The sequence below is a fragment of the Homo sapiens genome, chromosome 22 (assembly GCF_000001405.40).
Source record: "Homo sapiens chromosome 22, GRCh38.p14 Primary Assembly".
In the NCBI taxonomy this organism is placed as follows: Eukaryota; Metazoa; Chordata; class Mammalia; order Primates; family Hominidae; genus Homo; species Homo sapiens.
Genome location: NC_000022.11, coordinates 45,988,959 through 46,055,731, shown reverse-complemented (window position 1 = coordinate 46,055,731; position 66,773 = coordinate 45,988,959). Strand labels below are relative to the sequence as shown.

The 66,773-nt window shown below is 54.8% G+C and overlaps 1 protein-coding gene, 5 long non-coding RNA genes and 1 pseudogene across 7 annotated transcripts in view, besides 15 other annotated features; 2 read left to right on the top strand and 5 right to left on the bottom strand.

The window, feature by feature from the left end:
• Positions 1–1,886, bottom strand: part of PRR34-AS1 (PRR34 antisense RNA 1) — a 4,677-nt gene extending 2,791 nt beyond the window's left edge. The window contains exon 1 of the long non-coding RNA NR_027034.1: positions 1,812–1,886. This is a non-coding gene — a long non-coding RNA (PRR34 antisense RNA 1). The remainder of the gene's footprint in view (positions 1–1,811) is intronic.
• Positions 1–11,088, bottom strand: part of LOC124905135 (collagen alpha-1(III) chain-like) — a 69,285-nt gene extending 58,197 nt beyond the window's left edge. Inside the window, exon 1 of the mRNA XM_047441696.1 lies at positions 10,725–11,088. The gene's annotated coding sequence lies outside the window, so the exon portion shown is untranslated. The remainder of the gene's footprint in view (positions 1–10,724) is intronic.
• On the top strand, positions 1,507–7,201 carry PRR34 (PRR34 long non-coding RNA). Its single transcript, NR_165243.1, has 2 exons — positions 1,507–1,982; positions 3,833–7,201. It is a non-coding gene; the product is annotated as a PRR34 long non-coding RNA (long non-coding RNA).
• Positions 1,597–1,756: a silencer, noted in NCBI's record as "silent region_13897". NCBI's record gives its function as "represses an Ori minimal core promoter by ATAC-STARR-seq in GM12878 lymphoblastoid cells {active_cell/tissue: GM12878}" and the evidence as "EXISTENCE:reporter gene assay evidence [ECO:0000049][PMID:35858748]".
• Positions 1,997–2,116: a silencer, noted in NCBI's record as "silent region_13896". NCBI's record gives its function as "represses an Ori minimal core promoter by ATAC-STARR-seq in GM12878 lymphoblastoid cells {active_cell/tissue: GM12878}" and the evidence as "EXISTENCE:reporter gene assay evidence [ECO:0000049][PMID:35858748]".
• On the top strand, positions 10,864–15,825 carry LINC00899 (long intergenic non-protein coding RNA 899). Its single transcript, NR_027036.1, has 4 exons — positions 10,864–11,123; positions 12,033–12,169; positions 13,092–13,158; positions 14,680–15,825. It is a non-coding gene; the product is annotated as a long intergenic non-protein coding RNA 899 (long non-coding RNA).
• On the bottom strand, positions 15,295–19,622 carry LOC124905136 (uncharacterized). The gene is made up of 2 exons (XR_007068137.1): positions 19,519–19,622; positions 15,295–18,408 (listed from the first exon to the last, which is right to left on the bottom strand). It is a non-coding gene; the product is annotated as an uncharacterized LOC124905136 (long non-coding RNA).
• Positions 19,334–19,933: a silencer, noted in NCBI's record as "silent region_13895". NCBI's record gives its function as "represses an Ori minimal core promoter by ATAC-STARR-seq in GM12878 lymphoblastoid cells {active_cell/tissue: GM12878}" and the evidence as "EXISTENCE:reporter gene assay evidence [ECO:0000049][PMID:35858748]".
• Positions 19,994–20,083: a silencer, noted in NCBI's record as "silent region_13894". NCBI's record gives its function as "represses an Ori minimal core promoter by ATAC-STARR-seq in GM12878 lymphoblastoid cells {active_cell/tissue: GM12878}" and the evidence as "EXISTENCE:reporter gene assay evidence [ECO:0000049][PMID:35858748]".
• Positions 22,726–23,499: an enhancer, noted in NCBI's record as "H3K4me1 hESC enhancer chr22:46428113-46428886 (GRCh37/hg19 assembly coordinates)". NCBI's record gives its function as "activates a minimal SCP1, AML or CMV promoter by ChIP-STARR-seq in primed H9 embryonic stem cells {active_cell/tissue: H9 hESC(primed)}" and the evidence as "EXISTENCE:reporter gene assay evidence [ECO:0000049][PMID:30033119]".
• Positions 23,500–24,274: an enhancer, noted in NCBI's record as "NANOG-H3K4me1 hESC enhancer chr22:46427338-46428112 (GRCh37/hg19 assembly coordinates)". NCBI's record gives its function as "activates a minimal SCP1, AML or CMV promoter by ChIP-STARR-seq in primed H9 embryonic stem cells {active_cell/tissue: H9 hESC(primed)}" and the evidence as "EXISTENCE:reporter gene assay evidence [ECO:0000049][PMID:30033119]".
• Positions 26,419–26,972: an enhancer, noted in NCBI's record as "H3K4me1 hESC enhancer chr22:46424640-46425193 (GRCh37/hg19 assembly coordinates)". NCBI's record gives its function as "activates a minimal SCP1, AML or CMV promoter by ChIP-STARR-seq in naive H9 embryonic stem cells {active_cell/tissue: H9 hESC(naive)}" and the evidence as "EXISTENCE:reporter gene assay evidence [ECO:0000049][PMID:30033119]".
• On the bottom strand, positions 40,234–42,151 carry LOC124905134 (uncharacterized). Its single transcript, XR_007068136.1, has 2 exons — positions 41,922–42,151; positions 40,234–41,235 (listed from the first exon to the last, which is right to left on the bottom strand). It is a non-coding gene; the product is annotated as an uncharacterized LOC124905134 (long non-coding RNA).
• Positions 41,620–41,709: a silencer, noted in NCBI's record as "silent region_13893". NCBI's record gives its function as "represses an Ori minimal core promoter by ATAC-STARR-seq in GM12878 lymphoblastoid cells {active_cell/tissue: GM12878}" and the evidence as "EXISTENCE:reporter gene assay evidence [ECO:0000049][PMID:35858748]".
• Positions 41,860–42,049: a silencer, noted in NCBI's record as "silent region_13892". NCBI's record gives its function as "represses an Ori minimal core promoter by ATAC-STARR-seq in GM12878 lymphoblastoid cells {active_cell/tissue: GM12878}" and the evidence as "EXISTENCE:reporter gene assay evidence [ECO:0000049][PMID:35858748]".
• Positions 42,152–44,954: 2,803 nt separating the features above from the next.
• LOC730668 (dynein heavy chain -like pseudogene) lies at positions 44,955–49,116 on the bottom strand (annotated as a pseudogene). Its single transcript, NR_027240.1, has one exon. The product of NR_027240.1 is annotated as a dynein heavy chain -like pseudogene (transcript).
• Positions 48,464–49,455: an enhancer, noted in NCBI's record as "H3K27ac-H3K4me1 hESC enhancer chr22:46402157-46403148 (GRCh37/hg19 assembly coordinates)". NCBI's record gives its function as "activates a minimal SCP1, AML or CMV promoter by ChIP-STARR-seq in primed H9 embryonic stem cells {active_cell/tissue: H9 hESC(primed)}" and the evidence as "EXISTENCE:reporter gene assay evidence [ECO:0000049][PMID:30033119]".
• Positions 54,529–54,698: an enhancer, noted in NCBI's record as "active region_19230". NCBI's record gives its function as "activates an Ori minimal core promoter by ATAC-STARR-seq in GM12878 lymphoblastoid cells {active_cell/tissue: GM12878}" and the evidence as "EXISTENCE:reporter gene assay evidence [ECO:0000049][PMID:35858748]".
• Positions 58,002–58,671: an enhancer, noted in NCBI's record as "H3K4me1 hESC enhancer chr22:46392941-46393610 (GRCh37/hg19 assembly coordinates)". NCBI's record gives its function as "activates a minimal SCP1, AML or CMV promoter by ChIP-STARR-seq in primed H9 embryonic stem cells {active_cell/tissue: H9 hESC(primed)}" and the evidence as "EXISTENCE:reporter gene assay evidence [ECO:0000049][PMID:30033119]".
• Positions 59,131–59,280: a silencer, noted in NCBI's record as "silent region_13891". NCBI's record gives its function as "represses an Ori minimal core promoter by ATAC-STARR-seq in GM12878 lymphoblastoid cells {active_cell/tissue: GM12878}" and the evidence as "EXISTENCE:reporter gene assay evidence [ECO:0000049][PMID:35858748]".
• Positions 59,635–60,553: an enhancer, noted in NCBI's record as "H3K4me1 hESC enhancer chr22:46391059-46391977 (GRCh37/hg19 assembly coordinates)". NCBI's record gives its function as "activates a minimal SCP1, AML or CMV promoter by ChIP-STARR-seq in naive H9 embryonic stem cells {active_cell/tissue: H9 hESC(naive)}" and the evidence as "EXISTENCE:reporter gene assay evidence [ECO:0000049][PMID:30033119]".
• Positions 62,670–63,169: an enhancer, noted in NCBI's record as "H3K4me1 hESC enhancer chr22:46388443-46388942 (GRCh37/hg19 assembly coordinates)". NCBI's record gives its function as "activates a minimal SCP1, AML or CMV promoter by ChIP-STARR-seq in naive H9 embryonic stem cells {active_cell/tissue: H9 hESC(naive)}" and the evidence as "EXISTENCE:reporter gene assay evidence [ECO:0000049][PMID:30033119]".

Genomic DNA, 66,773 nt, shown 5'->3' with positions numbered 1-66,773 from the left:
GCTTATTTTCACTTTCTGAAAATGTGGCTATTAGAAGGTGTTAAATGACAGATGTGGCTTGCATTTGTGGCTCGCGTTGTTTTGTGTGAGCTCGTGGGTTTGGGGGTGCTGGGACCTTGAAGGCTGCTTTCTCCTAGGGAGACAATGGCACTCCCTACCCATCATTGTCAGGAATACCAGGCCCTTGCAGCCACACTGTCTCCTGACCCTGGCCTTGCATTCCCCGTTTTGAGAATTGGGACTTACACACGCAGGTGTCTAGGAATCCTTTGTCAAACACTGGCATGCACACGAGTATGCCTGCACACCCACGTGCACATACACGGACACGCACAGACATACACAGCCCTGGCTCCTGTCCACCGCAGGCTGGAGCAACCTGTCCCAGCTAGCCTTCGTGGAAGCCAGATTCACAGGGCACCCAGATGCCCTCCAAACCCCCCCTGGACCCAGACATCTGACCCTTTGTCCTGGGACAGACAGGACCAACCCAGGCCACACCCGCCTTCCATGGGCCGGGGCACTTTTGGCTTCCTGGTTCCCTTCCTCCATAAATACTAAAAATTCTATTTTATGACTACATCAGACTAAAGGCCAATAAAACCAGGTCGAATTCATTGTCGTATATTCATTATTTTTATAGTCATTTTTTCTTCTGATTTTAAAAGAAATTAAAATGAAAACATTTCATGGGCCCTAGGCTCTATGCCTCGTGGGCTTGTGGGCCCAGACCATCCCTCTGAGCTCCCATGCCCAAACCCATGCCCCTGAGTCTCACCCAGCGAGGAGCACAGGGGGCTTGCCTGCCGTTTGTCCAGTGACCAGATAGATACCTTCTGAACTCATTCCTTAAGTCCTGCCCTCAGTAAACAGTGTGTGAATCCCTCACCAGATGCCAGAAAACGTTCCACATTATTTTTAAAACAGAAGTCAGTCAGGAGGAAGGCCTGGGATGCCAGTGTGGTTGAAGGCCCCAAGTCAGTGGGAGCTAAGACCCTCACCCGGTACAGGGCTGGGGTCTCCAACCGGGGACCTGGACACCATGTTTAACACCCAAGAGCAGGCCAGCAAACAGGCGTGCTGCTCTGGGTAGCGACTGGTACCGTGAGGTGCAGCCTCCGAGAGCACCAGGCCCCTTCTGCCTCCCACCCTCCACCCCTGCTGCAGGTGCTGCGGGGCCCCCGGTTCTGGATGGAGGTGCAGAGGAGGCTGGGCTTTCCGGCGTCCCCCAGAACCGGCATCGGCTGCTCTGGCCTTTCCCTTCCCAGGGAGCCACGGCGCCAGGCCTGGGCCCAAACCCTGCTCAGGAAGGACGGGCCGGTGCAGGAGATGGTTAAAATTCTGCATCCTTTTTGCATCCGCCTCCAGAGGAAGCGCTGCTTTCTCCCCCCACCACCCCCCCCCCAACCCCCCCACCCCGCGAAGCAGGAGGAGGGGGGAAAAAAGCTGAGAGCAGCAATTTGCAGGCCTTGGGATGTTTTTCTCCTTGACAGCCCCGGGCCCCGCCTCGCTCCGGCCCTTCCTCCGACTGTGCGGCTGGCCCTGTGGCCGCGGCTCGGTGTCTGCCGCTCCTGCCCGGGCCCCTGCACACGCGTCCTCCCCTCGGCGGGGAGGCCGGCTAGGGGCAGGCGGGCAGCGATGCCTGCGTCGGCCACAGCTGCCTGGCACTGCCCTCCTTTGTGCCTGCCTCCTCTGCCAGCCTCCGCTCCAACCTCCCCCCCCAACCCCGCAACGAGGCCTGCTCCTGGGCCCGGCCGCAGGGCCCGTTGCCCACAGAGCGCCCACCCTGCGCCCACCCGGGGTGCCCTCACCTTCTGGGCCCCTGGCTCCTGGCCTCGGGTCCTGCTGGTGCCCAGGTCGCCCGGCCCCGTCCTCCGTGCTCCGCGTTTGCCCCACCCTGCTGCCCGAGCTCGGCGGCGAGCCTGGCACGGTGCCAGGCTGCCTGGGAGCCCAGCCCGGGCAGGGCGAACTTTCCAGCGAGGGTGTGTATGGGGGGGAGCTGCGGGGTGAGGGTGGTGCCTGGGGAGGGAGAGGGCCCCAGGTGCCCGGCGGCCGGCCCCCGGCCCCCAGCCCCCAGCCCCTGGCCGGCCTGCGGGGGCCTCCCCTGCCTCCCGTCCCCAGAGTCCCACAGAGGCGCAGACAACACGAGCGCTTGAGTCCCAGCAGCCATGTGCAGGAGCCGGCAAACAAACAAAAGCCCTTATTTATTTATTTAGTTCACACTCCCAGATAAGGAGGCGCCTTTTGTGCACATAATTTCACACACATCAGAACGGAGGCGATGCCACGGTACTCCCCACAGCCCGAGAGCCCCGGACAGCCGCCCGGCCCTCATGAATAATTGCATCGCCTCGGCCTGGGCATTTCCATATTTAAATTGGGCAGCAGCGTATGATTAATTAAGAAGGAAAAAGGCAAAAAGGAAGAAAAGCAGTGGGGGTGGGGAGCCGGACACTCTGGGCAGCGCAATGTGCCAAGGTGCCCGCGGCAGCTTAACTCCTCCCATGCCAGGGCCCAGGGGGAGGCCACAGCAGGGGCTGGGAGGGGAGGCTCCCAAGACCCTCAGCCTGGAGGGCGGCATGTCCTTGCCTGCTGTCCTGTGTCGAGTGCCACCCCAGCCTCACATGCTGCCTGGGGAAGGTTCTCTTCCTCCTGTTCGTATTCCGGGCAGCTCACCATTGCTCAGGTCAAAATGTGCCATGCCAGTGCTGGGGAAAGAGACACACCGAGGCCCCCCAGTGGGGCACTTCCAGCGGGAACTGACCTGTCTTTTGCCCTGCACAGCTTCACCCTACATCCCTGCCACATGCAAGCTGCAACGCTGCCCTGCCTGGGGAGGCTCTGCGGCCCATCCCCACTCTCACAAGCCTCCTCCTCCAAAGGGCTGGCTCTTCTGGCCCTGAAAGCAGCCGGCCTGTTCCGGGAGTGGGGCAGGAAGGCCTGCCACCCTTCTAGAAAGATTTTTGGCTAAGTGAGTGCCAGGAAAGACTATATTCCTAAGGCAAGAAGTGGCCCCGGATTTAGAGTCTGGCCATCACCAAGGTTTGGCCTTATTGTTTGCCATTTGTGTGGCCTGAGGCAGGTTATCTGGCCTCTCTGGGCCTCGGTCTGCCTGGTTGCAAAATGGGAATGATATGAATGCCCACTATTCCTGCCCTGTGGGGTCCCGGCGAGCAAGAGCAGCTCCTGGTTGGCAGAGAGCCTGCCCGAGTTCCCAGACTCGTTGTCCTTGTGGTGGGCTGAGGTCTGAGCCAGAACAAGTCCAGATAGACCCAGGACCATGCAGCCCTGCCCCTGCTGAGGCCCCAGGACACTGGTCAGAAATTTGCTGAGAAAATAATCTGAATTCTTGTGGCCAAGAGTGTCCTAGGGCCACCAGGCCTGGCTTGGTTGTGGGGGGCCCATCTGCCCTTGAGCGTATGCAGGGGTGTGTGGAGTGGGAGGGCTCTGGGGCAGGACCAGCTGCCCAGCAAGAGCCTCCTAGGGGTCCTCTGGGGTCTGGGCAGCATTATTATCACCCCCTCCTTTACAGCTGGGGGAACTCAGGCATAGAGAGTTCAGGAGCATACCTGAGATCACACCAAAGTGGGGGCCCTGGGATTTAAACTCAGAGCACCCCAAATCCCATCCCAAGGCTTTTCTTTTCTCTTTTTGAGATGGGGTCTTGCTCTGTTGCCCCTGCTGGAGTGCAGTGGCGTGATCACCGCTCACTGCAGCCTCAACCTCCCAGGCTCAAGTTATCCTCCTGCCTCAGCCACCCAAGTTGCTGGGACTTACAGGCGTGTGCCACCATGCCCAGCTAATGTTTTTTTTTTTAACCTTTGTTGCTCAGGTTGGTCTCAAACTCCTGGGCTCATGCAATCTTCCTGCCTCGGCCTCCCAATGTGCTGGAATTACAGGTATGAGCTACCGCGCTCAGCCCAAACCCAGGGCTCTTAACCACCCTACTATGTACTGTGCTGGCCCCCGGTCAAGGGAGAGAACTCACGTCAGGCAAAAATGTTTTACAGAGAGGCAGCTAAGTCTTTTCCACAGTGGATGACACAGTCCCCCTCACAAACCACCCCACAGATCCAACCCCAAGGAACTCTGCTTCTACGTGTGCCCTTGGGGCAAGGGATGCAAAGCACCAGGCGATGGAGCTCAGAGGATGGCACTCTTCCAGAGAGCTGTGTGTCTCTGGGAAAGCTAACACACCTCTCTGAGCCTGTTGCTACAGCTTTACCATCAGCGATGTGACTGCAAGCCTTCTCAGCTGCCTGTCAGCAGATGCACAGGCCTGTGCACAGAGCTCTGCGGAGACCACGCCGACATCGCCGCACACCCACCCTCCTGCTCATGGGACAGACCATTCACACCTGCTTCACCACCAGCCACAGGCTTGTCGGAAGGAGCAGACTCTTCTCCACGGACAAGCCACTGCCCCTTTGAGGGCCTCAGCTTCCTTACCCTATGAGATGAGGAAACAGATCTTCACTTGCCACAGGACTTGGGGGGATGAAAAGGTAACCTCCGTAAAGCTGCCCCTGGTGTGGGGAAGCCACCCCATAGATGACATTGCCCGCCCTCCCCCTAGGCCCAGAGCTCTACAGAGTCCTCAAGCTGGTGTCCCTCCAGGCTAAAACACTTCCACCCCCTGGGCAGTGCACTACAGGGTGGTGGGGAAGGGGCCATCTGTGGAAGAAACACAGGGCCTGGCCTGGGGTCCTGGGCAAGACCTCTGTGACCTCAGTTTCCCCAGATCCCTCCAGGTGTGACCTTGTAGATGGCCTCTATTCTGGATTCACAGCTGCTGAGGAGGAGGAAGAGGACACTGAAGGCATTCCTTCAGTCCCCTGGGGAGGTTCAGATGCTCAGACTCCCTGATACCACCTTTCCTGGGCAGAATAAAGTCCCCAAGATGTCCAAGCCCTAATCCCTGGAGCCTGGGAAAGTGTTACCTCCCAGACCAAAGGGACTTTGTAGGTGTGTGATTGAGTTGAAGATCTGCAGTGAGAGGGTAGCCTGGATTAGCCACGTGTGCCCAAAAGCAGAGACTCCTTCCCAGCCGTGGTCAGAGACAGAACAAGGGGACGCTGCTGGCTTTAAAGACGGAAGAAGGGACGAGGAGCCAAGGAGTGCAAGTGCCGCCAGAGGCCAGAAAAGGCAAGGGATGGATTTTTCCCCTGGAGTTCCAGGAGGAACCAGCCCTGCCAACACCTGGATTTTAGTTCTGGGACCCCACCTCAGACATCTGACCCCCTTGACTGTAAGGTAATAAATGTGCGTTGCTTAAGCCACTGAGTCAGCCATAAGTTGTTACATGGCTGCCACAGGAAACTAACAGGCCCTCCCCTCTGGCCCCAACATGCCCAGCTGCCTGTGAAGGGGAAGAAGGATGGCACAAGGCACGGCCCTCATCGATGTGTTCACACACCTTGCTCCCCTACTGAGCTGGCCCTGGGGCTGCAGACCTGATCCCTGCTCTCAGGAGCCTTCGCCAGCTGAGAGACGCCCGCAGAGCCTCCCCTCCACTGCGGAGGCTCGAACCTTCCCTCCTGCTGCTGCTGCCCCATCCTCTCCTCTTCCTCCTGCTGCTGTTTGTTGAGTGCTCCCTGTGAGTAGGCACCAGGCTAGTGTCCTCCTCCCAACCCCAGCCTCATAGGCTCAGCGGTCAGGCCACCCGAGCAGTCACATTGTAGACCCCTGAATCCTGCCCATGGTTTGGCAGGACAAAGGGCCTTTTCTGCTTCAGAGTCACAAATGTGTCCTCCTCACAATAAGGGTGGCATGGAGGTCCCTGGGCCAGTGCCTCAGCCTATTGAGCCTGGGGTCCTTGTCTGTACAGGGGGATGAAGGTAGCACCTCACAGATGGCGATAAACCCAGCCAGTGCAGGGCAGGCAGTCAGCGCTCCAAACTCGCTTCAAGTCTTTGCCTATGCTGCCAATCAAGTCAGCTGTGGGAAGAGTCAGGTTTTTCTCTTGAAAGTCAGGGCCGGGCACGGTGGCTCATGCCTGTAATCCCAGCACTTTGGGAGGCTGAGGTGGGTAGATCACAAGGTCAGGAGACCGAGACCATCCTGGCTAACACAGTGAAACCCTGTCTCTACTAAAAATACAAAAAATTAGCCGGGCATGGTGGCACGCACCTGTAGTCCCACCTACTTGGGAGGCTGAGGCAGGAGAATCACTTGAACCTGGGAGGCAGAGGTTTGCAGTGAACCGAGATCACGCCACTGCACTCCAGCCCTGGACGACAGTGAGACTCTATCTCAAAAAAAAAAAAAAAAAAAAAGTCAGATGCAATGCCAGGGCTGTGGTGTGGGACTGTCACTGCATGAGGCATGGGGGCTGAGGTACTTGGCCAAGGGGGTTTTTCAGAGACCACCCCAAGAGTCTTCTGGAGCCAAAATATCACCCCTAATGACTTAACTGGGAGCCCCACCACTAAAGCAGGGTTTCATCATGCTAGGAAGTAATCAGAAAAGTGCAGACAAATGTTCCTGGAAGTGTTGCCTACAATGGGGAAAACTGGAAATAACTGGGAAGAACCCAAGTGCCTGATAATAAGGGGTTAGTTAAGGACCTCTGTCCAGTGGAATATGCTAAATAGTCATGAAAGTTCATTTGCAAGACAGTATCTTCTGACTTAGGAAAATATTGTGATAAAATATTAATGAAACAAGCAGAAGATAAAATGATACACCTAATAAGATGCTAATTTTGCTTAAAATATGTTTTGACAGACTAGGTGTGGTGGCTCACACCTGTAACCCCAGCACTGTGGAAAGCTGAGGTGGGTGGGTCACCTGAGGTCAGGAGCTCGAGACCAGCCTGGCCAACATAGTGAAACCCCATCTCTACTAAAAATACAAGTTAGCTGGGGGTGGTGGTAGGCGCCTGTAGTCCCAGCCACTTGGGAGGCTGAGCCAGGAGAATCGCTTGGAGCCAGGTGAATCGCTTGAACCCAGGAAGCAGAGGTTGCAGTGAGCCGAGACTGCACCACTGCACTCCAGTCTGGGCGACACAACGAGACTCCATCTCAAAAAAAAAAAAAAAAAAGTTTTGACAGAAGCTGGGTGAGGCCTTCCCAGTGGCTATCTCTGAGTGTGCTTTCATAGGTGATTGACAAATGTTTTTCTTTTCTGAGGACTCAAAGTGTTCTAAAATGAGCATGGAACATCAATGATGGCATTAAAGAAAAAAAAAAAGAATGGCAAAGACGAGGAGTTGTACTCCTTCACTGAAGCTGCCTTTGGTCCCTCCCTGGGCCTCAGCATGCGGCACGAACACGTGTGAGGGGCAGGGCTGGCTTTGTGGGTTTGTGACCCATACCACCGCACAGGGCCCTGAGCTTAGGAAGGCCCTGCATTCGGAAGGGCCCCAAGCTCGTTTTAATTCACACCATCGTCACCACCTTGTAATTCTCAGGCATTTTCAAACCAGGGGGCCACATTTTCTTCTTACCCTGGGCCCTGCAAACTCTATAGCCGATCCTGGCGAGGAACCCTGGGCCTCCGGACACCTTGACTTTTCTCTCCAGTTTCCTGAATGCCGCAGCCAGCTTTCTGGGGTAGGTTTATTTCCCATGCAGTGACTCCTTATATTTTGTCCAGGGTTTCCAAAATCAGGGGCCCAAGGACATTAACCTCAAAAAATCAAAGCATATATTGGCTGTCCCCCGGGACAGTGGCTGCCTTGTTAGGAGGTGGGTGGGGTCACTGGCACAGCCCTGGCATTGCTAAATGGGCTGTTGGCAAAAAGAGGAAACAGGGCTCTGTTCTGTAAAAACATGCGTGAGCATTTGCAGTGCTTTTTCTGGAGACTGAAATCTTTCTGTACACCTCACCAAATTTTCAGAAGTTTCTTATGAGGTATGTGTTTTCTCCAGTAAAACCAGGTGCCTCTGACTCAGGGGCACTGCCTATGGACCTGTCCTACATCTCTTTCTACCAGTTAAGGCTCAAGGATGCCTGGGTGACTCTGTCCTACGGCTTCTGCAGCCACACTGCCAGATAGGTGGTGAGCTGCCTGTCTCTGGAGGCATTCAACAAAGGCTGCACAGGAAACACCTTCTCTGGCATTAGCCTAGAGAAGCTCACCTGAGGGTGTCACTGCACAGGGTATCTGGCAGCTTCTAAGGCAGGACCTTGTCGTCTTTTCTCTCTGTGCCCAGTACTCCATACAGGAGTATAGGTGTGGGGGAGGTGTTCAGTGACTGTTTCCTTTAGGGTACGGAAACAAGTGCCAGAAGGTGGTGAGGTAAGCGATGCAAAGTTGACATGAGATGTAGGAGAGAAATTCCTGAGCTGCCCAGAAGCAGGTGATGTGCGAGAGAAGCCAGCAGCCACGGGCCCCTGGAGCAGCAGCCGCTGATACTGAGTGCCTGCCGTGTGCTAGCGGAGTGATCGATGTTCACAGCGATTGTCACCGTTCTCCCAACAACGCAACTGATACAGAACTCTTTTTGTTTGTTTTGTTTGTTTGTTTGTTTGTTTGTTTTTTTGAGACAGAGTCTCGCTCTGTCACCCAGGCTGGAGTGCAGTGGCGCAATCTCGGCTTACTGCAACCTCCGCCTCCCGGGTTCAAGCAATTCTCCTGCCTCAGCCTCCTGAGTAGCTGGGACTACAGCTGTGTGCCACCACACCTAGCTAATTTTTGTATTTTTAGTAGAGACAGGGTTTCATCGTGTTGGCCAGGCTGGTCTGGAACTCCTGACCTCATGATCTGTCTGCCTCGGCCTCGCAAAGTGCTGGGATTACAGGTGTGAGCTACCACACCTGTCTGGCAGAACTCTTATTAAGCCCCTTTTATGAGTGAGGAAACTGAGGCCCAGAGAGGTGAGGTTACCCAGCTAGAATGAGGTAGCGCTGGCAGGTGGAGGCAGGCCTGCCTCAATGCAGAACTTCCCTATAAGCCCAGGATTTTTGGTATGCTGCGACTCTACTGCCTGGGACATGAAGAAAGTTCAAGTTCAGGTTCACTTTCTGCATCCTATCTTTCCTTCATTATACCCTGGGCGGGTATAGAAGGTCCCCCAGAGGGTTTGGGGATGGGGCAGGTCAGGTTCCTCATTTTAGGGAGATTTTAACTTTAAGTGGGCTCGAGCAAGTGTTAATTACCTGGACAGTTCATGCCTGTGGAGGCCGACCCTCCCTGTGGTGCTGGGTCCATGAGATACAGACTCTCCTGCCTCCCTGCTCCCCAGATCCCCGGGGTCTCCTGCTCAAATCTTGGGCTGGGGCCAGGGTCACTAAGAAATCTGCTTTCTTTGAACACTAACCAGTTCAGGCGTACACAGGAGTTGCAGTCTCGGGGTGGGGGCATGGGTTGGGTTCAACCCCAGAGTGTTTCCTCTGTCCTGCAATGTGCTCAAATTTTGGACATTTCATGTACAAATCTGGATTTCTTCTGAAGTCAGAAGCTCTAACAGCCTCAGCCCTTATCCTCATGGCAGCAACAGGCTAGAGCCAACTGGGCACTCTGTCCCCTGCCGTCACTGCAAACACCCTCTGTGCTCCAACTGACGCCTGTAGGCTGCCCTGTGACAGCCCTGCCAGAGAGTCCAGGGACATGGTGGGGTGACCCACTCAGATTCTGGCTGGCCAGCCCTCTCGGCTTGGGTGCTCCCCTGAGGAGGACTTTGGGAGCGTAGGCACCCAGGGATGGAGGCAAGTTAGCAATGCTCTCTGGAAGGCTGGGGACCTGGCCACCACTGGGAGTAAGACCTGACAGATGGTCCCTGCTGTGGTTGGGGGCACCTGATCAAACTGGGAGGCTTGTGGAGGCCCAGGCCCAGGACAGGTCTGTGAGTTTCCAGGGCTTTGCCACCGCCGACTGGTGGGGTAGGTTTCTATCCCAGGAGTGCCCCCCAGGGATCAGACCAGTCACAGGGACAGAGGCCTTGTCTCAGGCGGAGAGAGTGGCATGCAGAGAAGCTAGCTGGAGGTATGGGCTGGGCCTGTTGCAGACAGGAATAGGGGAGGCAGCAGGGTCCCTCACCTGCTCCCCAAGGAACAGGCTCTACAGGGCCCCAGCTTCTCCTCCTCCCCAGGCCCTGTCCATGGCTGTCCTGTGACCCAGCACCTGCCAGGCTCACTTGGCACTGTGGTTGCCCCAAGCAGAGCCGACAGGACAGTTGGTGGCCAGGGAGTCTTGCTCAGGATGGTCACCCAGGACGGTCAAGGGAAGTCACTCAGGATGGTGCTGGGGGTGTGGGGGGATCAGGAGCAACTTCCACCTGAGCCCCAGGACCGGAGCATTGCAGCGGCGAGGGGCTTGCCTCCTTGTGCTGTCGGGGGTCCCTCATCCCACAGGCCCTCACCTCCTGTGCTGCCCCTGGGCAGCCTGGCCTCGGAGGGTCAACACCTGAGGGCCCGAGGGGCATCCATGCCCCCTCCTCCTTCCCTCCAGCCAAAGGTGGGGGGCAAAGCGCAGGGAAGAAAACACCAGGAGAAAACCAGAGAGCTCTCGGTTCTCTTTTAAGAGCCCTGATGGCCGCAGCGCAGAGCCCGAGGGGAGGGAAAATGTCGGGAAAGATTCTCTTCCGAACTTTGCGAGTCTTTGTTTGGGAGGCTGGGGGCTGACTTCGCCGGGGGCCGGGCCGCGGGCTCGGCCGTGCGCTCCGGTGCAGCGGCCGAGGAGCCCCGGCGCCCGCCACCCCGGGACACGCCCTCGCAGTCGAGCCCGGACCCCGACCCGGACCCCAGCGCCGCCGGGCGAGGGCGGGAGGGGGAGCGCTTACCAGATCGTCCCGAGCGCGCCGCGGTCCAGGCGGGCACAGCGCAGGGTCAAGTTCACGTCCGGCCCGCGGGCTGCCCGAGGTCCCCGGGCGCGGCTGGGGCAGCGGGAGGCGCGGGAGGCCGAGGTCCGGGTGGCCGCCGCGGCCGCCCCCGAAGCGCTGCTGTCACCCCGGCCGCGCCCCCCAACTTTCTGCACAGTCGCGGAGCTGGAAGTTTCCGGGCTTCGCGGACACGCTGGGCTGGGTTTCAGTCGCGGCTCCGAGGTTGGCAACAAAGAGGGAAAGAAGGAGGAAAAGCAGGCCGGGGAGGGGAGGAAGAGAACCGCGCGGAGGCCGCGGCGCCGAGAGCCCCAGAACTTCCAATTCTACCCAGAAGCTTTTTTCGTCGTGTTTTTCTCTTAGGTAAACAAGCAAGTTCCACGCCCCAGTCCTGCTGGGGCCTTCGCCAGCCACCGCTCTGGGCTCATCTCCCGGCGCCTCCTCGGGGCACCTGAGCGTTTTAAGCCCCACTGCCAAGTGTTTTGGACACAGGTTTTTTTGCGGGGTGGTGAGGTTGGGCACAAGATGCTTCCTAAAAGGTTGTTGGCACGCAGACCATGGCCCCAGTGACGGAGCGGTAGGCAGGGGCTTGAGGAACACGCTGTCTTTGTCTCGTCCCCAAAGCACCCGGCCGTGGGTCACCCGTGATCCCTGGAGTGGAGGGACTGTTGTGACCCCTGGTGCTCCAGGAGAAGGGGTTCCATGCTGGGTCCCGGGCCCAGGCCCACGGTGCCCTCAGCCTGCAGTTCTCCACCTTGCGGAATGATTTGCTGGCCCGGCCCAGCTCCCCGGCACCACCATTTTCTGCCCTCTTTTCCCTGCCTGGCTTCAAACCCTCCCAGGCAAGGGTCCCGAGGAGACACCTGGGCTGGGGGAGGCAACTGAGTGGCCCCAGGCCTGGGAATCTGCAAAAGTGGCCAAGCCACATCTCTCGAGACTGCAAGGGCCCTGGAGGCGCTGGGAGGCACAGATCTGGCTGCCAGCTGGGCCTGAGGCCTCCCTTTGTCCGTCCTTCCTGTTCTTCCTCACCAGGTGTGTTTACGGAGAAGACACTCCGGGCCAGGCCAGCTCCTCCAGAGCACTATTTCAGGCTGGGGAGAATGCGGATTTTTTTTTTGTTGTTGTTTTTTAAAGAAAAATGAACAAGGAGCCTGGTTGGGGATTGGGGTGGGAGGAATATTTGTCTTTTGTCCCACAAACGTGTGTGATGCTCCAAAGGGCTGGAGAACCTCTCTCTTAAGTGGATATTTTTCCCCTCAAACGACTTCTCAGACATGATCCTCTCTGAGGTTGGTCCTGGGCTTCCATACGTGATTCATGGAAGAGGTCTCAGCCCCAAGAGCCCCTGAGGGTACTGTCCACTCCCCCTGGAAACTTCCAGAACCTGACGTGGGGCTGAAGACATAGAGGTAATGGGGATGGGCTGGTGGGGCGCTGGCTGGGACAATGTGTGGAGCCCTTGTTTTCAGAGCTACAGATGCTTGTCAGCTGACAGTTCGTTTCCAGCATCCACAGTGGACCTCCTTTGGGGGAGCATTTACCTGCCAATGAACCCCAAGATCCTTTCTCAGAGGCGGCGGGATGAAGTTTTCCTTTTTTTTTTTTTTAGTTAATATATTTTATTTAAACCAATATATCCAAAATATTATCAGTTCAACATACGATCAAGATAAAGATTAATGAGATACTTTACATTTTCATACTAAATCTTTTTTTAAATTTTTGTGAGTACATAGTAGGTATAAACATTTAGGGATGAAGTTTCTTACTGTGTTTTCCCAGTAACAAGCACTGGCATCAGCTGTCATGATTTCTCCCCAAGGCCTAGGATGGTCAGCCTCGCACGCTCCACAGCAGAGTGACTGAAGCTCTATCGAGGTGTGGCACGAGCGTGTTGTCATTTCAAGAGAATCTGCAGCCTCCCTGGTTTTTAATGAAAGCTCCTATGCAGGGCCTGGCCCTTTCCTGGGGAGGGAAGGCTGGCTGTGTCTCCCGCTGCATCCTCACTGGGAACTTCATTCCTGAGCTGCGACCGCTATTTTTTGGATTGGAAAATGCCTTGGGAACGGCTCATCTTCCTGCGGCTTGAGCCCATTTGTTTTCTGACTGGTGGTCACTGGTGATTAGAGTGTGTCCCAAAGGGAACCGTCACCTTAGTTCTATCATACACTATCAATAACTTGTCCAGGGCTGACTTTGTGGCTGTGTGGCTTGCCCAGTGGTAGAGGGCCGGTGTGCAGAAGGGCCCCACACTCAATGTTTGGCTGTCCCCGGTCTTAAAATTCTTAGTCATTCTTGAACAAGGGAACCCATATTTTCATTTTGTTCTAGGCTCTGAGAGTTACATAATTGATTCTGACTTTGGCTGTTGGTCAACAGTGTCATAAGGTAAAATAAGGTAAAAATCTATGATTTTTATATTTCTTTTTTTCTTTCTTTCTTTTTCCTTTTTTTTTTTTTTTTTTTTTTTGAGACACAGTCTTGCTCTGTCACCAGGGTGGAGTGCAGTGGCGCAGTGGTGCGATCTTGGCTCACTGCAACCTCCGCCTCCCGAGTTCAAGCGATTCTCCTGCCTCAGCCTCCTGAGTAGCTGGGACTACAGGTGCGCACCATCATGCCCAGCTAATTTTTGTATTTTTAGTAGAGACGGGATTTCACCATGTTGGCCAGGGTGGTGGTCTCGATCTCCTGAACTTGTGATCCGCCCACCTCGGCCTCCCAAAGTGCTGGGATTACAGGCGTGAGCCAACGTGCCCAGCTGATTTTTATATTTCTTTTACTAAATTCTGTTTACAGAAATAATTCCAGATTCTATGTAAGATACAAATATTTTAACTGAAGATCATTGTATTTAGGGAAAATGTTCACCTTTAAGAGACAGGGGCTGGGCGTTGTGGCTCACGCCTGTAATCCCAGCACTTTGGGAGGCCGAGGCTGGTGGATCGCACGAGCCCAGGAATTCCAGACCAGCCTGGGCAACACGGCGAAACCCTGTCTATGCAAAATATACAAAAATTAGCCAAGCATGGGGGTGTGCACCTGTAACTCCCAGCTACTCCAGAGGCTGAGGTGGGAAGACTGCTCAAGCCCGGGAGGTCAAAGCTGCAGTGAGAGACCTTGTCTTAAATACAAACAGGCAGGAAGTCGTTATAAGCATAATACAATCCTGGATGTTGGAATCATCCCTGTCCAGCCTTGGCTCTGCCACGTGGGTGCTGAATGCTGCCTCAGGGACCCTGGTGCCCAGCTCCCACCTGCAGGGTGTTCTGAGGAGCCAGCACGCTGGGAGGGCCTAGCAGGAGATGTGGCATGAACCAGGTATTCGATAAATAAAAAGTGCCTTTGATTGTCACGTTTATCATTTGACATGTAGGCACAGGTGCAGTTTGATTATTTTTAATGTAAGTCTATTTTATCTCTTCCCGTTATAAAAGCAATACACACTGTGATAGACGGTTTGGAGAATTCAGGAAAGAAAAAGAAAAAGAAAAAAAATTCCTCCTAGGCCCTCTGCTCCAGAGCCTCCAGCCGTCACATGACAGTGTATTTCTTTACAATTACAGAAATAGATACGTGACTGTTACATTTTGAAACTTTTTCTTTTACCTTGACTTATTTTTAAATAGAAACACTAGTGAGGCCCCACAGAACTGAGCAGAACTAATGGCCCCCCATGTGGTGGAATAGTTCTGAGCTGGCCCCACTTTGGATGCAGCCTTCCCCGGCAAGTCTAAACCCAGTCTCTGTGGCTGCCTGTTCACAGGGACCGTGGACTGTGATGTTTACAGTACGAAAGCACTGGGAGAGAACGCTACATCACAAAGTGTCCTTAACCTGCTGCCGCCTCAGCTTTCCCATTTGTGACTTGGTTAAAAAAAATTTTTTTGACAGTTTTAAGCTCTTATTTTAATTTCCACAGGCTGTTGTAGAATCTGCTCAGCCAGGGAGGGGAAAGGAGTCGGCAATCAGGTCTCCTCCTGGGCACCTTTGTGAGGCCAGCTGGCGAGAGTGGGGGGTGACACTGAGGTCCCAGCAGCTCCAAATGCAGGCAGAGCCCTGTCCTCAGAGAAGGTCACAGCCTAGCCAAGCCCAGCCAGGTGGATGGGCCCACGGAACGCACAGGAACCTGGAACGGAGGTTGAAAGCAGGAAGCACAGTCTGTGACTCCCCAGCCCACTCTGCATTCGACCACTTGGGGCCCAGAAGCTTCAGGAAAGGTGCACAAGGTCACTGGGTCCCAGTACTCCCAACAGGAAGGTCTGGTCCAGGGACAGGGCTCTTCCCGACTCCCCTTAGCCACACGCACCAGAAGTTCTGCAGTGCCCAGTGGGCATAGCAGTCCCCAAGAATGACCCAGCACTGAAGCTGAGCCAAAGAACTTGGGGAGCGAGCCACACCCCCTCACTCCCTCTTCGCCTGCTCCAGACTTGCCAGGCGGTTGCTTTTCGTGGGAACCGGGATGTCCTCACCACCCTGTCCAGGGCCCAGCCCCATGTCCCTGGCCTGCTACAGCTGGAAAAAAAAAAGAGAGATGTTTGTTTTTATTTGTTTATAAAAAGAAAAGTGTTATATATATAACATATTATACCTCATGAATACATACAATTATTTGTCAATTAACAATAAAGAAAAATACAGCAAGCAAAAAAGACTCTCTTCCACAAAAATAGTGTTCATTACAGAAAAGTACAAAAAAAAAAAAAAAAAACTAAGAGGATATTTAGAATTAAGAAAAAACTAAGAGGGTATTTAGAATTAAAAAATAAAAAGAAAACAATTACCCATGAGGTAATTACTGAATGCATTTGGTTGAAAGTCCTTCTGCTATATTTTCCAAACTGTATGTGTATATATGTGCGCATGCATATATGTGTTTGTGTGTGTGTACACATATCTATATGAATGGACCATATCGTAAGTTATAAATGCATACATATATTCATGTATATATAATCATTAGATCATACTATAGGTTATTTTACAGTCTTTTTGTTGAATACGTTGTGAGCATTTTATGTCATTATTTTCTACAAGATTTGAAAAATAAAGTATAAATACCAGTTAATTTTTGAAATCAACCTTATTAAGGAATAAGTTCCATGCAGCAAAATCCCTTTCACCTCTACTGTTCGATGAGTTTTGACAATGTATGCAACCGTGACATGTATCACCACGATCAAGAAAGAAAACATCACCACAAAATGTTCCCTAGAGCCCCTTGCAGGCAGTCTCTGACTTCCTGGCAGCCAGCAATCTGAATCCAACCACCGTAGATCAGTTTCAATTTATTAAAAAAAAATTTTAACTCATGGAGTATGAACTCTTGCTCGGGATCCTGCTATCTATGTTGTTGAGTTTATCAATAGCCCATTCCTTTTTACTGCTACGTGATATTTTATCATATGCCTATTGACATTTGTTTACCCACTCACATACTGATGGACAATTGAATTGTTTGTGTTGTCTGTTTGTTTGTTTTTTGAGACAGGGTCTCACTGTCACCCAGGCTGGAGTGCAGTGGTGCAATCTCGGCTCACTGCAACCTCTGCCTCCCAGGCTCAAGTGATCCACCTCGGCCTCCCAAAGTGCTGAAATTACAGGCGTGAGCCACTGTGCCTGGCCTGTTTCTGATTTTTTAAAATGTTTGCTATTGTGACTAGAACTTTGTGAATGCCAATTAATTTTTACAGTGTTTTAATGAGCAATGTCACCCGCACGTGCTGTGAATGCCCACGCATGTGGGCACAGCCTGTGTGTTTCCTTCCTGGAGCACTTGAGATGGGGAAACCAAGAGATGGGGGGTGAAGAAAGGAGCCAGAGGCCACACAGCTGGTTAGGAACAGGCTAGGGGAACCCAGCCTCTAAATCCCAGTATTCCAGGACAACATGCTGCCATACTCTCACAACACTTGCCTGTATCAGAAATGCTTGTAATTTTCCCACACAGAGAAATTTCCATGAAAATCAAGTTGTGGGCTGAGAGATGAAAGGCAGCCTCATGTTAATTAGGCAGGCTTTGGTTTGGTCCGTCCACCAAGCTCAGGGGTGTGTGTGAATATCTCTATTTTCATACACACATGCACACACGCACACACACACACACACACACACACGGACACGTCGCTCACACCCACCAACGCCAGTGGCGATGATCCAGTCCAGATCTTTTCTATACTGCCTTCAGAGCACGTGGCCAGACTGGCTTCTGACTTTACAGTCGTGGCACATGCTGGCCCTGGACAGGAGGCCCTGGCTTGGCTTCTGAGCATCCATTCAGCAGACTTGTCTTAAAGGATGTCTGATTATTTCCGCAAATCAAATCTCCCCTCAAGGACAAAGTTCAGGCTGCTGGGGAGATTCAAAGGGATGATCTGTCTGCAAGACGGCTGCTTCCAAAAAGGTGTCACGGCGGCCTGGGAGTGGCTGTGCCCAACAGAAGGCAGGGGAAGAGGAGGTGCTCCTTGGAGTATGGGCACCCTGGGTGTCTGTAGAGGATTCTTGGGCCACTCTACCGTAGCTCAGCATTGAAACAGAGACAATGTTTGATTTTGCTCACTTATTAATTAGCTCCTAGTTATGTGTCCAATGGGGCTATTTCCATGATCTTATTGAATCCTAAATAACTATTATCCTGCTTTTACAGATGAGAAACGTGAGGCCCAGAGAGGTTAAGAAACTTGCCCAAGGACACACAGCAGTGGGTACTCAGTCCAAGAATGCCCATTCTTTGCAGACACAGGCTTCTCATCTGAGTTAGAGGTCTCTGCCCATTTGTGGCTAGCAGGCTCCAAAGAACACACGTTCACTTGGAGCTAGCTCGGGTAGAACCCTAAACAATTCTAGTGTGCTTGGAGGACACAAATGGTGCAGACCCCCACTTCCTGTTCAGGTCTCTGAGGGGCCCTCCCTCCTCAGACCACACCCCACTGCTGAGCAGACCTCTAGCACTTGTCCTGGCCCCCATTCAAAAAGGCAAATGTCAGCTGGGCGCGGTGGCTCATGCCTGTAATCCCAGCACTTTGGGAGGCCGAGGCAGGCGGATCACGAGGTCAGGAGATCGAGACCATCCTGGCTAACATGGTGAAACCCGTCTCTACTAAAAATACAAAAAAAAAAAAAAAAAAAAATTAGCCGGGCTTGGTGGCGGGTGCCTGTAGTCCCAGGTACTCCGGAGGCTTAGGCAGGAGAATGGCGTGAACCCGGGAGGCGGAGCTTGCAGTGAACTGAGATCGCGCCACTGCACTCCAGCCTGGGCGACAGAGCGAGACTCTCAAAAAAAAAAAAAAAAAAAAAAAAAGAAGGCGAGTGTCCGGTCCCTGAGTTGAGCAAAGAAGAATCACCTCCTCTCAGCCCTCGGTCCACAGTCTCCATGGTCTTGAAGTCAGCGGGCCTAAGGAGGCCTCTGTCCACGGGAGATGAAACCAGGAAAGGAAGGGCCCATTCTCTCAGAAAACATGTGTTTTCTGTTTACAGAGGGACCTGTCCAGTTCCCATGCTTTGTTCTTTAATATGGAGCCAAAAAAAAAAAAAAAAAATCAAATGCGCAGCTTCCGCTCTGAGGTACACTTGAAGGCTAGAAAGTCCGGATTGCTGCGGGCTCATTGTGCTGGGGTGTCCTATCTGCTGCTGACGTCCAGCATATACCAACCTGGAAAGCCAAGGAAAAAGCCAGACTGCCCCCTCCGCATTACAAGGGAGGACGGGGTACAGAGGGGAGAGGCAGCCTCGGCACCCTGGGGGCTGGCTTGACACTGTGTGAGCACACTGGGGGTGTTCTGTTGTGCACTTGTAGCCCTGGCACCACAGGCCCAGCAGGCTTGGCGCCACACACCGGCCATTCAGATCCTGGGCAGAGGGCATCCTTTCCCACCCCAAGCAAAGGGAGGCAGAGTATTGGGAGATCTGGGGTAACCAGTGGGTGGGAATCTCCAGGCAACCTGGGTCAAGCTGAGGGATGCTGAGCACCTTCAGAGTTGGGAGAGGGGCTTAGCTCTGGGTAAGCGGGTCTTCCAACTCGAGGAGGCAGCAGTGAGCTAAGGTAATCAACAGAGCTGCCAGCCAGCTACACCTACTGAAGGGAAACTATTATCACAGGATGCCGGCTCAGCACACAGGCTAACAGCTGAGATTCAGTATCAAGGATCTGGGTCCAAATCTAGGCTGTGTCCCTTTGCCCTCCAGGGCCTCTGGCAAGCTGCTTCTCTGACCTCGGCCCCTCATCTGTGAAAAGGGGTGGCATGCACGTTTATACAGCTGCCAGGAGTACTGAGATAACACATTTACGTCTAAGTCCAGGATGGCCTGGCACATGCTTTTCAATACACGGCAGCTGCCGTTGACATCTCGGGGCTTTAGACTTCACCGAAGGGGCACTCTGGCTAGAAACAGCTCACCAGCTTAGGCTGTCACAGCCAGCGGAGAGGGGGTCCTACAATCCCTCCCACCCAGGGCAGACCCCGACTAAGACGGGAGGATGCCTCGCTGGGCCACACCTTCCTCCCTGTGCAGAAGGGGTGACATCAGTAACCGTGGTTGACAACGGAGCCTAGGGTTCTGATGTCACTTCTGCCCGGGTGGTGCGTCCAGCTTAGGCTGAGACGAGGGGTGGCCCTCGACCCAGTGCACAGGGTCAGCCCTGGCTCCGCGCCTCCGACCTCTCGGGGGCTGCAGCAGGGCCTGGCACGCGTGTCCCCGGGGCCGGGCCGCTGGCCCCTTTCATCTCCGCCTCCCGGCTGTCCGGCCTCTACGTCCCGCGCACCTGGGGCCAGACGGGGACAGCAAAAAACCATCGCAGGAAGCGCGCACGACCTCGTTTGGGACCAGCCCGCCTCCCGGGCGGAAGCCGCGGCGCCTTGGACTGGACGGTCCCGCCCGCTCTTCCGTCCCGCCCCGGAAGTCAGGACGAGGGCGCGACGCGCGGCGCGGTCGCAGTGCCGTAGCCAAAGGGGCGGGGCCTGGTGCAGCCGGGGGGCGGGGCCTCGGCGCGACCTGTTCCGGAAGCCCCAGCGAGGGTGAGGCGGGCGGTGCGGACGTAGCGCCGCAGCTGAGGGGGCGGGGCCAAGTCTATCGCCGGGCCTCTACGCGCCAGGGGCGGGGCCTCTGGGTGGCAGTCTCTTAGATTCCAGGCCGCGGGCTGTGCGGATGTTGCGTCACAGTCGAGAGGGCGGGGCTTGGGCGGGGCCTGGGCGGGGCCTCTGCGCGGCCCGCTCAGAAAGCTCAGGGAAAGGCTCGGCAGGCGGCTGTGGGGCGGGGCCTGGCGGGGCTGGGGCGGGGCCTGGGCGGGGCCTCATTGCGGCCGCGGGCCGTGGGGCTGATTCCGAGCTTTCGCGCAAATTGGATCTCCACTTTAAAGTTTAACAACTTTTCCTGTATTTTTCCCCTCCCTAAACCAGGTAAAACAACCAGACAGTGGAGAATTTGTAAAACCTAGGCGAGTACAAAGTAAGAAAAGGAGAAACCTTTCCGAGGCACCAGGGAAAATACTGGCCTGGAGTATCTTTTTATCGAAATATATAGATATTTACATCATCGGGATAACATTGTATATATGCTTGTGGCTTAAAAAATAACATTTTTTGTCTGATTGCAAGACCACACGTTTATTGCATGAAATTTGGAAAACTGGAAAAAAATACAAAGAAGAAAAGTAGACTGAGATTCCCTCACACGAGATCACCATTGTTAACATTTGACTTTCTTTTTACACAATTATGCATTTGTTGAGACAAAAAATGGATCATGCCGTAAATATTGCTTTGCAACTTTGTCTTTGTAACCGTGGCTATATTCTAAATGTCACACATCATTTAGTGTTCATTCACAGCATTGCTTATGATCATACACAGCGGGGCTGTATTTTATTTAACCCATGTGAGATTATTGGATATTGATGTTGTTTTCAGTTTCATCTCTTCCTTACTTCTTTCTTTTACGATAAACATTCTTGCAGCTAAATCTGTGCATATCCAATCCCTAGATGTGGAATTGCTGAGTCAAAGCATATAAACACGAATGCTTCTTGTACCTCCCTTTTTATGTTTTCCAAATTTAAAAAGTAATGAATTAGTATTTTAACAATTGGTTTAAACTGTAGTACTGTATATACAAAAAATATCTCTCATTTGCAGAATATGTAAAGAAGTCCTGGCTGGGCATGGTGGTTCACCCCTGTAATTCCAACACTTTAAGAAGCCAAGGCAGGAGGATTGCTTGAGCTCAGGAGCTCAAGACCAAGGCTGAGGCGGGTGGATCACCTGAGGTCGGGAGTTTGAGAGGAGCCTGGCCAACATGGAGAAACCCTGTGTCTACTAAAAATACAAAAATTAGCCAGGCATGGTGGTGGGCGCCTGTAATCCCAGCTCCTCAGAAGGCTGAGGCAGAAGAATTGCTTAAACTTGGGAGGCAGAGGTTGTGGTGAGCCGAGATCGTGCCATTACACTCCAGCCTGGGCAACAAGAGTGAAACTCTGTCTAAAACAAAGCAAAACAAAACAAAACAAAACAAAAACAAGCTGGAGACCAGCCTGGGCAACATTGTGAGAACTCATCTTTACAAAAAATTTAAAAATTAACCCTGTTGGTGGGAATGTTAGCTTTGTTGGTGGGAATGTTAGCTTTGTTAGTGGGAATGTAAAATTGTGCACCTGCTATGGAAAACAGTATGAGAGTTCCTCAAAAATGTAAATACAGAACTACTACAGGACCCAGCAATTCCACTCCTAAGAATATACCCCCCAAAATTGAAGACAGAAACACTAACAAATATTTGTACACTTCTGGTACAAAAAAGAAGCAGCATTATGCATAATAGACAAAAGGTGGAAACAGCCCCAGTGTCCATGGGTAGATGAACGGAGAAAGAAAAGGTGATATATATATATACGATGGAGTGTTACTCAGCTTTCAAAAGGAATGAAGTTGTGACACATGATATGACGTGGATCAACCTTGAAAACATGACGCTCAGTGAAGCAAGCCAAACACGAAAGGGCACATAGTGTACGATTCCACCTGTACGAGGTCCCGAGAATAGTCAAATTCATAGAGTCAGAAAGTAAAGCAGTGCTTACTGGGCACTGGGGAGAGCCGAGATTGAGGGGTTATTATTTAGTAGGTATGGAGTTTCAGTTTGGGATGATGAAAAAGTTGTGGAGACAGATCATGGTGATGGTTGCCCAGCAAGTGAATGTACTTAATGCTACTGAAATGGTAAATGGTAAATTTTGTTATGTATATTTTACTAGATACACACAAAGACATTTCTGGAGGAAAAAAAATAAAAGATATTTCTTAGATTCTGGTCCCAAGAATGCTTGCATGGAACAAGGCCTGCACACGTAACTAGCTCCTCCTGGGTGACCCTGCCTAGGTGGTTGGGGATGGCCCTTCTGGGGAGCCCAGCTCTGCATAAACAAGGTCCAAGCCAGGCCTCACACATCTGGCATTTTCCATAATAATTTCCAAGCTGGGAGAGAGAAAACTTGCTTTGGGGAAGCAGTGAGTCACTATGGATCTTTAACTTGGCCTTTTATTTCTGTGCCATTGAGATACACACACACACACACACACACAAACTGATTCCCTTTGCAAACATGGATGATACATGTTCGTCATCTGCAAATTTGCAAACATGGGAAAGCATCCCTGAGACCATAACAAATAGACAGAATCCCAACTCAGAGAAACACAGCTGACATTCAGGTGGATATTTGTCCAGCCTTTCTTGTCTATTTGTAATACATATTTAAAGTCATCGTGGTCATACGTCACATTTTACTCTCTGCACTTTCACTAATTTGCCACAAACAACTCATCTCTTTAAATATTTCTAGATCACACTTCAATGATTGCAGAAGAATCCGTTGTTCAGATGTCCCATATGTAACTTCTTTACCTCACTCTTGATGATTGGCTGTCTAGGTGATTTACAAACCTGCTGCTATGAACATCTTTGTCTAATAATTCCCTTGGTGTACTCCCAGGAGAATAATTGTAACTTCACTGAGGATTTGCTTTTTTAAAGGCTTTTGAATATGGTATTACCAGTCAGTACTCTAGGAAGGGCGAACAGATTGTTTTTGCACCAACATCGCGGGAGTGTGTGTGGACATGTTTTTTACACAGAGGTGTCTTATCCTACCTGGCAGGAGACCTGTTATAGCAGGAACCCCACTGTTGGGGGATGGGCCCTGGCTCAGAGGCTTTGGTCCATGGAGGATCGCTGCCTTTTTGTCTTTGCTGAGCAATCAATCCCAAAGACAGTGAGGTGGGGCAGGGAGAATCTGGGCTCTGAGCTCTGCAGGGACAATGACCCTGGATCCAGGCTCTGGACTCTGGGGAAGGCTCCACTCTGTGACCCTGGAAGCCACGGAATACTTTTAACTGCTTGGTTGCTGGTGCTGTCAGGACTGGGCCCTTTTCTCAGGTGTGGGTGTGACATGCCCTGCACATTTCCACGAGGCCCCTCTGGCTCTTCACTCTGGTGTGGAGGGCAGCCCCACAATTGCAGGCTCCATATTCCTTGATGCATCTTTGCTGGGAAGCAGGACCCCCGTAAGAAGCGGCCACGACTAGGATCCCCCTGCAGCCTCCCACCATCAGGTCCCTCCGTCACGGCAGCACAGGGGTGATTTGCAGGATATTCCAGTGGCCACCCCACTCAGCCCAGTCACACAGGGCCTCAGCCCCATACCAAGGCTGACCTGGGGTACCCGTTCCACATCTGTCAATCCTGAGCACAAGCCAGGGCCCTGGGGCCACCAGATGTACAAGTCCTGGCTGTTCTTCCTAAAACCTCCCCTGTAATTCAGCCTGGGCTCCTCCCCTCCCCATGGCCACACTTCCCCTCACCCAAATAGTGGCCTCCCTAACTGCAGCCTCCTCCCCCGGGGCTGGGCCGCTGCCAGAGTCGTTTCCCAAATCCACACAGGTCCTATCCCCACCTTAAAAAAAAAAAACAAAAACAAAAAACCGTTTTGTTTTAAGAACCAAAGCAGGGTTGGCCCCCTGCTTCTCTTTCCAGCCTCGCCACCACCCCCCACTTCCCCATCACTGACCACCAACTCCCCACCCCACCCCCCACTTGGCTGGGAGAGAACTCCTTGCCTTTTCTCTGCTTTTCCCTCTGAAGGGGATGCTCTTCCCACCTGCATGGTGATCAGAGCTTCTCCCCTCTTATTCCTACTGGGAATAACAACAGCAGCTGACACTAGTGAGCACTTACCATGTGAAAGGCTCCACTCAGCTACCGCCTCCTCCAGGGAGCTTTCCAGGATGGATCCCTTGGCCATGACAAGCCACTCCTGAGAAATAGGCTCTTCCTGCCTCTGGTTACAAGACAGCAAGGACTGTTTTTTTGTTTGTTTGTTTGTTTTTGTTTTTTTTGAGACAGAGTTTTGCTCTTGTTGCACAAGCTGGAGTGCAATGGAGCAATCTCAGCTCACTGCAATCTCCACCTCCTGGGTTCAAGCGATTCTCTGCCTCAGCCTTCCGAGTAGCTGGGATTACAGGCATGCTCCACCACGCTGGGCTAATTTTGTATTTTTAGTGGAGACGGGGTTTCTCCATGTTGGTCAGGCTGGTCTTGAACTCCCGACCTCAGGTGATCCGCCCCCCCCCCCCCACAACTTGGCCTCCCAAAGTGCTGGATTACAGGCGTGAGCCACCGCGCCCGGCCAAGGACTGTGTCTTGAGCGTCCTCGGTGCCTAGCCCAGGGCCTGACATGAGTGTTGAGTCACATCATATTTGGAGGGGCAAGTCCAGGACAACACAGCCTGGTTAAAGCGAGCGGCTGAGCACTGATACATGGGCTAGCACTGGTCGGAGATTATTCCAGACCTCACATTTCAAACATGTGATCATTTGGTAACAGGATAGCTTGAATTTTGTTCTTGACAAAGAAGGATTAAAAGGCAAAGGAAAGCTGGAAACAAGATTACAAATTCACGTCACCTAATAGAGCAGGTGTAACCAGTGTAACCCTGCCCCTAATCATCTTCAGGCCTCTCTTCAATGCTGAGCTGTCCTCAGTGGTCACCCTGGGCCTCCCAGCTCTGAGGCTGAGCGCAGGATTTCAATGCTAATTACTGATAGTACCCACTGTCTGATCAGCAGAACATCCACAGTAGAGCCTGCCCTTGGAAGGGAGGATGAATCTCCTTCTAGAACAATCTGCAAGGCTCAGTGTGGACGCTCCACTCAGGCTGGTCATGCATCAGGCATTCCCTCCCCCATGGGTGGCCCCAGGCTCATGCACACACAAGTTTGCTCCTTGCCTCACACTGTGGGGACAGAGGGCATCTGTGCCTTGTCCCCTCTTCTCTATTCTCATAAGCGTCCTTGCATCTTGGAGTCAGGATTGCTTGGGCCCAGGAAGTCGAGGCTGCAGTGACCCATGAGTGCTGGAGCTGCAGGCTGCCCCAGGGGCCTCCCCATGGTGGGCGCTCATCACACTGGCCAGCCCGATACTCATCTGGGTTGACCTCTGAGAACCGCCAGGTTAGAGGGCCTGAGTGCAGCCAGGGGACCAGCCAGGAAACCCACTTGGTCTAGGGGGTTCAGGAAACCTGTGGTCTGGGGCAGGAAGGGATGCCGAGAGGAGGCCACACCTATATGGAGGCCCAGCCCTGATCACGGTTCCAGCTGTTAGGCCGGATACCACCGCTAGCTGTTTTCCAACCATCAAATGTGAGGACCATGTGGCGAGTTTTCCATAAGGCTCTGTTTATCCAGCACAATGGAATGGCCTTTGCCCTGAGATTGTCTTCTTACTTTTTTTTTTTTTTTGGTTTAAAGATATTCTCTCAAAAAGGGAAATTGTAATTATTTTTCTAAAGGCCCTAACATGGAAAAATAGAAAGTTGGCAATCTTCCGTAGGTCTGCAATACTCCTTTGAAATTTGACCAGCCTGTGAATTCCGGATGTCTGAGAACCCCTGTCTGCATGCTCCCTGCAGAGGCCACCAGGGAGAGTTGCTGGGTCACTGCTCCCTGTTTAGAGCCTGCAGTGGCTCCCTATTGCCCTAGGATCTGCAGCCGAATTCCTTATCATGGCATCAAAAACCTAGGCAGGTGGGAAAAGAGAGGAGGAAAGGATCAAGGGCATCTTCCTGGAGGAGGTGGTATCTGAACCAAGCCTTGCAGGATGAGCTCATTGGCAAGTGGCAGGCTGAGAGGGCATTCCACGGGCAGGAGAGCACCATGTGCAAGACAAAGCTGGGGTGGCTGGAAAACAGCTGGGGGTGGTATCCAGCCAGCTAAGCAGGGACGGGGTTAGGGACGCATAGGAAACTGATGCTAGCAACACAGTGTAGGGAGGGTAACATCCAGGCTTCTAAGTGATTCTGTATTTTGAGACAGGGTCTTGTTCAGGCTGAGTGCAGTGGTGTGATCATGGCTCACTGCAGCCTTGACCTCTTGGGGCCCAAGCAATCCTCCCTCCTCAGCCTCCTCAGTAGCTGGGACTATAGGCGTGTGCCACCACGCTGGGCTAATTTTGTGTTTTTAGTAGAGATGGGGTTTCACCATGATGGCCAGGCTGGTCTCAAAATCCTGACCGCAAGTGATCTTCCCGTCTTGGCCTCCCAAAGTTCTGGGATTACAGGCATGAGCCACTGCACCCGGCCTTATTATTATTATTATTATTATTTTGTGGAGACAAGGTATCACACTAATGTTGCCCAGGCTGGTCTGGAAGTCCTGAGCTCAAGTGATCCGCCCACCTCAGTCTCCCAAAGCGCTGGGATTACAGGCAAGATCTACTGCGTCTGGCCCTAAGTGATTCTTAGAGCAGCGAGGTACATGTAATTATGTCTACTTCATATTTAAGGTTTGGAGGGAAATGAGAGAGGGCTGGGGAAAGGCCTCGAACCCCCAGGCTAGATTTTCTGCTGTCTGAGGGTCTGTCTGAGGCTGGCTTCTCTCCTTTGGTGCCCATTTCACCGCCTCACCTGGTCCCTCTTTCTTGGGCCTGAGACTGGCTGGGGCTGCTTGTCTATGGGGCCCAGGTTCTTGTGCTCTGGGGGAAACGCACCCTCGAGCATGATGCCCCCAACACTGGGGGCTGTCTCTGGTATCAGGTGGGGCCGCTGACTTCACACGTGCCAGGAGGAAAGTGCTACAGGAAGTTGTGGGTCCTTGGCAACCTCATGCCGGAGGCCCCAGGTCTGCAGTTCCAGTCTCTAGACCTCCTGATGGGCATCCTGGCCAGGCACTGTGTTCCTGCACACACCTTTCTGCAGAAAGACAACTTGCTCACTTCCCCAGAGGCTTGGGGGTGGGGACGTTCCTGTTGGACAATGGAGCCCACACACCCAGTGGGGAGCTCCCAGGAGAAGCCTGCTCCCACCTCCCAAGAAAGGCTCTGAGCCTCTTTCCAAGTACTGGAAATGCCAAATGCGGTGACCTGTCCCCATCCACCATCGTGCAGAGTGACCCACACTGGTGGGCCTTCACCTATCCAACTGTGAGGTCATTCAGTGCGTCCTGGGTGCCACTGTGCTGTGGGAATTCAGAAGTCCTTGCCTACTCGAAGCTCCCAGTCTAGCGGGTGGATGATAATATTGCCTGAGCAGGGCTACACTGTGGGAAGGATGATGATAAGGGCAGAACACTCTGAGGGCTGGTCCCAACGTGGAATGCTCAGCTCCGTTAGTCCTCAAGGCATCTCTGGAGACGGTGACCCAGACTCAGGGCTCAGGGTGACTGTCCCCAGGCCAGCAGGCTGGATAATGGCAGAGCAGGCGGGAGCTGGGGGAATGCCATCTTTACCACTACCTTCCCTGCACCTGCTGGGAGACCCCAGCTCTGGAAGTGCCTCTGGAGATCATGAAGGGCAACCTGCCTCATTGTTCAGGGGAAATCGAGGCTGAGAGAAGATGCCCCAGGCCCCACAGAGAGTCCTGTCAGAGTCCCAGAAGGGTCCTACGCCCCAGGCTCCCCAGCCAGCCATTCCTGCAAGGTGCACCCGCCCTTCTGGCTGGGCAGAAGGCACCCACGGCAGCCGGAGAGGGGGTCTTCTGGCAGGAGGAGTGGAGGTGGAATCGGGTGGAGGCACCTGGCAGCTAGGGTCGTGGGGAGCTCCTGGCAGAGTAAGTGGGGTCTCCTGGCGGCAGGGGAAGCTGGGGGAGGGGGCCTGGTAGGAGGGGGCTCCCGGCAGGGAACGTGAGGGGCTCCCAGGCCGGGCCGGGCCGCCCGCCCAGACGCGCTGCCAGGCTGATTAGCATGGGCGAGGGGCGCTGGCGCGGGGACGCCGCCGGCCGAGCTGGCACGTCCCTCGCGGGCCCAGCTGGCCGGGGCGAGACACAAAGCACCTCAGACGGTGGCGGCGCTCGGCCATTCACGCGCAGGGGCGTCCCGGGCGCGGGCGGCGAGGAATTCCCGCCGCCGGGGCGAAGACCAGCCCCGCCCGGCGCTCCTGACCTTGAACCTTTGTGACTGGAGCGCATGCAAATCGCGGCGGGGCCGCGCCAAGCCCCGAGGGCGCTGCGCCGCCCGGCGTGTCCGGGGAACAATGCGCCACTGTCCCCACGCGGCGCCGCGGGCTGGGAACTGCGCAGAATGTCAATGCGGGCCCCCGGCGCGGCGGGGCGCGGCCCACGGGCGCGTGCGTGTGCGGGTGCGTGCGGGTGTGTCCGGGTGTGCGCATGTGTCCCCGTGTTGGCCCGGGCTTAGCTGGACCCTGGGCCTGGTCCCGGACCCTGCGGCCCTGGCGACCCTCCTGGAGAGAGAGTCCCTTTGCGACCAGGTCCAAAAGATCTTAGGCCCTTGGAGGTGACTGCTTCTCCCTCCTTCCTGCCCTTCTTATTTTTCTTTTATTAGGTTGATTTTTAAAGATCCTGTAAATGATCAGTAAGGAAATAAAGGCTGCCCCCAATGACTGTCCCAACCCAGGGAGAGCTCTGCTGCGTGGAGAGGAACTCCCTCGCCTCCTCTCTCCCCTTGGGGCAAATTCTTCCTCACAGCCCAGGGTGAACTTTCAATTCAGCGTCTTGACTTTTTCCTGGAAAATAACATTTGTCATCAACCTCTTACCAATGTCCCTTTTAAAAACTGCATGGTACTGTTCTGTGCTGTGCCACAGTCCCTGCCACTGGGTTTCCCGGTCACAGGGACAACAGCTTGTCAACAGGGTCTTCCGGGGCCGTAAGTGGATGTGCAAAGAGAAAGGACAGGGACCTCACCAAGAGCTGCTAAACTACAATGTGCTCAACTGAGCCCAGAAAGGCGCCAGGCCCACATGTGTGTCCTGCGGCACCCCTCCCCACCTGCTCAGACATGGTTTAAACAGACAAGACAGAAAAAGCACACGTGCCAGGTAGGCAGCTGCAGCTGATTTTTATGTACATGTGCCTGACCAGGTGATTCCAGCAACTTCTGTAAATTTGGATTGGGCACATTTGTGATAGGTGACAGAGCCACAACCCAGAGTCTGATGTCCCCGCCCCGCAGCTGACTGGCGACCCATCACTTGTCCTCCAGAGACTCGGTATCCTCACCTGATTAGGGGTCTGTGAGCACTGCCTGCCCATCTTGCAGAGGCAGTGGCTGTGAGGGTCCCTGCGCACACGCACACCTGTGTGGGTGGGGAGCGTGCACACAGGTTCATTTCTGCCAAGGTGCTGGGGAGCTCAGCTCTGTCATGGCAAGGGCTCAGGACAGGAGGAAGAGGTTCAGAGAAGGCGATCTTGGGCAAGATGCTCCCTGTCTGGGCCTCAGTTTCACCAGAGCTAAAAGAGGAGGTTGTAGAGACGCTCTCTAAGCATCCTTCCAGCTTCTCCAGATATACATGAATAAGATCACTCTTTCAAGGATGGGGATGGTGTACAGGGCTGGATCCTTCCCAGCCAGGGTGCCTGGGATTATTGGCTTTCAGCAGCCGACTCACGGAGGCCTCCTTTGGGCTAGGCACTGGGACAGACCCCTGCCTCCCCAAAGGCATGAGACCCTGGTCTGCCATTTGGGAGCTCAGAGCCTGGCTAGAGGCAGGAGAGGTGAGGAGGGAAGATAAGGACACAGATGGTGAATGTGGTGAGAAAGGAAGCATGAGGGGGTGGGCATGGTGCATGGGAGAACAGAGGAGGCGATGGAGGAGTCCAGGAAGCCTTCCTGGGAGGCGGTCGCCTGAGCTGAGCCTCAAGGAGTATGAGCAGCTTCTCAACAGGAGAAGAGAGTGGAGAGCACTTTGGGCAGAAAGTTGCAGGCAGAGGGAGCATTCCAGGCAGAGGGAGCATTCCAGGCAGAAGGAGCACTGCAGGGAGAGGGTGCACTCAGGAAGCAGGAGCACTCAGAGAGAGAGAACACTCCAGGGAGAGAGAGCAAGAGGGTGCAGGGTGCACTGCAGGGAGAGGGAGCACTATGGGGAGAAGGTGCACTCAGGGAGCAGGAGCACTCAGAGAGAGAGAACAATCCAGGGAGAGGGAGCAAGAGGGTGCAGCGTGCACTGCAGGGAGAGGGAGCACTCAGGGAGAGGGAGCACCCAAGGGAGAGGGAGCACTCAGGGAGAGGGAGCACTCAGCGAGAACACTCCAGGGAGAGGGAGCAAGAGGGTGCAGGGCGCACTGCAGGGAGAGGGAGCACTACAGGGAGAGGGTGCACTCAGGGAGCAGGAGCACGCAGAGAGAGAGAACACACCAGGGAGAGGGAGCAAGAGGGTTCAGGGTGCACTGCAGGGAGAGGGAGCACTCAGGGAGAGGGAGCACCCAAGGGAGAGTGAGCACTCAGGGAGACGGAGCACTCAGAGAGAGGGAGCACTCAGGGAGAGAGAACACTCCAGGCAGAGGGAGCAAGAGGGTACAGGGTGCACTGCAGGGAGAGGGAGCACTCCAGGGAGAGGGAGCATTCCAGAGGAGGGAGCACTTAGGGAGAAGGAACATTCTGAAAGAGGAAGGACACTCAGAATTCACTTTAAAGAAATCCTTTCCTTGGGCAAATTGTCCTATTTCTTTGCATTTACAGACATTCTGCCTCATGGGTAGCCAGCAGGACTAGAAACACCAACATTAAAATAAAATATAGAAGTTGGTCCAGCTAAAGGAAATGTCAGGGTGGGAAAATGAAACGGGGGAAGAGGGTGAGTTGAGTTAAAAGAAAAAAAAAAAAAAAAAAAAGCCTGCCTTGAACTCCTGAGGAGTCGCAGGTTGGGAGGCCACTAATTTCTCAGTCCCAAGATTTGAGTGCCTTTAAGGAGAAGCTGGTTGCACAAGAGATGGGCAGGTTGATTCTGGCCCCAAAAGCTGGAGGCCTGTGAGCTGCATGGCATCAGGTCCTCACCATGGCCCCCTAACATCAGGGCAGGAGGAATATGGGGTGCACCTATCAGGGGCTGGCTGAGTGGCGGCTGGGCCCTACCTGCCAGGTCTGCTGCTCTCAGAGTGGGCAAAACCAGGAGAGGAGAGGAAGCCTTGATGTGGCAGGACACACTGCATAGTGCACTCTAGGGTCTGGAGGACACCTGGGAAGGGAATTGGCTCAGACTTGGGAGTCAGGGATGGCTTCCTAGAGGAAGTGATGGTGAAGAGTTGGTCTAATTTTGGCAGGGAGGTAAATCGCTGTAAAATGGAAATAACAGCAGTACCAACCTCCCAGGGTGGGTGAGGAGCAAGCAAGCCTGAAGCACAGTCAGTACTGGTGGCCGCAGCACAGCTTCCGGGTCCTCATTTTGCTGGAAGTCTGGCTGTTCCAGAGGCAAGGCTGGGACATCCTGAGGGTGTCTGGGAGGGAGATCCAGTTCTGAATTCTTGAGTCCTTTGTACTCCTACTAGTAAAATATAACTTCTGAAATGAAATTTATGTCATGATTGATGGATCTTCACTCCCAAAGACATGCTTGGAAAACAAACAAAAGCTTAAAAGGCTGCAGCCCCGAGGTGACTGCTGTGTTGTCAGCCTCACTGACACCTGGGCACCTTGGAGAGTCGGAGCTGGACAGGGCTGTGGTTTCTGGTGGACAGAAGGGGAGACTGAGGCTCTGGGCTTCTGGTCTAAAGCCAGGATGGGCCAGGGTGAGAACCAGTCTCCCGCCTTCTCGGTCTTTCCACTACTTCACCGGATTCCTCGGATATTAGCAATGGAAAAGCCATCCCATGTTTGGGAAGGAGCGAGTCATACTTTCCATCCTGGCTTCTTGCGAACACCTGGGTCTCAGTGAGTCCCCCACCCATCCCACGCAGAAAAGCTGGGCTGCGTCACCCAGGGGGCGGTTAATGAGGATGCTTTGGTGGTGCTGACATCACGGACAGGGCTCCTGTGTGGATCGGCCGCCTGGGCTCCAGCTGGCAGCCATGTGACTTGCCCCCTTGGCTGCCATCGCCCCAGGGAGGGGCCTTGGGCAGAGGGGCTGGCTCAGTGGGCAGCTGCCAGGGCTGGTGGGGGCTGACCAGAGGGTATTGGCAAAGTCTTAGAGGTTTCCGGGCCCAGGAGAGAAGGAAGGGAGTGTGGACACTCGGCCTCTGTTTCACGGCATCCTCCCACCTTTGACCTCAGTGGTGCGAGGGGAAGGAACCAGCCCTGGAGCCGCCTGCCTGGCTTGACCCTGGCTTGCTACTCATGGTCCCGTGTGCCTAGACAAGCTGTTTCACCTCTCCAGCCTCAGTTTCCTTCTGTGTGAAATCGGATAACAATCGTAGGGTGTAATGTGGAAACTGCAGGGAATTAGGAATTAGGACGGTGCCGGGCACATAGTAAGTGCTTAGTAAACGCTAGCATCCTGGAGTCTCCCTCCCTCCACACCCAGGCTGTTTTGACCTGTGCTCTGTACTTCTGTTCGCCAGGCCTGAGGTCCCAAACTGCAAACTGCTCCATGTGGATGGGCTGGGGGCTTCCTTTCTGCCTTATTCCCTCCCTCTCTCCCTCCTTTTCTTCCTTCCTTTCTTCCCTTCCCTTCCCTTCTCTTCCCTTCCCTTCCCCTCCTTTTCCTCCTTCCTTCCCTTCCTCCTTTCTTCTCCTCCTTCTTCATCTCTCCTGTCTCTCTCTCTCTCCCTTCCTGCCTTCTTTCTGTAAACTTGATTACTGTCTGCTTCTGTGCTGGTGTCTGTGCTACTTTCTAGAGACAGAAAGTAAAATTAGACAGATATCGACTCTGTTATTCTGTGCTTACAATCTAGTACAAAGCAGCAGGCATTGGCTAAATCAGAGCAGTACTGTCCAACAGACATTTCTGTGTGCTTGAAATGTTCCATATCTGGACTTTCTAGTGAGACAGCTACTAAATGCATGGGACTGTTAAATACTTGAAATGTGGCTCGTGTGACCCAGGAGCTGAATTTTAAATTTCATTTAATTTTAATTAATTTGCATTTATATTTATTTATTTTTGAGACAGGGTCTCACTCTGTTGCCCAGACTGGAGTGCAGTGGTGTGATCTTGGCTCACCGCAACCTCCGCCTCCCAGGCTCAAGTGATTCTCCTGCCTCAACCTCCCAAGTGGCTGGGATTACAGGTGCGCGTCACCACCACCCAGCTAATTTTTTTATTTTTAGTAGAGATGGGGTTTCACCATGTTGGCCAGGCTGGTCTTGAACTCCTGACCTCAAATGATTCACCTACCTTGGCCTCCCAAACTGTTGGGATTACAGGTGTGAGCCACTGCCCCGCGCCCAGCCTGCATTTATATTTAAATACTAACACGTGGCTAGTGGCTACCATATTAGATGGCACAGATTCACAGTTATACTCCCATTACATCACCCTGTATTATTTCTCCATAACACTTATTATAGTTAATTTAAATTTGTGAGTTCATTTTTTTGTACTCTGTCTTTCCACAATGGCGCGTACCATAGTCTGGTTTCCTTGGAAGCAAAGCTTGAGACAAAGACTTGTCTGCAGACATTTCAGCTGGAAATGAGATTCCTGGGAAAACCAATACAAGGACGTTTCACTGAGTCAGTCACAGCTGCAGGAGGCTCATACCTGCTCCTGACGGGGGTTTCTGGGGGATCTCATGAAATATATCTCAGAACTGACCACCTGTGAGAAGAAAGAGAGCATTTCTCCATCAGCTCAACTTGCCACCAGTCAAGGTGGTTCTGTAGACATTAACTTCCAGCATTCCCATGTTGCACGAGTGTGACTGCAGAGGGCTCCACCAGGACCACTAAGTCGCATATTCAGAGAAGCACCTGGACAGGAAGCAAGAGATCTCCAGCATGGGCCCAAGGCAAGGCACTGTCTGGCTGCTGGCACCCACATGAAGCTGGATGAAGCCACTGTAAGACCGGCTGTGGTGGGAATGGCTGGAGTTGGGGTTGAGAGGACCTTGAAGTGGAGCACAAGAGGGGCCTGGTGTAGTCCACCCCTTGCCTCCCTCACATGTGCATGTGAGTCTTTGATGATGTCTAGTCTGCCACAGAGTTCCCTTCAAGGTGGCAGCCAGCAGCAAGATCTGTAAGTTCTTAAAACACGATTATTAGTGGAACAAGCTATAGTCTCCACTGCTGCAGCTGGTCTGAGGTCGTGATCGATAACCTCATCTCAATCCTCCACCACAATTCCAGATGAGCACTTCCATGGGCCTAGGCTGTGTGGCAGTGGCAGGGCCCTCGCCTTCCTCTTTGGAGGGTCTGAGCCCTCATCTGCATTTGCTTTTGCTGGCTGTGGTTGCTGCCATTGCCAGGTCCCCGCTATGACCACCTTGGAAGTGCCAAGAGGCGCTGCAGTGAATTATCTGGTTCTGAGACTGATTCCTCCTTGCCCCGAAGCCGAGCTTCTCTTGAGGTCAGGGTCAATGACTCTGCCAGGATGGTGACTCCTTTCTTTCACTGTTGGTCCACTGGCATGAAGAAGCCAACATGATCAAGAGGTCATTGAGGCCTCAAGATCAGTTGACTCTAGTTTATTGCTTGGTGGAAGAATCCCCCTGTGGGAACCGGAACCTTGAACTTAACAAAGTCAAAGGATGTGAGACTGGTGAGAGAAGTCAGTCTCACCTCCTGGACTTAAGCCTTTCCCTTGGTTCCTGGACCTTTGTATTCTTAGTATGGGGGACACAGTACCGCATGACAGGGTTGATCTCCCACCCTTTGGCATTGAAGAGTACTTGCCACTCACTCTTCACCAGATTTTGAAGGAATGAGCAATAGGTATCTGAACAGAATGTAAGTTCCACAAAAACAGAATTCTTGTCTGCATTGTTCGCTGCTGTACCCGCAGCACCTAAACAGTGTTGGGATCAATATAAGGACTCAATAAATATTAGCTAAATAAATAATTTCTAGTGGGATTTAATATCAGATAGTCAAATTATAAAGCAAACATTTTCAAAAACTTATGGGGCTGTCACTGGAATAAGTAGATCAACAGACAGAATAGAAAATGTAGAAAGAGGTAAAGGTATGGGATATGTTTTAGAGATGGGATCTTGCTATATTGCCAAGGCTGGTCTTGAATTTCTGGGCTCAAGTGATCCTCCCACCTTGGCTTCCTAAGTGGTTGGGACTACAGGCATGTGCCACTGTGCCCAGCTTGTTTGGGTACACATTTTTTTTTTTTTAAATAAGGGATGGATGGAGCAACAGGCAACCATTGAGAAAGATGAAATGAAATTAGATCCATGTCTCTCTTCTTGTACCAAAATAAATTTGAGATGGGTTAAGAATCTTAAGGTAACAAAAAAATAAATAAATAAAAAAAGAACCTTAAGGCAAAAAAAAAAATGAAACCATAAATACACGAGGATAAAGTATACATAAATATTTACCTAATTTTGAGGTTGAGAAATATCTTCCTAAGCAGTGAGACTCACATCAGGGCCACAAAGAAAAGAATGGAGAATATATATACGGTTTTGTTTCCATGTGTGGGAGGAAACAGTATAAGCAGAGTGAAAAGGCAAACAACAAACCGGGAAAAACTATGTGCTGGACAAAATCCTTCTAACATAAGTGTATTAGTCCGTTTTCACACTGCTATAAAGACATACCCAAAACTATGTAATTTATTTTATTTATCTATTTATTTATTTGAGATGGAGTCTCACTTTTTGCCCAGGCAGGAGTGCAGTGATGCGATCTCGACTCACTGCAAACTCTGCCTCCCAGGTTCAAGCGATTCTCCTGCCTCAGTCTCCTGAATAGCTGGGATTACAGGCACGTGCCACCATGCCCAGCTAATTTTTGCACTTTTTAGTAGAGATGGGGTTTCACCATGTTGGCCAGGCTGGTCTCAAACTCCTGAACTCAAGTGATCCACCCACCTCGGCCTCCCAAAGTGCTGGGATTATAGGCGTGAGCCACTGTGCCTGCCCAAGACTAGGTAATTTATAAAGGAAAGAGGTTTAATTGACTCAAGTTCCACATGGCTGGGGAGGCCTCAGGAAACTTACAGTCATGACGGAAGGCAAAGGGGAAGCAGGCACCTCCTTCACAAGGCAGCAGGAGAGAGAAGTGCAGAGCGAAGGGAAAAGAGCCTTTTATAAAACCATCAGATCTCGCGAGAACTCACTCAGTATCATGAGAACAGCACGGGGGAACCACCCCCATGATCCAATCACCTCCCACGAGATTCCTCCCCCACCACATGGGTATTACAGTTTGGATTACAATTCAAGATGAGATTTGGGTGGGGACACAGAACCAGATCATATCAGTAACATACAAAAGTCTCTTTGTAAGTAAATAAGATAAAATATTTGCAAAGGATATGGGAAGGAAATTTACAGAAGAGAAACTTCAAATTGCCAATATAACTATGAAAAATGTTCCATTTCAAAGGATCCAAATTAGACTAAGATAAAATTTTCAGCTATTAGATTGGAAAAGCTTATAAAAAGATCATTAAAAATGCTTGTAAAAAATTATAAGTACCAGTAAGTGTTCAGGGAATGAACATTCTTATGTTTGCTGGTGAGACAGCAAAATTCTGAAAATGTAACATTCTTTTGTTTGCTGGTGAGACAGCAAATTCTGAAAATGTCCTCAAGGCAAAGTGGGCCACATTAATTCATTAAACAAATATTTATTGAGCTCCTCTGTGCCTCAGGCCTGTGGTAACAACATACAGTCTGTCCTAGCTCTCATTTCCTTTCCAGTAGAGTGCAGGAGATAGACATTAAAGAAGAAACTATACAAACAAGTTTATAATTGATGTAGTTGTAGAAAATACTTATAAATGTGTTTGACAAGGGGTCCTAACCTGGTCAGGGTCATTGGAAAGACTTCCCTAAGGGGGTGATTCTTAAGCCAAGTCTAGCATAATGAGACAAATTTGGGGAGGAGAATAGTGAGGGCAACTGTCTGGACAGGGAAAGTGGCAGTGTGAAAGCTCTGATGAACTCTGAGATGGTTCAGTTGTCTACCCTGCCACACCTGTCATTCCTGGAGTGCTCTGGCCCTGGATGGTTTTCCCTGATTCCACTCCTGATTCCAAAGCTGCTATGATATATTAGCTACAATACCCAGTTTTCAACTGAAAATTACCAGATGAAGAAACAGGAAAACGTGTTTCATAAAGGAAGCTAACAGTTGTAATCTCTGGGCCCAGAATTTAGATTTAGCAGTTACAGACTTCAAAGTATCTGTTATATATATGTTTGAAGAATTAAAGAAAAATAGGTTCATGGGAAAATATGTTCAAGGAATTAAATAAAAATATGATATCAATGAGTGAAGAGAGAATTTGCACAGACAAATGGAAACATTAGTGAGAATTATAGAGCTGAAAAGGACAATAATGAAATTTTAAAAATTCATTAGACGGGCTCCAGTTCTGGAGATGGCAGAAAAACAAAGGATCAGTAACGTGAAGACAAATCAGCAGAAAATATTTAACTCAAAGAAAAGAGGAAAATAGAATTGGAGTAAAAAGGCTGGGCACGGTGGCTCATGCCTATAATCCCAGCACTTTGGGAGGCGGAGGCGGGTAGGTCACCTGAAGTCAGAAGTTTGAGACCAGCCTGGCCAATATGCCAAAACCCCGTCTCTACTAAAAATACAAAAATGAGCCAGATGTGGTGGCAGGTGCCTGTAATCCCAGCTACTTGGGAGGCTGACGCAGGAGAATTACTTGAACTCAGGAGATGGAGGTTGCAGTGAGCCAAGATTGTGCCATTGCACTTCAGCCTGGGTGACAGAGTGAGACTCTGCCTCAAAAAAAAAAAAAAAAAAATGGAGAAAAAAGAAGAGAATGGCGGTGTCCTCTTGGACAGTACCAAGCATCACAAATACATGTAATTGGAGTCCCAGAAGGAGAGGAGAGAGACATAGAGGCAGAATAAATTTGAGTAAATAATGGTTGAAAACTTCTCAGTATTAATGGAAAGGATTAACTTGCAGATCCAAAAAGCTCAACAAACCCCAAGCAGAGTAAACGCAAGTAAAATCACTCCTAGGCAAATCACAGTCAAATTTCTAAAAGTCAAAGGCTAAGGAAAATTTTTGAAAGGTTTGGAAGAAAAAAATGAAGTGTCCAATAAAGGGGAATTATATGACACAACAGCGAGTAGCTTCTTTAAAAAGAGGGAGTGCAAATCCAGAGGCTGCCTCATTTATCTAATCAGAGGCCCAAGAGTAGACATTAGTGAGAAGGAAAGATAATTAATATTTAGTGATACATTAAACAGGAATCCCCTAGAACTGAAGGAAGAGGTGAGTCCTCAGATTGGAAGTGCTCAGTGAATGCCAAGTAGGACAAATGAAAGAACACAAATTAAAATCTCAACATTCCACTAGAAGGTACCTCATAATGGAATTTCAGAACATCTAGGATAGAGAGAAAAAAATCTAAAGCTACGAGTAAAAAAAAAAAATCCATAAATCTACTAATAAATAAAAGCTACTGGTTCTAGAGAAAATTCATCAGATTGACATCAGATCCTCATCAGTCATAAGCAGTGTTCCTATTTACCAGCAATTGCAAGTTAGAAGATGTAACAAAACTTAAATCTCCCATTTATGGTAGGGCTAAAACATACAAGAAACCTGACACTAAACCTCTCAAGGACAAAAGAGAGAGATGGGATTTCTGTGACAAGCTGCTTCTGTAATTCATATGGGAATGGAAATGTCCAAGAATAGTCGGGACTATTTGGAAGCAGAAGAAGAAGATGGTGAGAACTTGCCCTGCTAGATTATAAGATGTATACAGGAATTAGGCCGGGCGCGGTGGCTCTGCCTGTAATCCCAGCACTTTGGGAGGCCAAGGCAGATCACCTGAGGTCAGGAGTTTGAGAGACCACCCTTGCCAACATGGTGAAACCCCGTCTCTACTAAAAATACAAAAATTAGCCGGGCATGGTGGCAGGCACCTGTAATCCCAGCTACTCAGGAGGCTGCGGCAGGAGAATCACTAGAACCCGGGAGGCAGAGGTTGTACTGAGCCAAGATCATACCACTGCACTCCAGCCTGGTTGATTTCATTTCCAAAAAAAAAAAAACAAAAGCAAACAAACAAACAAACAAATGCATAAGAAAAGCAATACTTTTTTCTTTTTCTTTTTTCTTTTTTTTTGAGACGGAGTCACACTCTGTTGCCCGGCTGGAGTGCAGTGGCACAATCTCAGCTCACTGCAACATCTGCCTCCCGGGTTCCAGCAATTCTCCTGCCTCAGCCTCCTGAGTAGCTGGGATTACAGGTGCCTACCACCACGCCTGGCTAATTTTTGTATTTTTAGTAGAGACAGGGTTTCACCTTGTTGGCCAGGCTGGTCTCAAACTCCTGACTTCAAGTTATCCGCCCGCCTCGGCCTCCCAAAGTGCTGGGATTACAGGCATGAGCCACCGCACTCAGCCGAAAAGCAATACTTTAAGTCAACTTGCAAAAAAAAATTGAGTGTGTTTCTATATGGGTTGCAAAGATGTCTTAAACAAGATACAGAAAGCACAAATCACAGATGAAACCATTGGTTAATGATAACATCACTTCAGGACAAAAGACAACAAAGTGAAAAGACAAGTGACATAGAGCAAAAAAATGTCATAGACTTGGAAATGGGCTTAAGGCGGGTGTCCTTTCAGTGGTGTGCTAAGTGGCATCTGTCTAGTGACCCCGCTGGGAATGATCTCATTCGATGGGGTCCTTCTTCAACTGCTATGCTATGGACTCAGCTATTTTACAACTCTGTCAGGGGAGAAATTAACTTATAGAAAACCAATTATAAGGCCAATGATCCTGCCCATAGAATGCAAATGAATTTTGCTCCATAGAGACTGAACTGAATTCTGTCCCATGGAAAAGATAATCCCAAACAGTACACTTTATTGCTCTCTATGATATTAAGCACTTTGCACCAATAAGCAAAGCTGTTTCAGCTTTCCTTGTTGCCTACACATCTGTCTTTCCAATTCTCCTTTGAACTGGTTTTAACCTTACTGGTTCCCTTATTAACGAGTTAAATAAAATCTTAGGTGTGTTCAATTTGTATTTGCATGAGAACCATGATTTTGCCTCTAAACATTAATCTTTATCTATAAGAATTTGAATTCATAATATATGTAAGAACAAAAGGAGCTCCTATACATTAACAAAAAGACAAAAATCCAATTAAACACGAATGAAGTTTTTATGCAGAGAAGAAATAACCTCATTAGTAATCAGAGAAAGTAAAATTAAAACAACAGCTTCTCATTTTTCACTCACAGCAGGTTTCAGCTGCTCTGAAGTTGTGGCCGTTGTCAGGATAGGGCCTGGGAACTGGGGAGGGGCTGGTCAGGGCAGACTTATCTGTGAGGTCTGAATATCTTTAAAAAGAAAGATCCTCTGGGCTCCTGGGGGCGGGGTATAGGGCCGCAGGGGACATTGGCAGTCGCCCAGGTGAGAGGACTCAGATCTGGGTACATTTTATTGTAGCAGAGATACTGCACAGGGGGAGTCCAGATGGCTTGGGGCATCTGGGGTTCTGGCAGTGACATCCCTGGGGGCTGACATCTGCCTCTGCCCTGAGGCCTGCAGAAGGAGTCCAGTCTTCTCATGCCAACTAGCGAGACAGAGGTCGGAAGTCACGAGCAGCCCCCCTCCAGAAGTGGCCGGTGCCCTGGTTCAGCTCCAAGAAGCCCTCATGGGTTGGGACATTGCGGGAGGCACTCTTGATGTCAGCAGGGTGACCCGGTGGAGATGTGGGGCTGCTGCAGGTGGCTGGGGGTGGAGGTCCTGCCGCTGTGTGGACATAGACTCGCCAGAGACCGCGGAGGTGCGTGCCTGTCTCCTGGCCCAGGCCTACTGCTGCTGGCACGGTCCTCTCCACCCAGCCCTCCTTCTCTGGGCAGCTGGCCTCGGAAATATTGGAAGGGATAGCCGTGCGCGGTGGCTCACGCCTGTAATCCCAGCACTTTGGGAGGCTGAGGCTGGTGGTTCACTTGAGATCAAGAGTTAGAGACCAGCTTGACCAACATGCTGAAACCCCGTCTCTACTGAAAATACAACATTCGCCGGGCGTGGTGGCACACGCCTGTAATCCCAGCTACTTGGGAGGCTGAGGCAGGAGAATCGCTTGAACCGGGGAGACGGAGGTTGCGGTGAGCCGAGATCGCGCCACTGCACTCCAGCCTGGGCGACAAGAGCGAAACTGTCTCAATAAATAAATAAATAAATAAATAAAAATACAAGAAAGGAAAAAGAAATATTGGAGGGGACTTGGGGTCCAGGGCTGGGCAGGGCTGAAGGCGTAAACATGTGAGAGTCTGGAGCCGGATGAGGTCACGAGAAGACAGGCGGGACAGGGACAGCGCCGTGGGTGCCACTCGAGACACAGGGTGGGCGGGGCCGGCCAGGCCTGGAGCTGGCTGCCACCGGCTGCGGCAGGAGGGAGCTGGCTGCCGCCATTTCAGTGGAGGGTGGCGACAACCCCAGTCTGGAGGGGGCTGAGACCTGTGCTGGGGGCCGCCCGGGGTAGATCCTGTCTTGAAGGTCTGGCGGTGGGAGGGAGGGAAGGTGGCCGCGGGTGGAGGTGGGCGTGGCGCCAAGGGCGGTGTTCCCTGAAGAGCGAGAGTCGGAGCCCGCCGGCTGCCGCAGGGAAGGGAGCGGCGGAAGATGCGGAGATAGAGGGAGGTTCCCAGGAAGGCAGAGGGAACGGGCAGGCCCGGAGGAGCAGGCGGGAATGTGGAGGGGGGTTGGAACCGCAGCACAGAGGGTTTGGGCGCACAAAGGTGAAGGATGTCCCCCGGGAAGCCAGAGGGCACGGCAGCAACTTGCCCGGGTCCCAGGCCTGACTTTCACACACCCCCACCCTGCACCTGGACGGTGACGATCTGCTGGGCCCGGTGGCGCCTGGGAAGGCGGCCGGGGGGAGGTCCGAGTTACTGGAAAGTGCAAGTTCCAACCCAGAGCTGCGCTGAGCAGGGCCGGGCTGCTGGGGCGCCCAGGGCTGCAGGTCCTGGCGGGGCCTCTGGGAAGGCGGAGGGCGCTGACTCAGGCCCTGACTCACCAGGGGCTGCCCTGCGGGGGATCTGGGTCCGCCGAGTCCGGGGAACCTCTCAGGTCTGCCCCCCAGCGACCTTTCCTGGGAATGTTCCAGAGCGGTTCTTACTCCTTCCTGGAGGGTGGCTTCTTTCCTTCCTCCAGAGTTCAAAGCCATTTTCTGCACTTGGCCCCATGGCCTCTGAGCTCAGAGTTCACCCCTCATGGAGCTGGAAGGGACGGTTTCTAGAGAGGCCTCCATGCTTGGACCAGGATGAAAATCCTTCACCATCTTCAATGCAACAAGCTGTTCACGGACCCCCAGTGCCATTCTCTCATTCGTGTGTTCAGGCGTCCCTCATGCCCTCACTCATTTATTCAGCCCATGTGTTCACTGGGGGCCCCGTGCAGGGCTGGGGACGCTGCCATGGAGGAGGCGGAGGCACCCTTGCCCCAGAGGGAGCTCCTGTGAATTTCACTGCCAGCAGCTGGGAGGCTGGTGAGAGACTGTGGAGCCTGCGTCGGGCCAGGCCGGGGAAGGCCTCCTGGGTGATGAGGGCGGAGGTGGGTGCAGCTTGGTGGAGGCCAGGAAGCCCCGAGAGGAGGCCGCCAAGGCGTGGTGGGTTGGGGCAGGTGAGGGCAAGGGGGTGGAGATGGGCACAAGGCCTGGCTGGCACCATGGAAGGTGCAGCCACCCAGACCCCCAGAAGGAGGCTGAGTGTGGGGCCGCAGGACACCTGGGGGCCATGGGACAGGAGGGAGGCCCTGAGGCAGTGCCTGCCTGTGGGTTCCCCACCCCTACACCCCCCATCTCAGAACTCCCTCCAGGGCACACAGTCCTCAGCCGTGGTCCCTTCAGGGTTGGCCCGAAGGTCCTGGCTTCCGTGGGTCAGCCCCATCGATCCAGAGCATAAGGTCCAGCCCATTCTGCCCAACTCAGGCCAGCTCTGGTCCCTTTGAGCTGCAGAGCTCGCATAGGGTCAGGTACGCACAGGGTCCAATTGCTGCCCCTGCCTACGCCTGTGTCCTTCCCTTCGGTCCCCAGTGTTGGCTCCAGGGCAGCCCTGACATCCTGCTGGTGCAAGCTTGCCTCGGAGGCAGCTTCCGGGGGCCCATGTGGCTGCCGGGTCAGCAGAGCATGCTGCTGCCTGCCCCTGGGCTCCAGGCTGTTGGGCTGAGACCCCACAAGCTCCCCTGCAGGCAGGCCGGTGGTCCAGCCCCAAGTGGGGAAGTGGCAGCGGGAGGGGTGCTGGGAATGCCACTGCCAGGGAGCCCACAGTGACACAGACCAGGGAGCTTCTGCAGGCCTGGGAGCTGCTCTGTAGATGGCACCCCTTGCCCTGGGCCCCATCCTTATCTCCTTTCTCCTTAAAATCAGAGCCTCTCCCCTGCAGGCCAGCCCAGTGTCCCTCAGCTCTGGGTCCTTCTAGCCTCAGTGCCCCTTGGCTTCCCATGCTGCTGAATCACAGTGATTGGGATGACAGGGTCCCGCCTCCTCTGCCTCTGAGTTCCAGGACCGCAGACGCCATTGTAACCCACGCACCCGCAGAGGCCTGTCTATGAGCTCCTGTCGTGCTCTGGGTCTCCCCAGAAGCCGGCCCTGAAGCAAAGATTCATGTGAGTGGCCCCGGGAGGGAGGGCCTCGGCCAGTCCAGGGCACTCCGCTAGTGGAGTCAGCCACCGCCTGGCCCTGGGCTCTGTCTCGGGAGCCTGAGCCGGGAGGGCAGGCCTCTGAGTTGCCCCTGTGGAGGGCTTTTGTCCCCAGCCCCATCCCTCCCTGGGGGAGGACCGCCTCCCGCACTGCACTCTGGCATTCTGGGTTTGCCTGGCTTGGGGCCGAAGACAGCATCTGTCCACAGTAGCAGCAAAAATACCCTTCACACATGGGCCCAGGACTGGTCACTCTTTGGGGGTGCCCCTTGGGAGGGTGGAAGTCCCACGGGATATGTTGCTGCTGAGCCCCAGTCACTGTGGCTGGACAGAGAAACCCTATTCCTTTATCCGCTGAGATCCTGCTGTCTTCATTCTCCTGAATGGCTGGGCAAGGGAACTGGGTGCCAGAGGGCAGAACTGGGGTAGTGCCTGCCCCGGCCCTCCCAGCCTCTCCCCTCCACTCCCTGTCCCCACCGCCAGCCCCAGCTTGTTCCCCAGAGACCCAAGGGACAGGCTGTGGGGCCTGGCAACTCAGCCCCGACGGGCCCAGTCTAAACCGGTGTTCCGCCAGGGAGGCCCATTTGGCCGTCCGGTTGCCTAAACAGCCCAGCCTTTGTCCGGGGCGGTCACAGGCGCTGTTTGCTCAGTGCCCGGCTTGTTTTTCCCAGGCCAGTGAGGCAGGCAGAGGCACCGGAGCCATGGAAACAGCACAGACCACCTGTCCTGCCCCAGCTCCGCTCCCGCTCGGTTGCTTTCTCTGCCTCTGTGGACCTCCTGGTGCGCTGGCCCTATCCCAGCTGGGCCCTGGGCAGAGCAGGACTCACTGTCTTGCCCCCGCCCACCCTGGGACTTCAGCTGGGCCCAGCACAGAGAGAGCCAAGGGGTTTCTGGAGCTCTGGAGTCCCTCCACCTGCTCTCAGCACTCACCAGACGCAAGCTCTGTGGACCATGGGGACTGAGGGCTCCTTCCTCTGCCCCCCGGCACTCCTTCCCCCAGCCACTCTCCTGGGGAGGGGCCAGGGATGAGGCCAGCTCAGGGAAATACTCTCTGACCTGAGTTGCCCCAACAGGAAATAGGCTATCTTGAAAGGTGGTGAGTTCCCTGTCATGTGAGGCATGCAAGGGTAGACTCCTAGGGCTGCTATAAGGGAATCTTTATTGTATGGGAGGGGACATTAATGGATCGAGTGAGTATAGAAAGAGTTCTTTCTTTTGTTCATTCATTCACTCCATTTATTGACTGACTCATTGATTCATTCAGAAAACACCAGTGGTGTGGCATCCATCCTCTGGCCTAGGCTGGGTGCCAGGTGCAGAACATTCAACCGTGAGACTGCAGTCATGACTCCTGCTTTCATGGCAGGCAGAGTCACATGGGTAAGAGGATGTGGGGGAGACACACATGAGAATGAACAAGGCCTCCAGGAAGGTGGGGTAGGAGCCGAGAGGGATCAGAGAGATTATGAGTTTCGTGCCCTATTCCATGGGTGGAAAACTGAGGCACAGAGGGATACTCATGCCACATAGAACCTGGATAACTCCCCAGAGCTTCTGGGTCCACAGTCATCCAAGCTGCAAACGCCGCTGAGAATCCTGAGGAGGGGAGGCTCCTTCCAGGTGTTGGGAGTGGCTTGGGAGTGCTCCAGCAACCCCGCATGCCCCAAGCACTGCTTATGGGCCAGGCTGGGGTGGGGAATGCTGAGAGCACTGGGGAGAACCTGTTCTTGGGACTGACTTCCAGATTAAGACAATCTTGCTTCGAGGGGCTGTGTGGCTGGCTTTAAGCACCAGGAAGTTCTGATCTTCTCACCTGTTCTAGTTAATTAGTGCTGCATAACAAACAGCCCCAAAACAGTGACTAAAACTACAGCCACTTTATTACGCTCAGGAATTCTGTCCTGAAAGGGCACAGTAGGGACAACTCCACTCTACTCTGTGTGGTTCAGTGGCTCACCCGAGACAACTCAAATGGCTGGGGGCCGGGACACCTGCTGCTGGTGGATCCACTTCCAAGATGGCTTCTGCATTCGCATGGCTGGTGCCTGGGCTGGGCTGGCTGGAAGGCTGGAACTGTCAACCAGTGCACCCCCATGTGACTCCTCATGGAGCTTGGGCTTCCTCACAGCATGGAAGTCTCAGGTTGTTGAACTTCCTTCTTAGATGGCAACTTAGGACTCCAAGTTATAAGCCATATGGTCTTTTATGAGTGAGCCTTGGAAGTTACCCAACAACACTTCTGCCGCATTGTCTTGGCTGAAGTAGTCACAAGCCCACCTGGATTCAAGAGGAGAGGCCATAGGGCCCACGCTTCAATGGGAGAAGGACCAAGGACTTTGCAGCCATATTTAACACTGCCACACTAGCCTCCAATTTCCTCCTTTCCTCTCTGAAAATTCTGCCATCTGCCAAAGTTGGGCTTAAATTCCAAGCCAGAAAAACTTCCTGCTAATTCCTATCCCCAGTAACACTTCCTGCCCACCGCTGCATTCTTGGTTATGGTTGCTCTAATAAGTAATGGGGACAGTCATGAATGTGATGCCCCTCACTTGGCAACCATGCCCATGTGTTCACACATGTATATTCTTCTTTGGTTCTTAGAGTAATCCTGTGAGGCATTTTAGATGAGCGAGTGGGCATCTCACATGGAGTTTTGCGGGGTGAGTAGGAGTTTTCCTGACAGACAGGGTTTGAGGAAAAGTATGATGAGCTTGGGCACATGTACAGTTGGGTGGGGCTGGAGGACAGTGTCACTGACTTGAGGCAAGAGGCTTCTCTGTGGAGAAGTGCTCCACACAGTCCTCTGTTTTAGGAAGACTCCTCTGGCCCAGACAGTGTGAAGGCTGGAAGCTGGCCTGGGGGAGCTGGCACTGAGGCTCATTCATGGACCCCCACAAGTGCCTGTCTGCCTGTGCCTCCTACGTGGTTTCACGAGTCCTTTCAACCATTATCTGGGTGGGCATTGTCAACCCATTTTACAGATGAGAAAGCCGGGCTGGGCGCAGTGGCTCATGCCTGTAATCCCAGCACTTTGGGAAGCTGAGGCGGGCAGATCACTTGAGCTGAGTTTGAGACCAGTATGGGCAACATAGGGAGACCCTGTCGCTACAAAAATGAACCAACAAACAAAAATTAGCCAGGCATGGTGGTGTGCACCTGTGGTCCCAGCTACTCGAGAGACTGAGGCGGGAGGATTGCTTGAGCCCAGGAGGTAGAGGTTGCAGTGAGCCATGATCGCACCACAGCACTCCAGCCTGGGTGACAGAGAAAGACCCTATCTACAAAACACACACACACACACACACACACACACAAAACAGATGAGAAAACTGAGGCACCAAGAGGTGTTTCTGGAATCCAAACTTGGCAGGAAGGCTAGGAGCAGGGTTGGGAGCTGCCCTTGTCTCCTCCACAGGCAGGAAGCTTGTCCTCCCTCTCCAGCACCTCAGCTGCCCCTGCCACCCCCACCCCTCTCAGCCCTGACCCTGTGGTCCAGAAAGGCCTCTGGAGGCCAGCTGTGGGTGGCAGGGCCTCTGGCTTACACCAGCGGGCAGCAGGGAGTGTAGTCACCTGCTCACTCGTGTCTGGTGCTCTTTGTGGCTATAGGAAGCAGAGGACAGGTGCTGGGAGGAGGGCTGGCCTGAGGGGAAACTGAGGCCTGGGACTGCGGGGTCAGGGCTTGGTCTCTGCCACTGAGTTTGCACCTGGCTTCCCCTCATGCCTGGCCATTTGGTTCCGGCTCTTGAAATAGATCCTCTGCCCACCTGGTAGCTGGCCGGCCATGGGCCGTGCCACGCCACCTGCCTGCTGCAGCCCAGCCCGGTCACCCCGAAACGCTGACAAAAGCCAGCTGCTCTCCCAGCAGTCGCTCGGCAGGCAGACACCCGGAGGCGTGACGCCTGCCCTCGTCTGGCACCGAGGCTGCCAGGAGGGCGCTGACGCAGCTCTCCCCACTCCCACTCCCAGGGGCTCCGCAGCTCCTTTCTGGAATGGCTTCCCGATGAGGTAATGCAGCTCGGAGCACAGGAGGAGGCCACTGGGAAACGCTGCTGGCCAGGCCCCAGCTCCCCGGGAAGATGGCTGCCGTGGCCTCCCTGCCCTGCCTGCCCGACGCCACCGCACAAGGGCCTGGCAGGCTGAGAACAGGAGCCGGACTTCAGGCCGGAGGCTTGGCGGCCTCACTCTGGAGTGGCCAGGGGGACCCAGACATTTACTCATCTCCCGGCCGAGGTGGTGCAGGCCTCAGCCTGGGCCTGCAGCCTCACTCTGATCCTTAGAGGCCCCTGCCCTGAGAACACGCCGCCCCCGGGCACACGCGGAGAAACAGAGGCCGTGCCCAGGGTTATAGCAGGAATCAAGGTCTGTTCTCGCCCTGCAGCCCTGGGGGCAAGGGCAGGCCTCCCTCCACACGCATCGCATCGGGTCTGGGAACAGCACCATGAGCTTGCTCCGACCTGCCAAGCGGCTTTTTCCTGGAACATGAGTCTTTTCCGGGCACGGAGCAGAGCACTCAGGCCACCGGCCCTCCTATGCTGGGAGCAGGGGGAGATGCCGGCTGGCCGAGCAAGGAGGCCCCTGGGGCTGTCCACCCGGTGTCCCTCTCAGGGCCCCTCTTGGCCCCATGAAAAGGCGGCACCCCCACCCCTTGCCTCTCCTAGCGCTGCCAGGCTCCCCTGCAGGTGTGACCTGCCTCGCAGAAGCTGCTGAGAGGCAGGAACTGAGCAGGGAAGTGTCCCAAGGGGTGACTCACTTCCCTCACCCACGTTTCCCCCTCTCCCTGCCAGGCCCTGCGCTGGGCGGGCCCTAGGGCCACAGGGACCAGCATGGCCCGGCAGCCCCGGACCTCCCAGGTGGAAGGAAGGACCCGGAGAACTGGAAACATCCTTGCATAGCAGCCCCCGAGTTGGAGGCAGCCACTCGGCACCTGGCACCTGGCCCAGGGGGGCCTCCTGCGGACTCACGTGGGCTCTGGGAGGTGGAGGAGGGTCACTTCCCCCAGGGGAGAGCGGAGAAGGCTGGCAGGACCCTGCTGTGGGTGTGACTGGGACCGTGCTGGGCCCTGCGTTGGCCAGCAGTGTCCCGAGCGGGCCTCCGCGCCGGCAGGCCCAGCTGGGCCTATTTCTGACTCGAATTTGTTGCGAAACGTCGGCAAATCCCCTGCCCTGGCTGGGCCTCAATTTCCCCATCTGCAGACAGGAGGCGGGCGAGAGGGCCCCCTGGACTTCAGGGCCCGTGGGTCTGACGGCCAGGGCTGCAGCTGAATCTCCGAGTTGGAGATGCCTGGTGGGGTGCAGCACACCCTGCGTGCACAGATGAGGGCCGGGCTGGCTCCAGGCGTGCGGGAGGCAGCAGTGGAGCTGGGATCGGAGTCTGGACTCCTCTGCTGGCCTCGAGTGACCCCGGGGGCCTTCTTGTCCCCCCTCCTTGCAGGAAGCACAGGCACCAGCTCCTGAAAGCAGAACAGCTCCCCTCTGCTGCCCCCTGGTGGCTGCAGTGACACATGGTGGCCCAGTCCAGAGCCAGGGCACCCCCAGGGTCACCGACACCCTCAAAGTCATGAGCTCCCCTGGGGCCATGGGTGTCGTAGGGCTGGGGCCACCCTCTCTGGGAGCCCTGGGTGAGAGTGTCACTTGTGATATTTCATTGAATCTTCACCCCTCCCACACACAAGAGAGGGATGATCATGTTTGCCGCTTCACAGCTGGGTTGTCAGTTTCAGGGGGCAGAGCCTGCAGGAAGCTGGGGCCGGAGAGGTTTGAAGTCAGATATTCCAGTGGAAAGTGCTCCCCTCCCCTCCAGTCAACAGCCACCTGGGGCTTCAGGCTCTAGGAGGGGAGGAGTGGGTGGGGAAGGTCGAGGCTTATTATTCTTCGGGGTGTGGGGGTGGTCACTAAAATGGGACCTGGTGGCCGGGCACAGTGGCTCACGCCTGTAATCCCAGCACTTTGGGAGGCCGAGGCGGGCGGATTACCTGAGGTCAGGAGTTCTTGACCAGCCTGGCCAACGTGGTGAAACCTTGTCTCTACTAAAAATACAAAACTTAGCTGGGCATGGTGGCACACACCTGTAATCCCAGCTACTCAGGAGGCTGAGGCAGGAGAATTGCTTGAGCCCAGGAGATGGAGGTTGCAGTGAGCTGAGATCATGCCACTGCACTCCAGCCTGGCCGACAGAGCTGGACTGTCTCAAAAAAAAAAAAAAAAAAAGAAAGAAAGAAAGACGGGACCTGGCTTCCTAACTGAGGGAAACTGAAGAGAAGGGCCCAGTTCACGGGAATAAGGTGCCAGTTTGGGATGCCCCTACAGGGCCCTAGGTGCAGGGGACAGGGCTGAGGGAGCGGGGGAGGCGCCAAGATGTCAAGGCCGGCAGCCGTTCTCCTGGGGCAGAGGGCCAGTGCCCATGCCCGCACCTTGGGTCCCCAGGGCAGCCAGGTGGAGCCATACCACCTCCTCGGGCTTCACCTGCAAGCCCAGGCCCTGTGCTCACTGAGCCCCCACGCCCGCCAGGCCACTTCCAGAGGCTGTGCACACCCTCTGCCCAGATCCAGGAGAGGGGCTTTCACACAAGGAGGGAGAGGCTCAGAACCCTGGCAACCTACCCAAGGCATGGCACATGGGGCTACACGGGTGGATTGGAAGCTGGGTTGGCCACCTGAACCCCTGGGGTCCTGGCATTTCCAATGTCACCATCAGAAGGGTGGATGGAGGCCGGGCGTGGTGGCTCATGCCTGTAATCCCAGCATTTTGGGAGGCCGAGGCAGGCGGATCACCTGAGGTCAGGAGTTCGAGGCCAGCCTGGCCAACATGGTGAAACCCCGTCTCTCCTAAAAACACAAAAATTAGCCAAGCATGGTGGCAGGTGCCTGTAGTCTCAGCTACTTGGGAGAATGAGGCAGAAGAATCGCTTGAACTCGGGAGGCGGAGGTTGCAGTGAGCTGAGATCACACCACTGCACTCCAACCTGTGCGACAGGGCAAGACTCTGTCTCAAAAAAAAAAAAAAAAAGAAAAAAGTAAAAGAAAAAAGAATGGAGGACGGAAGGGCCACACCATGCAGGTGCTGGGGTCCTGGCGTTTCATTTTCAATGTCACCATCAGAATGGAGGATGGGAGGCCGCCCCGCGAATGGAGGGCGGGAGAGCCATGCCATGCAGGTGCTGCCTGCTTGGGTTCCTGTGCTGGGACTGCCTCTCTCATCTATCACCTTGCACCTCCATCGCTGTGACACCCTTCACCCGCCGGGCCCCCACAAAACATGCTTGGGCTCTGCAGCCAGACTCCATCCTCCCCCACCAACCGTCCGACTCCTAGAGCCCTCTCCTGGACCCCCAGCACAGCGCGTGCGTGACGGAACCCTGCAGAGCCACTTCCTGTTAGAATCAGAAGGGCTGTCAGCCACTAAACCCAAGTGCCAACTTTTGGTGACGGAGAAATAGATCCAGATAGAGGGAGGACTTGATCAGGCCCAGGGTGGCCAGAGACCCTTTGGACTGCGACCAGAATCCCAGGGGCCTGTCACCGGCCCAGCGTCTGAGGTCCTGAATCCCTGGAAATCAATAAAGGCAGGCAGGTGGGAGGCTGGAGGCCTCGCAGCCCACCCAACCCACATCCACCACACTCTCACACCAAGCCCTCAGCGTGCTCGGAGCATGGCGGTGGGCTTTACCCCTCCAGCCCCTCTACCTGGGATGCCACACAACTCTTCAGGGCCAGGGGAGTCCCCTCCTAGGGCCACCGTCCCCAAGGCACCCAGGGATGAGTCACTCTCTCTCACCCCAGGCCACCCAGGAGAGTTGACATCAGTCACATGTCTGCCCCTCAGACTGGGAGAACCCTGGAGCAGGGACCCCATCCCCTGCCTCTGTGAATCCCTAGCATTGGCCCATGGTGTGAACACCAGCAGCCACAGCACTGAGACCTAGCCAGGGCTTCCCAGTTTCCTGGGCACCAGCTGTTCTTCGCAGCCTCTTCCATGCTTGCTGGGAAGCAAGGTCTATCATGACCCTAGGCGCAGAAGGACAAGAAACAGAGAGGTTGAGTAAGATGCCCGACGACACACAGCTGGAGTCAGCAGAGGCTGGAAGGGTGCTGGGCGGCCTGGCTCCCAGCACGAGGCATCCTACCTGAGGACAGTAGACGGGCAGCTAAAGGACCCTCAGCTGACCACACAGGCCGGGCCTGGGCATGTCTGCGGCATGACCCCCTTGGGCCTTGTCACCTCCTCTCATCCCCTAGATCGCAGGACAGCAAGGTGGTCACACCCAGATTGCCTGAGTGTGCATTCTTTCCTTCCACGTCGGAGCACTTGGTCGGAATCCTGCCCACACAGGATGCACCTCACGAGGTGTTCACTCACCAGTCTCCCAGAGCAGAGGGGTCTGGGGAGAGGGGACACAAGATGGCATTGGGAGTGACAGCAAGACTGACTGTCTTGCGGGGCCCTCAGGCGCTGGCCTCCAAGGCCAGGTCCCCCAGGAAAAGCCTAGACAGAGGGGAGCAGGAAACCCGGTCCCAGCCCAGGGCGCCCACTCCCTGCCGGCCAGGCCAAGCCTCCCGCGTCCGGCCTCCTGGGTGCTGCTCACTCATCCATCAGACCAGTGTGATGGGGTCATTCGCTCCCATTCCCAGGCGGGGGAGGCTCCAGGAGATGTGGGTGGATGTGGGTTTACCCTGTGGATGGCCTGAGGCCTGAGGACTAGGAAGGTCCATCTATCTGTCCCTTGGCAGATGGCCACAGTGCCCAGGGCGACAACAGGGTGAGCTCTGCTCACATGGGTCCTGATGCAGATAGGGGGTGTCTGGGCCCCTGTCACCCCTGTGGAGTCTTCCTCGCCTTCCTCTGGGCGGGTCTTCTCAGGTCCAGCTCAAGGGCATCTGGGAGGGGAGGTGGCCTGAAAGCTCGGAGGCCCTGCAAAGCTGGCTGCAGTTAGGAAAGCCACTAAGTCATTATTTTGGGGTTAAATCAGAACTAATCTACCCAAGCCAATGGCTGGGTCCCCTGAAGGGAGGACACTCATGACTCAGCTGCTTGAGCCTGGGGAAGTGGTGTCCCTGAGATCCAGGAATGTGAGGGAGGATGACACCATCCACCAGGCCTGGCCCAGCGGGAGCAGCTAGTGTGGCTGCCTCTCGCTGTGCCCACCCCACCCTCAGCATCTGGCTTTGTCCACCTCTGGCCAAGGCCCACTCTGTTTGGGCTGCACTGTTGCCCGGAAGCCCTCCATGCCCCAGCGAGAGTCTCCCTCCCTGGCCTCTGTCCCTCCATTTCTCCATCAGTGGCCACCAGGGCAGTTTTCTTTTTCTTTTCTTTTTTTTTTTTTTGAGACGGAGTCTCACTCGCCCAGGCCGAAGTGCGGTGGCACGATCTCGGCTCACTGCAACCTCCGCCTGCCGGGTTCAAGCAATTCTCCTGCCTCAGCCTCCTGAGTAGCTGAGACTACAAGCACGCGCCACCATGCCCGGCTAATTATTTGTACTTTTAGTAGAGATGGGGTTTCACCATGCTGGTCAGGCTGGTCTCGAACTCCTGACCTCGTGATCTGCCTGCTTCAGCCTCCCAAAGTGCTGGGATTACAGGCGTGAGCCACCGCAACCAGCCCACCAGGGCAGTTTTCTTAAAAGGGGACCCTGCCTGGTTATGGTAATGGCTCTCCTGCTGGCCCTGGGGGCGGTTCAAGCCTTCAGGGCAACTCTCAAGGCTTCCAAAGCACACCCCCACCCCTCGTTCCTCCCCCCACTGCTCCTTCCCCTTTGACGCCCCCTGCTCTGCTAGGCTGGGGATGTAGGGTCTGAATGTGCCATCTGGACCCACCAACCCCTCACCCAGGCTGTGCACCGGAGAGACCTCACTGTGGGACACAGGAGCCAGGGTGGGCAAGGGGGTAGGGGGCTGCTGCCGTCACCACTGAGGAGTACAGCCCCACCCTTGGCCTTGAGCAGCCCCCAGTCCTGCGTGTGGGGCCGCCAGGCTGCAGGGGGCCTGGACCCATGGCGGTGGCTGTTGATTCAGCTGTCTGGTTGGCGCCAGCTCCCCTGCTGGGGCCGAGTCTTTCTGGAGTTAGACCCTGCAGCCCTGTCCCCACTGAGCCAGCACGAGGGCAGTGACCGTCTCAAAGCAGCTCTTCTCCATGGAAGTCTTAAGGGGCCCCTTGGCCGGAGTCCCACGAGTGACAGCTGGCAGCCCTCTTGGCTCCCTGGGGGAAGCAGATAGTGTGGCCCCTTAATTTGGGCCACTTGAGGAGCGTTTAAAAACAGGACAAAGGCGTGGGCCCAGCTCAGGAAAAGCTAGGAGGGAAGGAGCCGTTCTCTGGGGCTGGTGGCCAAACGGGGAGGTAGCTGCAGCCACTGGTGGCAGGGACCCTTAGGCCTCCTGCCAGTGCCTCGCGCCGGCAGAGGCCACGGACAGGTCCCAGCACAGGGAGCTGGCAAACGTGCCCACAGGGTCGGCCTCTGGGCCAGCTGGAGCAGGTGCAGTGAGGGGCTGGGAAGGCATAGAGAAAAGCGGCAGCGGGGCTCTGAAGATGCAAGCCTGGTGGCTGGAGCATGTTCCAGTGAGGGACAGGCAAAGCTGCCAGGGCAAAGGGCGGATTTCCTGATACAGGAGTGGAGGATGCTGTGGAAGGGCTGGATCTCCCATCCAAGGCGTCTCCTAGAGCCACACCATGCCCCATCCAGGGTGGTGCTAATGCTTCTCCCCTGGGTCAACTGGGCCTGTGACCACCCCGTGAGTGGGTGGTGGAGGTGCCATGTGAGCACTGGGCTGGGCTGGGAAAGCCCCTGCATCTGCCTGGCTCTCCAGGGGTGCTGGCTGGTGGAGCTCAGATGATACCAAGTGAGGAAACCTTGATTCTGGCCCAGCCCTGGAGCTCCCTCTAGCTGAGGCCCCCACTGGGGGGAACAGAAACCAGGCACTCCCACTATGACCCATGGAGCATAAGAAAGTGGCTGTTGTCAGTGTCTATGTTTTGGGGTAACTGGAGAAGCCCCAAGGCTTCCCTGGTCTCCCCTGAACACTCTTGCACCTTCTGGCCCACGTGGCTCGGGGCTCTAGAGGCCACAGCAGGTCAAACGAATGCCACCATCTGTGCTCACTCCAGGGGACCCCCGTGTCCTTGGCCTGGATCCACCTGCATCCAGGCTTGGCCTGTATGGAGCCATCATCTGCCCAGGGTGGAAGGGGCAGGAGACATCGAGGGGTAGGGTGGGGTGGAGGAACTTTCTCTTACAGCCACGTGAGAGGCCTGGTCTGCCCAGCGGGGTCCTGAGCTGTTGGTTCTCCAGGCACCTTCAGAGCCACTGGGTTGGGGGTTGGCCAGACTGAAAAGACTGGATGCTCAGGGCTGTGCTCCCTCCGCACCTGCCCTACCTGCAGGGAGGCAGGAGCCCAGCTGGCCAGTGGTTGGGTGAGGACAGAGGTGAGGGTGCTAGGAGCAGCCACTAGACACAAAACCAAGTCCCTCAGCACAGGCCCCTCATCTGGGAGGCACCTGGATGGGAGGACAGGTCCGGCCAAAGAGGTGCACACATGTGGGGCTGAGGAATGGGGTCCCTGCACAAAGCCGGCGTCTGCATCATGGGCAGACAGACCACCATGTCCTCATGAAGTGCTGGCTTCTTTCCTTCCACCTCCTCATTTATAGGGTTGGAAGAGTGACAGCTGAGACCCCAACCTCAAGTGCCCAGGCTGTTGTGAGGACGAAGCAGGGGGCTGTCACAGGTACGGGCTGAGGGCCTGGCAGGTAGGGGCTGTTTCACCTGGAAGCCCCAGAGCCCGGGAGAGTGCAATGCTCCGAACATGTACAGGATGGGAAGGAATTCCACACGCTCTTTTCCTGTGCCATCCCCAGTCCGCCATGGAAGGGAAGCATCAGGAGTAGGATGTGGTGCCTTTTAATTGTACCCATAGAATAGTAATTTGTGTAAACTGCCCCTTTCCCTTTTTGCCTCTGCCACTGGGAAGCTTGGAGCCAAAGCCGTGGGCCTATCTCTGCCTCCACTTAGACCTACCTTCTCTCCCCGTTCCCTTGGTCTTTCACCTCTACTTTTAAATACATGTTCTGATGTTCTGCGGCATCTTTGCTGCACCCCCAAATCCCTTCTGGACAAGGCGACCCCTGGCTCCTTCCTTTGAGCTCCTTGGTTTCTACAACCCTTAAGATGCCCCCACCCCACAGTGGCGAATTTCACTCTCTGGGAAGCGCGGCAGCAGGTGCCTGGGACGCGCCCACCGGAGCCTGGGCTTTGAATCCCTGTCCCCTACTCCACGCAGTGTCAATGTCGCCTGGCCGCCTGCACGTCTGTTTCCTTTGTGCTCAATGCATTTTCTAAGGCAGGTGCCAGGTGGTAGCTGTCAGTGTCATTTCTATTTCTGCTGTTGATTTGCTTGTCTGCTTCTCCAACTGCCTGGCCCCCAGGCTCCTGAGCTCAGCAGGCAGGGAGTGCATACAGAACATCCCCCCACCTCTGAGCTGTCCCCTGTCATTGGACAATGCCCCTAGATGGCACCTCAGGCCTCTGCGGGAGTCTGGGGGCTGTGGGAGTCTGGGGGCTGGTGGAGGCTGTCAGGAGAGGCTGCCCGGAGGAGGTGGTGAGACCTGAGGGCTGAGTAGGGTTAGCCAGGGCAAGGAAGGCAGGGGAGAGCAGATGGAAAGGTGGCTGTGAGGAGCAGTTTGGCCAGGTGTGTGGACAGCCCCTCTGAAGCCAAAGAGTCTAGAAGGTCCTTTGAACCTGGCCCTGTGAGCCTGTGCCGATCGGGCAGAGGGGCCCACATGACAAAGGCACGAGGCATGGCTCCCATGTGCCTGAGGAGGGGGAACAGGGGAGAAATAAGACCCAGAGGCTCAAGTGTGCTGTGCTGAAGAGCAAGGCCTTCAGGGAGGCGACAGGGAGCCACAGAAGGTTATGGGGGGGAGGGTGCACAGCAGGCTCTCTGATGCTTACATTGAACACACAGTTCCAATTTGATTATTTACTTGAACCCAATGACTCCTCTGGCAGTGGGCTTGGCTGTCCTTGCCTGGTGAAGGGATGTGACTTTCTCCCCAAGGTTGCACCTCCTCCAGCCCCAGGCAGCTGCACGGTCAAGGGCAGTACCCAGCAAGGGACGATGGAGATGCCGGCCAGCGTCTGAGGTTAAAGTATACTTTGAAAAGCGTGGCTAACGTTTGAAGGAAAACAGCAAAAGAAGAGTCTAGAAACCAGATCCCTGGCCAACAGGAGTCTACGTTCCAAACAATGTCCCTGAGGAGACAAAGAGCCAGGGCCCCTGGGGGGGCACTGCTGCCAGCCCTGGGGAAGGGACCAGGCTAAGAGGGCTCTCAGATCCTCAGGACAGGAGAGGGTGGGCTCTGCGGGCCGGGCAGGGCTGGCCTGTGCCCACTGCCTGGGGGAACTCAGCCAGCGGGAGCTGTGCACAGGTGCACAGCTGGGCCCTGGTGAGGGGTGGGGATGAGGAGCGGCAGGTCCAGGAGTGGCCGCAGGAGCAGTGACCCAGGCGTTGGGTGATCCAGAGGGACTTGGCCCATTAAGGGGACTTGGCAGCCGTGCCAGCCTGGAACAAGAGCCCGCAGAGGACACCTGCCTGGACAGATGGCGTCCAAGGCGGGCACTCCAACAGGGATGCTGTGAATGTCAGGTGCCACCGGGCACTGAACTGACTCAGTTTTCACACCTGAACAGGATCATACACATTCAGCTGTGGACAATTGAATCCATTTCCCGCCTCTGAGGCTTCACCATCTTTCCTCAAAGGATGAGGGAAGTGTCCGGTGACCCTGGCTTCGAGAGTTGGGGTTGGGGAGGGGTAGGAGGCACAGGGTGGTGGGTTGGGACTGTAGAGTCAGGCTCAGGGCTCAGCTCAGGGCAGGTGCCGTTGGGACCAGGGAACCATTACAGGTTCCCAGGTTTGACCTCTGCATCCCCCCAGTCCCTGCCCCTGAGGTCTGGGGTCCAGATTCCCACAGGGCCAGTAGCTGAACTCTTTTTCTTTGGGGAGGAGGAGGCAACCAGGCCTGGAGTCACTTCCCTTGTAAACTAGGCTTTGGCTTTTCTCTCTTCCCCTCCCTCTGGGCGGAGAGGTGGCCGACATCTAGTCAGGGCAACTGTGGGTCAGTCACCCACAAGCTGGAAAACCAGATGGTCCTGAGAGTCTACAGGGGACTGGGCTGAGTTGGGTGGGTGGAAGGACAGGGAGGGTTCTGGCCAGCGTTGGGGGGGCCCGTGCTGGAGGCAGGGCGGGTCTCCATGCCCAGCCTCTGTCCCCCAGGTTCCAGTGGTGGAGGGGGTGGGGCAAGTGGAGACAGCGGAGGGCGGGGGTTAGGGGGGCCCTGGCTTCCTCCAGCAGGCTCCGCCTGCCCCAGCAGCTGCTGCTTCCGCCGCTGGCCTGGCAGACAATGCGCTGGCGGGGAACAGTGGCCCGGGGCCAGGGCTGTCCATCCCCCCCAGCTACACAGGAAGACAGAACTCAGAAGACCAGTGTGTCCTGAAGTGAACTCGCTGCCCAGGCGCTGTGATTTAGGGCTGTAGATTCCCAGAGGAGATGCCTCCAGTTTGAGTCAAACTGGTTTCTTTCAGGCTTAAAATGGCAGGGCCCTGGGACCCCGTTGGGGAGGGGGTCGAGTTGGGAGGGATGGCCCTGGGAAAATCTCTACCTCATCTCTCCCTTCTCCTGCAGCCCTTGCCCTCGGGCTGTGTGGGTGGCACCTCAGCCCTCCTGCCACAGGGCCTTTGCACGGCTGGGCCCCTGCCTGCAGTGCCCTCTCTTGAGGTCCCTCAAGCCTGCTGCATCTGGGTCTCAGTCCAGAGGCCTCCCGTGGCCTGCCTGCCTCTCCATCCTTGCCTTAGAGCCCTTCCTGTCCCCTCTCCCCAGACATGGGCCCTGACCTGTGCTATGATTTCCTGTCTGGGTCCTGAGGTCCCCTCAGTCATTCTTGTTCCTCCTCTCCTGCCTACTCCCCCTCCTGGCACTCTCCCCTGAACCCTCAGGGCTCAGCTCCTGTGGTCCCTGGGCACCCTTTCTCCCAGGCCCTGCCTACCCACGTGGCGTGGGCCCCTCCATCGCCTGCACACCCCTCCATCGCCTGCACGCCCCTCCATCACCCATCGCAACGTGCCTGTGTGCTTGCCCGTCTCCCTGGCCCTGGAAATACTCCGGACGGGCGGGGCCGCTGCAGGAGCCCACCCCGATGCCAGACCTGGGCCAAGAGAAGAGGCAGGCTCTGCAGAGAGGTCCTGGGCAGGCAGCATGGACCTGGGCTTCCCCTTCCTCAGCATAGACCACAGCCGGCCACCAGGCCGTGGAGCAGGAGGGCGGCCCCACTGAGCTCCACAAAGCGGAACCGGCCCTCTGAGTCAGCGCAGGGAGCAGAGACCAGAGTCAAGCAGCCCTCCCTGGATGGGGGCGGCCTGGAGCTCTCCTCCCTGGACTGGGATGGCCTGGAGGTCCCCTCCCTGGACCGGAGCACCCTGGAGGTCCCCTCCTTGGACCGGGGCACCCTGGAGGTCCCTTCCCTGGACCGGGGCACCCTGGAGGTCCTGGTGCCTGCCCTGGCCCCACTGCCATAGGCCAGGACTCAGCTCTGTCCCAGGCCTCAGGCCCAGCCCTGCCTGCTGCTGACCTCCTTTTGACCCAAGTGTCACCCCCGGGGCGTTACGTGGAACTTACCCTGGGCCCGCAGGTGGTTCCCAGGGCCCAGCTATCCCCTCCTCGCCTCTCAGACTCAGCCAAGTGGCATCGCCTCAGGGAAGCCCTCCCTGATCTGCCTTCGGCGCTCCCTGTTGCATCAGGTGCCTTCCAGCTTGGAGGAGGGTGGTCTGTCTGTCTGTCTGTCTGGCCGACCGGTCTGTCTCTCCCGCTAGACTCTGAGCTTGATTTAGCAATTCATGGACTGAGGGGGACTGCTACACTTTGGTGCTGATTTTGGTAACTTCAGAGCCTCTCAGCCCAGGCCTGGCACATAAGGCCCGCAGGGAGCTGCTTGTTGGTTGACACTCATGGAATGAGTGAACTCTGGAGCCTTCCTTGAGGCATCGAGCTCGCCCCTGCCTGCTGGCCCACCGCTCCCTCGCCCTGGCCACTCATGGTGCGGGGCTGTGGCTTCCGGAGCCCTCTCCCTCCTGAGCGTGAGCTCCCGGGGGGGAAGAGAACAGGGTGGGAATCAGCCGTGAGAAGGAACGGAGCACAGTGCGGCACCGACTCACTGTCACTGATGCTGTGACAGCAACCACAGTGAAGAATCACACAGCCGGAGAGAGCAGGGGAGGGCGTGGAGAGATTGGAGCCTGTGCACACGCTTGCTGGTGGGAAGGTGAAATGGTGCAGCCACTGTGGACACCGAAGAGAGAGCCAGAGCCACCATGGCATGGACAGGAACAGGTCCCCTCCTGCGTGTAAGTCGGGAGAAGCGGCCACAGGGACACACCAGACACTTGCACCCTGAGGTTCCTCACCGCTCACAGAAGCTGAGGAGAAACAGTCCCGGCGTGCACCCAGGGGGATGGAGGAACAGAACAGGGCCTGTCCACACCTCCTCTCTCGCCACCTCGGGGCTGGGCCTGGCTGCTGCGGTGTGCTGTGTGTCCTGGGCGGCCAAGGGGGTGCTTCTGGGACCTGCAGACCCCTCAGCCCCCTGGGGACTGCAGATTCAAAAACTCACCCTACTTCTCATGGGGACAGCAAAGGCCCCAGACACCATGTCCCCACCTGGCCTCAGTCTCCCCACATGGGATAGAGGTGCAGCCAAGTGTCCCCCGGTCCTACCGGGCCCTCCTTGAAGCCCCCCAGGCAGGCAGTACTACGGAGGGGCGAGGGACTTGCCAGAGTCATACGGCCTAGTGGCTTGGAAGCTGGGTCTTTGGGAATCCAGATCCCGCACTCTCCTGCCCTGTGTCTCCCACGGGCGGGACAGACTCCCCTTGTCCCAGGAGTCTCGGCTCCCATGCCAAGGCCTGGCACAAACCAGGTCCTTTCCCTGCCCTTGAGCGCCCTCTGGTGGGCATGCTGGGCATTGTCAGGGATGAGGCGGAGGAACCAGAGCCGACCCCAAGGTTAAGGACAGGGTGAAGGGCCAGAGGCCAGGGACTGGCTGGGGATGAAGAGCTACGTGAATCCTGGGGGCCTGGGGGAAAGACCTCCAGTTTCTCAGGAGGCGCTGGTGTCACTGCCCCATCGTGCAGTGGATCCTGGGACCGGGAGGCCCCGCGTTCAGGCTCGATCTTCGGGGTCTGGTCAGGAGGTGGAAATGGGGTCGGCGGGGTCCCAGGAAGGAGCTTTTGTGCCCCGAGGCCCTGGATATCACCAGCCTCACCTCAGAGCTGCCCCTGCGTCCTCCTCTCACAGGGAGCCAGGCCATCCTTTGCAAGGGACATGTGGACTCCAGCCCGGCACAGGCCCCTTGCTGGCTTGCAGGCTCAGGCAGCTGTGAGAGCACGGGCTGGCCTCCCCCACTTTTACTGCCCAGCTGTTGATCTGCAACTCTGGTCCCGACTCTACCCACTAAGGAGAGAATGACCCCTCCCCTCCCCCAACAGAAAAGAGGTCCTGGGACCCCAGGACTGAGAAGAGTGCCCTGAGGTCACCTAGCACCCCACCCCATCACCCCATCACTTCCATGGAAAATTGATGGCCAAGAGGGCAGCTGGTGTCCAGAGACTGTAACATGATGAGGGCATGTCCAGGTTCCAAACTGGACCCAGTGGGTGGAGAAGAGATCTTCTTCCTCTTTTTAATTCTCTAAAACAGCACTACTACCAACAAAAACACCACCACTACCACTTCCTCCACCGTCAAACCCCCTACCTCCATCATCACCACCATCACCATCACTATCACCTCCAGCACCATCACCATCATTATTATCACTTCCACCATCACCACCACCACCATCACCACCATCACCATAACCATAACCTCCATCACCATCACCATCATTATTATCACCTCCACCACCACCACTACCACTTCCTCCACCGTCAACCCCCCACCTCCATCACCACCTCCATCACTATCATAACCACCACTTCCACCACCACCACCACCATCACCATCACCTCCAGCACCATCACCATCATTGTCATCACCTCCCCCATCATCTCCACCACCACCCCATAACCATAACCTCCATCACCTCCACCATCATTACTATCACCTCCACCACCACCACCATCACCACAATCATCGCCATCACCTCCACCATCATTACTATCACCTCCACCATCACCACCATTACCACCACCATCATCATCATCATCACCATCACCATCACCACCATCACCACCATCATTGCCATCACCCCCACCCCTACCACTACCACTTCTTCCACCATTAACCCCCTTACTTTCATCACCACCTCCATCACAATCATAACCACCATCTCCACCACCATCACCATTATCACCATCATTAAAATCACCTCCACCATCACCTCCACCACCACCACCATCATTCCATCACCTCCACCACCACCACCACCATCATCACCATCACCACCATCATTATCATCACCTCCACCATCACCACCATCATCACCATCATCACCATCACCGCCATCATTACCATCACCTCCACCATCACCACCAGCATCACCATCACCACCATCATTCCATCACCTCCACCACCACCATCATTCCATCACCACCATCATTACCATCACCTCCACCATCACCTCCACCACCACCACCATCGTCACCATCACCACCATCATTACCATCACCACCATCATTACCATCACCTCCACCATCACCTTCACTACCACCACCACCATCATCATCGCTAACAAGAACAACAACATTTGCCAAAGAAGCCCTCTCAATGGTCATCACTGGGTAGCCCATGGTAGCCGCGGCCATGTTTGTGTGTCTCCCACAAGTACCTCAGGCACCGCTCTGCACTCGAGGTGTTAGGGGAAGGTAGAGTGCAACAGCACTGGCCCAAGACCTTCCCAGAAGCTGCTCCTGAAGAGACAGAGACAGACACTGTGCAGTGGGTCCAGGCTGAGATGGGAAGGCAGAAGGTGTGTGGAGGCAAGGGAAGGGAGCATCTAAGGTTACCTTGAACAACCAGGAGGGCTCCCTGGAGGAGGTGCCAGCCACCTCAGTAGGCTGAAGAGGAGTTTCCTGGTGAGAAGTTTGGAGGAGGGTGATCTAGGCAATGTGCCCCAAAGAGAGCATGAGGGATCAATAGGGACAAAGGGTAGTGGAAACCAGGGCTGGAGCTCAGTGCAGGTCGGTTTGATGAGGGTGGGTGCAGGGGCTATGCTCCTGGGAGCCCCAGGGAAGTGCCTGCAGGGGCCCTATGGGGACAGGGCAGGCCCTATCACCCCATTTTAGAGCAAAAGACTGAAACTTCTGGGAGAAGGCCACTCACCCAATGCCGGTTTGAAGCCGATGGCTGTGTGGCCCCATGCGTGGCTCAGCAGGCTTTGCTCCTGCTCATCTCCGTGCCGTCCCTCAGCCAGGAAGACGGTTTCTTGGACTGTCTGCCTGGCTCACCCTTCAGGGCTCAGCAATGGCTGTCTTCCTCCAGGAAGCCTTCCCCGAACACCCCTGCCCGCTGCCTGTCTCCCTGGGGCTCTCATGGCACTGGGCTCTTGTTAGTTTCTGTGGCATTTTCCTTTGAAGGCTGATTTCTCCCCAAGGCCCTGGGACCCGGCCAGCATGGCCTGCCCATCGAACATAGTTGATGCCACCCCTCCGTCTCCTTCTGCCACCAGTCCTGGTGAATGAGCCCCTGGCCCAAATGGGCGAAGATTCTGCCTCGACAGGCTAGAAGCTTGCCCATGCTCTCCCCGCCGGGATATAACTGTGGGCCCCTCTGCCTGTCCCTCATCTGGCCTTTTCCATGCCTGCCTGGCCTGTGCCACAGGTCCTGGTGGGAGTGAAGGAAATCTTAGCGTCTCATAAAGTCTGCAGCTCTTTCTCTGGGCTTTTATTTTATCTTATTTTTTAGAGACAGAGTCTCACTCTGTCACCCATGCTGGAGTGCAGTGGCATGATCTCGGCTCATGGCGACCTCTGCCTCCCGGATTCAAGCCATTCTCCTGCCTCAGCCTCCCCACTAGCTGGGATTACAGGTGCGAGCCACCACGCCCAGCTAATTTTTGTATTTTTAGTAGAGATGGGGTTTCACCATGTTGGCCAGACTGGTCTCAAACTCCTGACCTCAGGTGAACCACATGCCTCAGCCTCCTAAAGTACTGGGAGTACTTTAGGAGGAGTGTGAGCCACTGCTCCTGGCCCTGGTGGAACTTTTAAAAGCCCAGAGAAAGACCGGGCGTGGTGGCTCACGCCTGTAATCCCAGCACTTTGGGAGGCCAAGGTGGGTGGATCACCTGAGGTTAGGAGTTTGAGACCAGCCTGGCTAACATGGTGAAACCCCGTCTCTACTAAAAATACAAAAATTAGCCAGGTGTGATGGCGTGCACCTGTAATCCCAGCTAGTGGAGAGGCTGAGGCATGAGAATTGGTTGAACCTGGGAGGCGGAGGTTGCCGTGAGCTGAGATCACGCCACTGCACTCCAGCCTACGCGACAGAGTGAGACTCAGTCTAAAGAAAAAAAAAGTTTCCACCACCAGAAACAGCCCTGCTGGATGGATCCTGTGCAGTAATATATCTGTTTTAATAACTCAGTGGTCCGCAGTGCCCTACGACTACAGCACCAGCTGTAGGCAACATAATTCAATTCAGGACCCAGCCAGCACTCTCTGAGCTTTCCGTTTGACTTGCACGTGTTTTAATCTCCTGGGATCCGGATCAGTTTCCTCCTGGCCTGGCTCAATGAGAAGACCACATTTCAGCCACTTTAACTGGTGAGGAAATTAGCTTGATGTGTATATTTGAGGCATGTTGATATGTGTCATGATTCCCACCCCTCAAAATCTTTGTATGTTGGCTCCAGTTCCTGAAAAGAGTGTTATAAAAGCCCCAGCCCCTCCTTTTGCCAGGGACTTGTATGTACCCATTTCCCACCAGGCAGGGAGGGCAAAGGCACCTCAAGCGCTGAGAGGTGGCCCAGGATGCTGCACTCAGGGTACAGCTAAGAGTGCATTAGAAGTGGGGAGTGTTCGGGAGCTGCAGCTCTTTGTGGTCTCAGGCAGCCAGGAAATAGGGTACATGGGCAGGACCCACTGTCTCAGAGGTTAGGCCCTGTCCCTGGCCTTGGCCTGGACTTTCTTACTGCCTGCTTCCATGGGGTGTCTCACCTATGCCCTCCACCTAGCGCCTCCCTAGGGACCCTGGCTGCCCACCTGAAGGGGGTGACGGCTGGGCTGCCTCCCTGACGTGCCATCTGCTCCCTCCTTTGGGCACAGCAACTCTGAAGAGCAATCAGCCCCAGCCCAGGTGGGATCACTGCAAATGTGGCCTTCAAACTCCAGTAATCCTGGCAATGCCCTGGTCTCCGCAGTTAGTGTGACTCGCTGGTTGAGCTGAACACTTAGCGTGTGCCAGGCCCTCACTTAGGGCTTCATGCGCCCACAGATCAAGGTGCTGGGTGTCCTTTCACAGATGGGGAAGCTGAGGCTCGGGGTCACAGAGCCTGGTGGTCCACTGTCCCCGTCTCCAGACTCTGCCCCCAACACCCACTTTCTGTTCACTGTGGACCCAGGATCAGCTGTGACAGCTCCCGAGGAGGCCCCCCAGCACCCTGCTGGGTAGATGGTGTTACCTCCTTAAACCTCCCGGTGATGTGGACATTCACACCTTTGGTTGAGGTGTCCTGGAGAGGAATGATTTGCCCGAATCCCACGGCGTGTACACGGAAGGCCCGGGTTCGAATTGGACTCAGTCTGAGCTGTTGCCCGAAGTCTTCCGCAGCTGTATAGCCTTACAGCTATGAAGGCATTTTCTGGGCCTGGGTTGGAGCCCACCCTCACGCCCTGGCCACTGCCTCCTGATGGCCTGTGTGCATTCTCAGGCTGAAATGGGGACCCCTGTGGAGAGGGGCTAAGGAGTCCAGGTCTGTGTGCCAACCTCCCTAGGCGGCCCCTGCAGGGAAGGAAGATTGTATGGTCCAGCCAGGGACCCCAGGCCGTGGGTCTGATGCCAGATCTGCCAGCTGTAGTCACCCAGTAGGAGATGGCGAAACAGCCCTGGGGAACCCCACTGTCAGCACCAGAGTTCCTGGCTCCTGGGGCTAGCATGCTGGGGCTCAAACCCCTGCTTGATGACTGTGTGACCCTGGCAGCCTCCCTGGGTCTCGGCCTTCCCACCCTTAAAGCAAGAGGTTCAGACCAGATCAGTGGTTCTTGGTCGTTCATGGGTCCTGTGTGGTGTGGGGGAAGCAGGCCAGTTTCCAGGCGTCGATGCCATCAGTGGTCAGCCCTGGGGCTGTGACTCTTGGTGCCCAAGACTAAAACAGACACCCCATGACTTTCAGGAGATCACCCTGACAGGTAGGATCGTGGCTGCAGGTTTGCTTAAAACGAAATTGTTTATTTGGGCTGTTCTGATTCCTGCAAGCAGGAGCTCAGATGTGCCTGTGGCTCAGCTTAAGCCTGGCCACCCGGTCCCTGTCCTGGGGGTGTCCACGAAACAGGATGAATAGAATCTGGGTCCTCCACACCAAAAAGTCCAACGCTCATATCTTAGACCAGTGGTTCTCAACTGGAGCCAATTCTGCTCCCCGGGAGACATTTGGCAATGTCTGGGGATACGTTTTGTTGTCATACCTCAGGGGATGCTGTGTGCTAAAAGCGTCTAGTGGGCAGAGGCCAGAGACGCTGCTGAACATCCTACCGGGCACAGACGGTCCCCACCACAGGGAACGATCCTGCCCTGAATGCCCATGGTGCAGCCACAAGAAGCCCCAGCGGAGACAGGCAGCTGAGTGCTCGGTGTCGGGCCCTTGCCTAGAAGGATGAGGTCCAAATGGTGGCCTGGCTTTCGGTGGCCTTTGTGGCCTAACCCAGCCTCAGCCCTGGGTGCTGGGCACTCTGGCATCATGTGCTAGGTTAGTCCCACTGGGTCGTGGCACTTTTAGAGGGTGGGCTTTATGCAGGGAACTCTGGAAGGCTCAGATTCAGCCTTGGGCATCCATCTTCTCCCCAT